The sequence below is a fragment of the Haemorhous mexicanus genome, chromosome 4 (genome assembly GCF_027477595.1).
Source record: "Haemorhous mexicanus isolate bHaeMex1 chromosome 4, bHaeMex1.pri, whole genome shotgun sequence".
NCBI classification, from domain to species: domain Eukaryota; kingdom Metazoa; phylum Chordata; class Aves; order Passeriformes; family Fringillidae; genus Haemorhous; species Haemorhous mexicanus.
In genome coordinates this window covers 4,660,150-4,730,562 of record NC_082344.1, presented here as the reverse complement: position 1 = coordinate 4,730,562, position 70,413 = coordinate 4,660,150, and the positions used below count along the sequence as shown (strand labels likewise).

At 42.9% G+C, this 70,413-nt stretch overlaps 2 protein-coding genes across 4 annotated transcripts; one reads left to right on the top strand and one right to left on the bottom strand.

Moving 5' to 3' along the window:
- Positions 1 to 2,204: 2,204 nt before the first annotated feature.
- LOC132326877 (histone-lysine N-methyltransferase 2D-like) lies at positions 2,205 to 5,151 on the bottom strand. The gene is made up of 2 exons (XM_059845602.1): positions 4,290 to 5,151; positions 2,205 to 3,588 (listed from the first exon to the last, which is right to left on the bottom strand). The coding sequence occupies exons 1-2, from the start codon at positions 5,149 to 5,151 to the stop codon at positions 3,500 to 3,502; spliced, it is 951 nt and encodes a 316-aa protein (XP_059701585.1). The 3' UTR covers positions 2,205 to 3,499.
- A 13,201-nt stretch (positions 5,152 to 18,352) lies between these two features.
- On the top strand, positions 18,353 to 41,221 carry ANXA5 (annexin A5). 3 transcript variants are annotated; one of them, XM_059843718.1, is made up of 13 exons: positions 18,353 to 18,426; positions 21,639 to 21,681; positions 28,198 to 28,282; positions 29,288 to 29,382; positions 29,743 to 29,856; positions 32,446 to 32,536; positions 33,453 to 33,532; positions 33,944 to 34,000; positions 36,436 to 36,529; positions 36,905 to 37,000; positions 37,450 to 37,508; positions 39,508 to 39,630; positions 40,688 to 41,221. In XM_059843718.1, exons 2-13 carry the CDS (start codon positions 21,673 to 21,675, stop codon positions 40,748 to 40,750), a joined length of 966 nt encoding a protein of 321 aa, XP_059699701.1. In that variant the 5' UTR covers positions 18,353 to 18,426; positions 21,639 to 21,672; the 3' UTR covers positions 40,751 to 41,221. The 3 variants fall into 3 exon arrangements, with proteins under 3 accessions (XP_059699701.1, XP_059699702.1, XP_059699700.1); XM_059843719.1 differs by lacking the exon at positions 18,353 to 18,426 and adding an exon at positions 21,340 to 21,554; XM_059843717.1 differs by lacking the exons at positions 18,353 to 18,426; positions 21,639 to 21,681 and adding an exon at positions 24,352 to 24,456.
- The last annotated feature ends 29,192 nt before the right edge of the window (positions 41,222 to 70,413 follow it).

Genomic DNA, 70,413 nt, shown 5'->3' with positions numbered 1-70,413 from the left:
TTTCCATATTGTTTCCATTTTGGTGGCTAAAATTGCATCCAGCACCCGAGGAGAAGCCGCAGCAGTGCAGGGTGTGCGCCTCAGCCGTGAGGCGGCACATGAGGGACAGAGGCAGCGTGAGCTGACGCCGGAGTGCCGGTCGTCGGGAAAGCCGTCTGGAATTAAAAAAAAAAAACAAAAAAAAAAACACAAAACATGCATGCCAGACATTTCGAGTGGTTAACACCATTGTGGTGCCCAGCCCGCAAGGTGCGGATGCCCTGCAGCCCTCAGGAAACAGCCGGGCCGGTGCCGGGAGCACGGCGGTCAGTGCTGCAGGCAAAAATGCAGTCAAGATATCCAGGCTGCCAGAACATCCCTCCCTGCTGTTCTGAAATGTTGCCCGTAAGTAAAAAGGCCTTTACAAGTGGCTTTTATGCTTAGTTTGAGCTAAACCGAGAAAAATCTATCTTCCCACCAACATTAACCCCAGACACTGGCATTTTCCACTGAGATATTTGAAATATCTCTGTTACTCTGTCTTTTCAAACCTTGTTAACACACTGCAGTTCTAGTACAAACTAAAATATAAGTCGTGTTTTTGAAACTCACAAGTTTGTGCTGGTGAGGACAAGTGCTGCCTGATTTTCCCATGCTGGTTTTGCACTTTCAGTTTAGGATAAATATCGTCACAAATATTAAGTGTAAGACAATATCGATGACATAGAAAGACACTCCTTCTCCAAGGACAAAAATAAGCAAATAGCCCTTGGAGTTTTACTGGCGATCTTTATGTGGAAATTCTGTCTGATTTTACTTTTTCGTTGAGTGAATTTGGTGACAATATTCACTAGTGAAGGCTTGGGGTTAAATTCTCTAAATCTTCACGTTTACTAACAGCAAATTTGGAAGGGATTTTATTGTTTGTGGGAGTCGTCCAAACTACTTCACTCTTCGTCAATTACAAAAGATGTTAATTTCACCGTATGTTGAGATTTCTGCTTGAAGTGGAGTGGGAAAAATTCCTGCTCTCTCAGTGAACTGTTAGGTGCCCGATCCATCAGGCTGGTGGCAAATCACCCTTTTCAAAACAGAGAAGGTGGTGGTGATGGGGAAATAAGTCATGTATTGGGGCTGGAAATCAGCTGTGTTCCCTTTGATCCATGCCTGTCTCCTTCACACAAAGGCTACTTTGCAGCTTTGGCGCTTGCACATGTGCTAGGAAGGGTGAAGGATTTAATGGACAAATTAAGGAGGCATAAAACCACAGCACTGGAAATCTGTAGGAGCAGGGTACACAGAAAATAAGGTCAGTGTAAATGGTTAATGAAATAGAAGCTGAGTAATTTCTGTGTTTCTGAACAGTGAAGGGCAGGGTTAGAATGGTAATGAAATAATGGAAATACTCTGGGTGCTCAGAAGGAGTGAGTGTCGCACCCTGCAGAGTGAATAAATGAGCAAATAAATCACAGGTACTTGGGCTAAAGCAGGAATTTTTAGAAAGAGGATCCTGATGATCTACTGTGCCCACATGGAAACGTTTCTTCCTTTGAGCTGAATGCTCTGTGGGCTGAAATGCTTGAATTGGATTATCTTACTGAACCGAGCCTGGAGGGAAAATCTCATTTGAGGACTGGAGAAGAAAACCAAACTGCATCAGAATCTCTGCATCTGGACAGCAAGCTGCCAGCAATTTTTATGGCCTAATCAAAACAAATAAGAAATTGATCTTCTCTTTCCATGGCAGCCTTAACTGCTGCCATGTGCCTTTGCTGCTTGGCTGCAAGTCCTGCTCATTTACACATCCGTGCATGACATGATGCATGCAGTATTCCAGCTGATAAGGTTATTTGGGAAGAAAGGCTCTGCCTAGATGTAATAATGTAATTTATAATTTGTTTTTATGATGAACGGTTCTGGGGGGGTGTGAGGACGGGCAATCCTTGCAAGCAGCACTCCTGGGAGAAGTGAGGCATGAGCAGTACCTCCTGCTGAGATGAGGAACAGGAAATTCTGGCCAGGATCCAGGGAAGCACTCAAACAAGACCTTTATCTGAAGCACAGATAAGCACCTTTGTCCCTTACATATTAGAAGGAATGTGTCACAGCTTCCAAGGCTAAAATTTAGGAAAGGAGTTGCCTGGTATGTATGCTCAAATAATTTTTATTAAAAAAAAAAAAAACAAACACCAAAAAAACAAAACAGGAAAAAAAAAAAAGGGGGATCCAGAAAATCATCCAAACACCAGCTTAAGGCAAGTTGGTAATAACATCTTCATCTGCTTGCTGGATGCTTGCTTGATCATCTTCCATAGGCTAGATTTCAGAGTAAACCCCAAAATATTCTTGCTGTTTCTACCTGTACTTTAGCCTTCACCTCACCTCTTCGGGTTTACTGCTCTCGTGAAGGAATTTTTTTGCTCCAAAGGAATTTTTTTGCTCCAGAAATTCTGATCCTGTAGACAGTGCTGCATTGAATGAACACTGGTTCGCAGCCCTCAGCAATCCCTTGGGGAAAGTGGGAAGGCTGGATGCCAGGCAAGCAACAAAGTCAAAGGAAAATAAGTTACACCTCTCCTTTTTTTGTCTCCACACTCTACAATTTCCCTGTCTCCAGGCAAACTGTTTCCATGATTTCTATGGATCCAAGTGAAGCCAGTTGCTGAATTAAGTGTCATGCTAAGCCAGAATTGTTATAGCTTGAGTTGAAGGCTCTGATTATACAAAACCAATGTCTGAGTTCAGATTTTAATGTGGTTTAAGAGTTTCAAACCTTTTAGAAGCATCTTCAAATTCTTTTAAGAAGCAACAGATGTCTGTGTTAAACTAGAAACTGTAATTTTGTTTCATGGGGAATAGGCAAAAATAAACCAAAATTGTTGCCAGAAAAGAAGCACTTTCTCATACCCTAATCTTAAATATTACTTGAGAGGTAGGTTAAATACTGGCTTGATGCAAAAGCTCAGGAGTGTGAAAATGAAGTGATTATCTCTTTGGAAACTGTTTATTTTTTCTATTGGAAAGGTGTCAGAAAATGTTTGCTGGTACCACATATTGATAGTCCTACAATACAGAGGAAATCCAGAGTACTGACAAGCTTATGAGTCCCATCTGATTCCTGAGAGATGACAGCACATTTAATAACATTGAGGATAATCAGATAATCAAGTTAAACCATTAAATCAAAATGGCTTTTTTTTTTTTTTCAATTATTTCTCCTGCTTATTCAGCTTCCAAGTATCTGTTACAGACCAGAAATTAATTTTGACTGCCTTGAAATGCTGGAAGTCATAATCTTTCTCAATCAAGTATTTTTGTTGTTCTGCATGGGCAACCTGTCTTAGAATCTTGATGCTAAAATGCTCCTTTTAAAACAGGGGATGTATCTTTTTGTTGATTCGGCTGATTTTAAATGAAATTTCACTTTTACAGTTGTATCTTAGAATGCAGGTGCTGTTAAAAGATAGAAGTGTGGTTGAGAAGTGCCTCGTGTTGTGTAGAACAGCCACTCACCAGGGTCTCATGCACAAGAGCAGACTGTCTCACATGAAGTGCGTGCCACGTGTGTTAATCTCTCCATATTTTCCAAAGATCCCAATTCTTCATTCCCTGTCCAGAAATGTTTACAAGAAAACTGTTGTGAGTAGTTGAATTCCTTACAGTAATACAAGCAAAATGGGAAAGTATCCAATTGTTGTGTCAGAGACCACAGAGCCAGGATGAGCACTAAAGAATGATGGATGCTGCTCTTGCCTTTTTCCACCAGGTAATGTTTTCTACAGTATGGATGAAGTTGTCAGAATGATGTTTTGTTGCCTCAAGAAAAGGTAAGTGATCATTTTCCCAAATTCCCTCAAATTATTATATGGAGCTTTATTGTGAAATATTATTCAGAGGTCCAACAAGGATAGAATATTTGGTGTAAAATCATAACTCAATACATATTTGTCTCCTTAGCTCAGACTTGGTGTGAAGCTATACTTATGTTAGGAATTTGGGAGGCTTGGTGAAGTAGAAATTATGAGCTTTTTTTGATACATATTTCTTCAGAAAACAGTACACTTTCTCAGGCCCTCACAAAATTTGCAGGCATGCTAATGTTCTCTCTGTGAAAATTTCACTTCCCTGGCTTAAAAATCCGTGGAAGCTTTGGGAATATGACTTGAGCCAAGTTAAATCATGCAGGGAAGTGGACAGATGGTACCATGAAAAGCAGAACTCACGATGGGTCCATCACAATTGTATTGTTCACCAAAATCGGAGTTAAGTGGCCAAAACTCGGAATAACTTTCCCGCTGCCATGGCAATACCTGATGAGTGGTTTTGCTTCGGGCCAAGGGCAGGGCTCCCAAATGTCTTCAAGGGGAGAGACATTTCCTGGTGCCGCTGGAGTTCGGAGCTGTTTGGCCTGTGCCGGTGTAAGGTGACGCGGGCTGGGGAGGCAGGGAGGATGGGTGCACATGTGGGCATTTCAGTCTGGACGGGAGGCTCCGACTCGAAGTGAGCCACCGCAGGAGTTTCTCCTGCCGGTGTCAGGTGGTCTCGGAGCATCGTTTCTGAGACAGGGCACCTGTGCCCAAGGAGCAGGGACAACACGAGCCAGCCCGGAGCACCGGCGCGGTGCAGCCCCGGTGCCCTCTGCACCCACCGGCCCTGCTCCGGTGCCCCTCTCCTGCCGCCGGGGCTGCCCCGGCGGGAGGTGCCGCAGAGGCGGGTGGTGAAGGCAGGACGGGCTCCGCGGCCCCTCCGCCCGGTGCCCCTCTCCTGCCGCAGGGGAGGAGGCTCGGCCGCCGCCGGCACCGGCACCGGCACCGAGCGGTCCGCGGGGAGCCGAGCGGCGCCGCGGGCGGCATGGAGTGGGAGCTCAACCTGCTCCTCTACCTGGCGCTGTTCTTGCTGCTGCTGCTGCTGCTGCTGCTCCTGCTGTGCCTGCTCCTCCGGCAGCTGCGGGGCTCGGCGGGAGCAGCCCCGCGCCGCCTCCCGCCACCCCGGCAGCCCTGGGCTGAGTGCCGGGAGCCGGGAGCTGGGAGCCGCCCGCCGCCGCCGCCTCGGGCCGCCCCCAGGTGAGTCCGCGACACGCAGGGAGGGTTGGGGGCCGCCCCCGGGGCCGCCTCCGCCTCTCCGCGTCCCCCGGGAAGGCACGGGCTGGGTGCTGCTCCGCCGATGCAGCATCCCCTGTCCTCCACCGCCCTCCGGTCCCCCGGTCTCTCTGGAGTAGCTACCATGTAAAATTCAGGGGAAATTTGAAGGTGCGCCCACCCTGAGCTTTTACTCTGTAAGAAAGTATTATAAAACTCCCCTCAGGCTCTCTTTGCGGAGGAGGTTATGTTTGCTTTCCTTTGCCATACAGAGATCCGAGTTTGACCCGATTACAGAATTTTTAAATGTAGCGTTTTCCAGTGCCGAAGACGCTCACCTTTTAAAAGAATTTCTGCCCCCCCGCCCCAGCTTCAACCGCATTTAATTCAGTTTTCCTCCTTTTACTCCACAGGAGCTATTCCATCATATAGCTAAAATGCCAAGTAAGCTTCACTCCCTGTAGAGTGGGAGCAGACTTGGCAACAGCCCATGGCTGATCCTACCCCATCTCTGATGTCCCCCAGGGACCACTCTGGCCCCAGCACAGCAGGTAATGCCTGGGGCTGGAGTCGATGTAGTGTGGCCGAGCAGCCACCTCCTGCTGACTGCCCCCATCCCGTGCAGGGCATCAGGGGTGGCACCGACAACGAAGCAACTCGGCTGCTGGGCCTTTAGGAAATTCGTGTTTGAGGCCTTTAGGAAATTTGTGCAGACCTTTGGCTGCAGACCTTTCACAGCGTGGTTTTTTGATAGCTCTCTGGAACCAGGGTGTCTTTCCGAGAGTGAGCTTAAGCGAACATGAGTGCTGAGCTGTGTGCTCACACTGGTGAGTTTCTGCACCATGGACAAAGATGGACAGACACTGGTTTGTCCCTACATGAAGGACCTGGGGAGAAGCTAAGAATAGGTGCTATCAGCTGTGCAGTGAGCTTGGCAAAAAATAAATTATTTTACTGTTATAGAGCTGATGTTCTTGTTTAAAGTGTGGGGTTTAGGGGTTCTTCTTTAAGCCACATTTAGAGGCAGCTGTTGGGGCGGTGTGGCTGCAGGCAGCCAGGTCTCCAGCATTGCTGTGGGGTGTATTTTCACAGGGCAGGTTGCTGCTAATTCAACAAGTGCCTCTCAGTGCACGATCTGCCTGCTTCACTCCTGCTGTGCATTGCTCCGTTACAAGGCAGCGTGCTGCGAGCACGAGGATGCTGTTGGAGGGAACATAGGATATTCCAGCTCTCCAGCCTTTGCTGCAGTGATCTGAGCTCTCTCCTCCTGCTCGCTGCTGGGTGACTTGGCATGGGGGAAGAGTGTGCTAATGGTGCAGGGGTAGTTACAATCAAGTTGGAGAGGCCCTCCTCCAGAGGATGTTGGCACTGCTCTGGCCCTTCTTTCAGCTGGCTCACTATGGCTTTTTGTTTCAAGCTTTTTAAATAGTTGCACACTCTGGGATTTAGAACAGGTCTTTTATTTGCATCATTACAGATCCATCATCTCTTATGCAGACTGTCCCAACGTGCAGTCCTGCTTGGCAGGGGCTTTGCAAGACATGGGACATGCTCTTTGGGGTACTAGTCCTGGAGCTGATGCCATGCTGCCTCACACTCCTCGAGCCATGAGGATTTGCTGTCTATAGCCCCTCCTAGTGCCTGATGCCCCAGCTGCCCTTCTCCACTCTAGGATGGCTTTTTCAGTCACAGGAAAATGATGAGAGAACAACCCAGTGTAGGTTTCCCTGCCAGTGACTCATCAGCCTCGTATCTCTATGGTTTTCTTGTTCTTCCTCTGTGAAAATGGTGGAAATGATTTTGGCCTCCCATCAGTGATTAGAAAGAAGGTGACTAATGGTTTTGCTCAATTAATAGGAGTAGCCGTAAAACTGCGACACATATTCTGCATGAGCATCAGGAGATTACCTACAGAATGTGACTTCACAGATAAGTGAAGTGTTTAAAATCTTGGGAATGGTTGGGGCACTTCTAATAACTTGTGTTGCAGAAGCCCTTCATACTTACTGTATTGCATGGAGCAGAGAGAATCTGATTTTTGTAATGACTCTTAATAGCATAGCTGACAGGGCACAGTTACCTTTCTCTGGAAAATGAAAACTAGTACATGATTTTTTGGACATATAAGCATTTTACACCAACAGTGCAGGAGAAAGGTTTATGGGGGCAATGAAACATCTGCATGTCAGAGGATTATAATATCTTTGCTTTGTCTAGTTTTGGTACTAGTACTGCATCTCAAATGTTGTCATTTCACAAATACCTGCAATGCAGCAATAAATACTTCAAATTCACAAGATGAGTTTTAAGTAAGCTCCATGTTCCAGTGCTGTCATCTGCAGTGTAATTTGTAAGGACAAGCAGGGGAGTTGTTTGGGATCACACACCCAAGTGGCGTCAAACATCCGCTCCATTCAAACCATTTTCCATTTCATGATGTGTGTTTTAGGGCACAACTGTGGAGGCAGCACTTTCCCCTCTGCTGGTGGAAGGTGGATGGTTATACAGCTCTTCAGTGCTGGTGTTATAGGTGATTTGTTTTCCCAAAGATTGATCAATCAATTCTTTGATTGATCCTTTTGCTCAGGAAGGAGGGCAGGCTGCCGCTTATCCAAAGAGCTGTCCCATCGTCCAGAAATCTTCTAGGAAGTTTCTAAATTCCCAGTGTCCAACCTCTCAACAGAAGGTGTACACCCTTTTGTTTAATCAGCGATGAGAGGCAGAAGTAATCCAAAGGCTCTAAAAGATTAGCTGGATGAATCATCGAGGGAAGATGTAAACAAGCAGCAGGGTGAGAGAAATACAAGATGGAATCGTTAGTAGGAATTGACTCCTGAGCCCTGCGTGTTGGTGAAGTGCAGGAACACAGGTATCGTGTCCTGGGAGGGGGCAAGGTTTCCCTTCTGTTAAGCACCGAGGTGTTGGGACGCCTCATTACTGGGCCATTGCCGGCAGCATCAGAGGGAAGCCAGATAAGAGCCGTGAAAAGCCCTTGGGGAATCCAGAAGGAAAGAGTAAAACAGTTAAATATGTATGGTTTTGTTAGCTGGCAGTTATAGGGCAACCAAATCATCTGCAAGTATTCCAAAGATACCAACTCTGAGGAAGAAGATAATTTATTTAACATGATCTGTAACAGGGCATAAGAGAGTACAGATGGGAACTACTAACACTACAGGCAGGAGAAAGTACTTGACAACAAGGTGTGTTAACTCAAGAAAGAAATTATCTCCCAGGGAAGACACACAAAGCTCGATGTTTGCCCCTTGAGAATTAGACTATCATAGAGGGAATAATGCTGTGCTCTTACGAAGAGGCACTAACTATGTTGTCACCTCTTTTCCCATCTGTAGATTAAAAGACACGAAGGCTCATTGGACCAGAACAGTTCCCAGTGAGGCCTGAAGAATTATGCCAGAAATGTCCTAATTTGGGTATTTACAAATACTTTGAAGGAAACACAGCAATCTGTTTCTTTTTCTGATGATTAATCTGGTGTATTTTCACAGTGACAGGTAGTGGCATAGCTCCACTCACAGCCACATCTGTGCAAGGCCTCCTCAGTCTCTTCAATTTTTTGGCATTCCAGTGATCCTAGAAACTCTCTACTGTGTTGCTTCCCTTCAAACGTTGTTACATCTCTCAAATTCCACTTTGAAAATCCACCTCTGTGAAGGGCTATCAAAATTCTGACAATCACTTAAGATCTGTTTTGAGGTGCCTTGGGGGGACTTCAGCCAAAGCAGGTTTTCTGTTCAGGTGTATGGGCACATCTGAGCTGACAAAACTTTCAATACAGGATATGCTGGTCCATCTTATTTGGATTTAGAGAAGAAATTTATTATTATTACTATTATCATTATTACTACTACTGCTACTTTGATATTTTACCACATAGTAATGACTGCAAGTTTTAGAAAATGGGGAATATATTGCTTCATGTAGTTACAAAAATTGAAGTATTAATCAGTTCTGTGAGAAATCTATATAATTATTGGAGGAAATTTATGGAAAGCCTGACAAATCCAAATGTTACATGTTTTCAGTGTGACTTTCAGTGAAATTCAGCAGCATGTGCTTCAGGTGACTTCTCTCTGAAAATGCATATCCTATTTTAGATTCCAGGAAAATTATCATCTTCAGAACAGATCTTGTCAATAGCAATGGTATTAAAATAGTATTTTGCATTTCCTGGATCATTTTGTTAATAATCAGGGATAAAACGTACATCCTCAGTCTGCTTAGTTTATTATTTCTGTCTTTATGGGTGGAGTTTTTTTAAATTGAATTTTGTACTTTTTTTGGATCTGTGTTGGCAGAAACGGCACTCTGCAAAAATGGTTAAAAGACAAGTCCCTGCCTGCTGAAGAAAGCTGTTGATAGAGAAAAACAAATTAATTTTCATTCTAGCCTTTGTGCACAAGGCTTTACTTAATCTCTGTGTCAGCAAATGGCTCTTCTGCTTTTCCAAGATTTAATATCTTTAAAAGCTGAGTTCACTGCCAGTCTGCTGTGCTCACCAGGGCACGCTCACACCTATTTAACACCTGGGAAGTGGTGAGTGCTGGCTTATTAAAATTTATGTCACATTAAGGAGCCTGTCAAGAGGCAACTCTCTGTCTTCACGCATGGTAATGAAGTTTTCAGAGGAATCTGGTCTTTGGCAAAAGATCACTTGTCTTTGGCAGAACAGGTTTTGCTGGAGCTTTGATTGATAGCCGCAGACAAGTTTAACCGCTCTTGGAGAAAGGATCACTGGTGTATACTTTCCCTCCCTCCGGTGTTTTCTCTTCCTTTGGGGTGATTGATGTATTCAAATGTCAATGCCAGGTAATATCAGACGTGGCATGAAAACTTGATATTCCCATCCTGAAAGTGAGAAAAGCCTCCCAAAAACTCTTGGAACTTCAGGTCATGACAGTGTCGCTGACTTCTTGGGATAGCCTAGGGCTGCGTCTGTGAGCCCTGGGGGATTCTGAAGGCCGGGGGAACCACGGGGAGAGTGAGGAGTGACAGGAGGTGGAGGAGGAGCAGAACACAACACCAGGTGTAGCTAATAGAGAGGGGGGATCAGGCTCGTTTACTTGCAGCTGAGGGTGGACACAGAGAGGTTAAAAGCACTGGGAGAGGCAGCTGTGGGTCCTCTGGAGAGAGAGGAGGGCTGGGAAGCACTGTCCCAGGTCTTGGCTGCTGGCCTGGGCAGTAGTGACACCTTCTGGAGCTACTTGGAGGGTCTGTCAAAAGAAGCTGGTGAGGATGGAGGGGCCCAGGGCAGAGGAGATCCAGGAACAGCAGGTGACATGTTTATATGTATTTCACTATGCTTGAGTTATTGTGTAAGAAAGAGCCGGGCATGGCCCTCCTTAGAGGGTGAAGGGAAATGTGTATGTGAGGCTTCTTTGTCTTCTTCAGCCAAACAGTTCCCAGGAAAACGGTGAGATCTTACAAAGCAGGGGATGATGAGACCTCCTGCTTTGCCAAATCTCCCCGGCAATTCCATAGGGGTTTTGGTGTCTGCATAGAGGTTTTTCTGTCTGTCCTGTGAACACAGCTTAGTATGATTTTCTTACACAGAGGGGTACCATGTCTTGGGTTGATGCACCTTCTTTACTTTAAAATTGTGGAAATTAGTATGTCTTCTTGGTCTGTTCATAAGCCCCAATGAAATATTTTTGTTAAGAATGACAGTAATTGAAGTGATGTAAACAATTAATTTGTTAAAATGCACAGTTTGGTTGAAGTAGAGGTCTATACATTTTATAGTTATGCTTTAGTGAAGTCTACTTTAATGGACTTATCTGTTGCCCTGATTCACGTATAAACCCCTGGAGACACATCACCTGTCAGAAAATTACGGCTGTTTAGCAGAGGAATTAGAGGTCTGCAATATGTTGTTGTGCAAAGATAAGCATGGAGGAAAAAAGGATGATTGCTGCTCCACCCCAGCCCTGTATTCACATTGCTCATTCAAACCTGCCTGAATTCAATCACTTCATCCATGGCTCAAAAAAACTGGCAGGGAAATGTGTGCCCCTGGCCTGTGTGTGCCCTGCTCATCCTCTCCTGGCTGCTGGTTACCCTGATTCCTCAGGTGGGGAAACAGAGGCTTAAAGTGGTTCTGAGTAGGGATACAATGCAAGTCTCTGGTGGGGATCACCTGAGTTGGTGTGCCTCTCAAAACCTGAGTGTGGGCAGTGACCCACCTGCCTCCAGGCCCCTGGTGGCTGAAGCCAAACTTTTGGGTTCCTGGAGCCGAATACAAATGGATTCAGAGCTACTTTTACGTGCACTGTTACCTGCCACTTTAATGCAGGTCAGAAACCCAAAAGACTGCTAGAGAGTGTGTTATAATCCCAGCTAAGAAGCTTGCCATTTGGCCTTCAGTTCAGGGAAAAGAGCACTTTCCCCTTTGTCCTGTTGTGGTATGGAAGGCAGGTGAATCTGCTTTGGGAAATGAGATTGTTTTGCTCCATGGGTGGCTGGTTACTGGGAGTGCAGTGAGGAAACTTATTTAATGAACCCACAAAGGTCTGCTCCACCCTGTGATAGCAGCTTGGTGGCCTTGACTTGTGGCCCTAAGCCCCCCAAACAAATTTCCCTTTCAACCTTCTGTTTCTGCCACTAGTTCTGCAAGTAACAGCCGGCTCCATGGAAAACACAAAGGTTTGACAACATTTTAGGAATAAAAGACCTCAGGCATCAACAAATGCTTGTGACGGGGCAGAGCTGTGTGACCTGTAACAAACTCATTTGTCTGCTTGTCTCAGCATGCAGCTCTGAGAAACCAAGTATCACCTGGGAGTTTGTGTAGAAATAATTTAACTTTTAAAGGAAATGCATGGTCATGGAACTGTGCAATACTAATTTAAACAGAAATTAAAATAAAAAGTGCTCATTCTTCATTTAAATCTTGTTTCTCCACTTTAGTCTGGGCCTTTGAGCATAGTCAAGGCATGGCTGGATTTCTCATTTGCTATTTGAAAGCTGTTTTCTTGATGTCATTTATAGGTATCAAATTAAAAAAAAAAGTTTGCTTGGCCAAAATTTGCCTTGACTGTAGAGAAATCTCACTGAAAAATCTTTCCTCTTTCAGCTTTCCTTTGAGGGGAATTATTTGAACACTGGAAAGCACTGAAATACTATTCAGTGCTAGTACAGAGGAAGGCATGAAATGCTTTTGTGAATTGTGATTATTTTGGTTGCAGTCTCCACTGAAGTAACCTGACAAGTTTTACAGTTTTCTCCTTTGTTCATCGCAACTGTTGGGTTAATTTGCAGTCTTTTGGGCATGAACTACTTCCTCAATGTGTAACATATAACCCAAAATTAAATGCAAAGTCTTAATAAGGGTTGATGACAATAAATTTTTAAAAACCAAAACCAGGACCTTTTATTTTTTCCCCTATTGATCCTCCTGCATCTGTATTGGATTCATTTTGAGCTCAGCACTGAGTTTCCCTGTGTTAAAGACAAACTCTTGGCACGAGATGATCTGTTCCTGTGGAAAATTTGGCTAACAGAAACCTGCTCTGTTTGATACTACAGAAAGCAGAGCTGGTGGGGGACTTGCCTAGAGCTGCTGGGAGTGCTTAGCAAGCAGAAATATTCTGGGATCAAATATTAGGGTGTGTAAGTTAAAAAAACCTTCCTCGTTTCCCCTGTAGTGCCGCAATTCCTGAGCACTGCCACGAGGTGGCGCGCTTTCTGTAAGGTTCAGCCCTCTTTCAAAATCCCTGGGACTATTGGATATATGGGAAGGGATTTCAGCAAGTTAGCATTTACATTATTCATCTCTTCACTTCCCCTTTGACTATTACCATACCTAATTTTGAAAAAATTGCTACTGAGCGTGTTTTAGGGGGTTTAACTCAAGTTCTTACAGTGACTGAGACAGGGAGCCTGACAAAAAGCAGGCGTCCATCCTCTGCCACTGTGTTCAGCAGAATATCTTGTGGTCAATTGGTATTAAGCTGCTCACAGCAATTGTATATGTCCCTACGACACTGGGATATAAATCCTAGTGCAGATGGAGGCTGGGATTGCTGTGTAGTTGGTGTTTCCTGGTTTCTCCCTCTGGTTAAAGGCACAGCAGCTGCTCTCTGTTCCTAGGACCTATGGCGTTGCCTGTTGTTCAGCCAGGTGCACCTCCCAACCCTGAGAGGCAAGTCCTAATTAGCCATAGATATTTATTTATTTTGGCTGAAGGCAAAAAGGTAGTTTATGTCCACAGCTGTCTTCAGCAAATAATAGCACACTGGGAAGGAAATAGGTTAGCCATTAAAAGAATAAAATGTATCTACTCCTGCTTGGTAGTTTGGATGCAAAGTTTAAATGTGCTGGTTTGCCAGGTGCCATGGCACAGATGGGATTGCACCACCTTTTCCTGCAGCTCACTGCCTAATGCTGCAAGTCCTGCACTGTTGTGACTAAGGGCTTTAGAGGTGTTGGAGGGATCAGGGCAGGAATTTCTCCCCTTTTCTTCCATTTTACCAGTCCAGAGTCAGGAGTTGTACAGTTAGAGAGGAAGAAGATTTGCCGGGTTTGGAAAAGTTGTGTGACAAAGTTGTCTAACTTCATGCCATGCCAGGGGATAGCAAGGTCTGGATACTTCTCTTTTCTTGTTCTGGGAAGATGATTTGACTGGCTCATTTATGACATCTCCTTCCTTCTTAACTCCACTCTTGGATCTGGTCATTTGCTTTTTTGAGCAATGGCCTCCAGACCTGGAATGGGATAACAATTTCCTTTTTAGGGTTTTGATTACCTGGGGTATGGTCAAGCAGGTGGTGTTGCAGGCAGCTCATGAGAAGTCAGCCAAACCACTGACTGAAAATAGATATAACAAAATGAGGAGCTCAGGACAGAGGAGGAGGAGGCGAGGAATGACATTTAACTTCAGGCAGTCTGTGGTTCCCCTTGCAAATGGGATTATCCTGTAACATCTGAATGCTAGAAAACCACTCTGGTTCTTGGTCTGGTGAGGGGTCAGGAGATGTGGCAGGAGTTACATGAACACATCAAAACTAATTCCAATCTATAGTTTAGGGTTTAGTGCTTGCTATTAGTTCTTGGGTAGAGATTTGCATCAAGGCTTTTGTGAAGAAAAAATACTGTTTTAACCATATCACTCCTGGAAAAAGAGGCTTGAGGTTTCATGGGAGCCTAAGAGTGGATGTGGAAAGGCTTGCAGCCCCTGACTTTGAATTCATCCTCTAATCTGAAAAAAAAATTAGCATTAGAAATGCTTGCAATAGAATCAAGAAAACCAACTTTTCCTTTGTGAATACCTGAATAATAACTACATAAAGGTTATTGCTGGGGATGGGAGGGGGAGCACCTTTCAGTAAACAGAACTGTAGTTTGCACCAGGATGTCATTTGTTCCTGTGTTTCTGGACCTTAACCTGGCTCTGGTTTACCTACAGCTCTGCTGTTATTAACACTACTGGAAGTTGTTGGTGTGCTATGTTGATTGTTTTAACCTTGGAAATGCGAATTAAAGTAACAAAAATTCCACCAGAAGAGATGCCGAGAAACTGAGGCTTTTTAGAGGAGCAATACCATTTCTCTTGAACTTCAAGTTTATTCCCAGACAAACAGCTAGTTTAGGGAGAATAAAAATATTCTGTCATACAGCCAGCTCTTTGAAAATACGATGGAGGTGAGAAACTTTGACATGTCCTATTTTTTAACAGTAGGGCCAGTAATCCATAGAGGGCAAAGCGCCCTTGTGCCTGGCAGTGATCAGGGTGAGATTGGTAGAATGGTAAGAAATGCTCTTTTAAAGTGTCTTTGAATATTTTCTTGAGGCAAATGTTGGGGTTTAGGGAGTGGCAGGTCCTTCAACCGTGAACTTTGTGGGTCCCTTCCAACTCAAAATATTATGTTTGTTGGATTGTGTATGACAGTGAGCAGGAGAAGGTTTATGGAATGTTGTCCTATCCATGATTATGCCCAAAGCTTGGTGTTTAAATGGTGTTGTTCATGCATGCATCTTTGAGTGGCCTGCTTGCCTTTTATAGTTTAAAAATTAAGAAATAAAGAAATGAGCATTTTACTCTAGAGTGTCTGGGTATGTGTTGGCAAGGAGCAATTAAAACACACTTATGTGCTGGCAGTTTAGGCAGGTTTGTCTCAGTTCAGGTATCAAAATGTTTTGTAGAAATCAGGAAAGTGGCTTTAGAGGTCTTGCACTAAGTGCTAAAAATATTTCTTGTGTTTTAGAGTACTAAACACAAAGTGTTAAGGATTATATGGAAAGTTATAGACAGAAAGAATGAAATTAAGTTCCAAACAGATCATTAAAGCTCTGTGGGATACAAATGCCTCCTGATAAAACTGTTTGGTTATCTGGGTTTGATGCGGGCTCCACACAGTTTGAAATCAAATCAGACTGTTAGTCAGGGTTTTGGTGAATAGCCACTTGGAAGGCTGAGATCAGCATGTTTTAGAAACTTAATGAAAGGCTGAAAAGAAAAGAAGTTGATGTAGGCTTTGGTTTTGTCTCTAGGCTTACTTCCTCATAACCAGAGCAGAAATCTGTGGGCCTAGTTCTGCTCTTCCTTATGGGAGCCAAGGTTTTTGCTGTGTCAGGTGAGAACTGCCACATGGAGGTGGGAGGGTGCTTCTTATCCTGGCACCTTCAGAATAATTTATGGGTTCTTTTCTTCTTCACGAGTCAATAGGTAAATCAAGGAGACAGTTCTCAGTGACACTGAGGGCCTTTGGCAAAGTAGAGGGAGAAAGAACAAAGCAGTGCAAAGTCAGTAGCTTGTGACTTGAAACCTGGGCTCAGTTATCAGTCCCCAGCAGTGACCTTGGGGACACCACTGAGCCTCAGCTTGCCTTTATTCTCCACTTGAAAATGAAGATAATGCTGTTCCTGTATCCCAGGACTCTTGTGTGGCTTCTAATGGGAGTCCCCCTGGTGAGAAAGAGGTCTTGTTACAAGACCTCACTTAGAAGTTTTAGGGAAACAGTAAATGCAAAGCCCACACTTGTTTAGTGACCTTATGCCAGTTAATTTAATCTAATTTATTTCTCTTCTCCACAGAGAGGGAAACAACCACTCATGGATGATTTTTATTTTTGTGCCTCAGATTTTTTGAATTTCCATTAAGCTAACAGAACTCAATTATTTTTCTCTCTGCTCCTCTCTCCTAAGTAGAACTAATGGCTGTAACGGTTAAGGGAAATACCTTTCTGAACTTGAATTGGTTGCTCTGGATAGTTACTTAGTGCTATCCCAAAGTTCCTGCATGGGGGACAAGACAACTGTTTGCTATTGTAGATGAGCAGTGCCCTCATTCACGATCTCTGTGTGGAAGTGTAGAGCACAAAGCCCAAGTGATCTGCTCACGATAAGCTGTAGCTTGGAACAATTGGAAATGCAGGAATACAGCCTGAGCACTTGGCTCCTTTTCTCCCTCCTTTCCCCAGAGGAGGAGGCCATATGACTAGTAATGAGGGATGTAAACTGTGTTCCTCAGGAAGAATTAGCCTGGAAATCAAGTCCTGCCTTAGTATAGTGCTGTAGAGCTGTCTTAGCATCAAGGACTAGAATCTGGCTCAAGTGATTTGTCTTTGCTTAAATTGAGACTACTGCACTGATGGCAACCTTGTGATGTGTCTTACTCTAAAGACAATTTCAAAGAAACTGGCACCTTCTCTGAGTAAATGAAAATAACATTGTTTTCCAGTAAGAGAAATTCGGCTGCCTGCTGCTGTAATTGGTATGAATGCCTGCACCTCCCATTAACCTCTTCACATTGTACTGGTGTCCCCAGAGAAATCAAGACTGTCAGAGTGCTGCTCTGTAATGGGTTGTGGATTAGAAGTAATGAATCACTTACAGGAAGTTGTATTTGCTGGAATATAAAACAACATTTCGTCTCCAAAGCGCCTCTCAAAGTGCTTTAAGAAACAACAAAATCTTGTTCTTTGTACTCTTAGCCTGTCCTTCAGCAGCCCCCTGATGCCAGCACATGCAGCAGGGAAAGATTTTTATAAACTTTCTGTCACTGTTAAACTTGGAAGTTTTTTTTTCCCTGCCTGTAAACCAGTAAAACTCTCCTCTTGTCCCTTATTTTAATGGTGTTACTGCTTAGTGTTTGCCTCACACCTTCCACCCACGAGGTGCTGGAGTGAAGCACAAAGCTCCCTCCATTTGTGCTGAGCTGCTCTTGAGCAGGAGCTCAGGGAAAGGAGGCACTGGGAAATTTCTATCCTCTGGCACCAAGTCTGGAACAAAACAGATTCCTCTCTGTCAGTGTTAATCAAATCATGAAGTTGAAACTGCTCTATTTTTCCCCAGCCTCACCTTTTACTTCTGACAGAGGTTCATCAAGGATTTTGGACTCTCTCACTTCCACAGAGACATTAAAGTGTGGAAAAGCATTAAGGGTTGATCTTCATTTATAATTCCATAAGTAATGGTCTGCTCTGTGAAATTTCCAAAGCCTGAAAATCTCCCTTGGTAAGCCTATTGCCCCTCAGTACCTCTACAATAGGCTTTTAAAATACTTTGCAATGAGATTTTATTTTTAGGAGGAAATATTTTAACTAGGACAATAACAGGCCTTGGCCTTTCTATCATGTGTGAGAAGTGCTTTAATGTGATTGCTGTGCTCTGACTCTGTTTGATAAATTGAAGGACCTTTCCATTTTCAGCAGCTTCTGGACACATAGCAGAGCAAACTCTGCTTTAAGGAGGGCCTTGCTCTTTTTTTCTCCTCTGTGATGCATTTAAAGGTAGTTGTGCAGGGTCACATAACAGCTCAGGAATAGCATTGGTAGCAAAATGAGGCACAATGCTTCTGGGCTGGAGGCAAGGACCTGCTGGGAGGCTGCCTTGATACAGCAAACCATCCATCTTCCTACTTATTTATTTTTTACAAACTCCTTAAAACAACTTCAAGGGGCTGTGCTTCTGAAATGAACTGCTTTTGTGTTATCTTTTTATCCCCCTGGACTTTTCCATTGTTTCCAGAAAAACACAGAGATGTGTTTTAATGCTGCAAGCAGACTCTGAAAACATTTTCAAGCCCCTTATTAGAAACCCCATATCAAATTAGCTATTTCACATATCTGATGATTCCTGCATGCACTCTTGCCTTCCTGTGCAGCTGCAACCCCAGGATTTCACTCTGTATGGACAAGTCTTGTGCCTTGAAATGGATTGGGAACTTAGAGGGCCCCGCTTGCAAAGTCTCAGTGTGTGCCAGAGCTAAATATATTATTAAGGCAATGCCCCTCTTTTTCTGATATTTTACTGCTGTTTTTTACTCCAGGTGTTTGCAGCTCTGTGTTAAGGAAGAATTGGAAGTGCACTGTGCCAGCAGCAGCCCTGCGAAGCAGACTGTTACATCCTGGTATGTTTTTACTAGTGATGGAAGATGCAAAGAGCAAGGAGGGGCTTGGGAGGTGAAAAGATTGCTATGACCTCATGTGGTTTCTTAACTTGTGTGAGAATTTGTCTTCATTTTTAAAAAATGAGAACAAGAATTATACTAAGGCTAGAAGGCTTATTTGTGACTTGTGGGTGGGCACTATTGACTGTTAGAGCTGCTGTCAGGTGACATACCTGCCCACGGTGGCCATGAAGGTCCTGCAGCTTGTGCTTGTGAGTCACCATCTCCAACTCTTTTAGTCTAACTTGAGGTGTTTCTTCTGAAGGCAATCAGTGCAAAATACATTTCTCTCCAGGCACACGTTCATGTCTTCAGGTTCATCCTGGATTTGCTCATAGAGCTATTCCTGCCTTTTCCTTCTACATTCAAATTGATACAGAGGCTGAAATTCTGTGATAATCGGGTTTATTTTCTTTTCAAACATCTGCTCTTTCCAAATGGCCTGATGAATCTTTCCCATGGTTTTTCTCTAACATTTCCCCCTGCTCCCCCAGGCCTCTTTGCTCAATGAAGTTATGTAAATATTGCCTTGCTTACACACACATTGATAACATTTTAGATTGACTGGAGTGGGTTTTACTTCCAGCGTCTGTTGGTAAGAAGATCAATCTCTTCTGTTTAACTTTTTCCTACTATTGCAATTCATCTTGGATCATGCATTACAGACCCTTTCCAGAGCAGAAAAAGATTGTGTCCTCTCTCCCAAGATTCTTTTCCTTGTTATTCACTGATTAGAAATCCAGTGGTAGCCTCCCATTGACTGAATGTTACCTCATGTTTGTTCACAGAGAACAGAATAACAAGCTGGTTGAAGGGAGAAGAGTGGAAAACCATTTCAAATATTTTTGTTTTGAATGGAATAGATTTCTGCCACTGGAAATGAGAAGCAAAGTGTACACAGAGACATTTACTGCAGAATAAAAGGCATGTGTTAATTTGATTCCAAATTCACAGCCCCCCACACAAAGTTTAAAGGGCAAAATGGAATTCAATGCATATGTTGGATCATTTCTTTGAATTTGAGCGTTGCTATCAAGTAGTAAGTATACCAAATAAGGCATAGCAAACAAAAATCCTATAATCCAGAAAAATCCATTCTCCTAAATTGAAAGGTAAAAAGCCAAGCTGTCCCCCTCTTGCTTCTTAATGTGCTATTATACACATGGCACACTTGGAACAGAGTTTTTAGGATAGTAGGAATTGTGTGTCATGGTGCATGTGTGTCACCATTCAACTATACCCAGCATTTCAGGGAGCCAAGGATTCAAACCTTGGATTGCAGTGCTGGGAGCTGGGATGAGCTTGCTGCAGCAAGGAGAGGGAGGTAGAGCAGATGCATTCCAGGTGGTCCCATGCTAATTGCTAAATAATTTGTCAGAAAAACAGACACATTTTTCCAAGTTATGCAAGGGTCTGTTTTATTTGTGAAGTTTAGTAGATATTTTTGTGTCAAGGAAAGTAACTTACTGACCTTTGTGTGATATTTACTGTAGTAGAGATTCTATTAACATATTTCAAAGTGATGATGATTACAGATTTATTAGTTCCTAGAGTCTCATTAGTTGTTCACATGATACTGTTACAGCTTTTTTAAAATTTCTGGCTCACCCAATAATTTTTTCTTTATCACACATCTGATTCACTAATGAGGTTTGACTTCTGTGTGGCACCCGAGGAGCCTTTACTGCAGTGTCCGTGTGCCTCATTCTGATTGACAGAGTTTTGGAGTGTGTTAAACAGAGTGGATTCAGCTCCCACTGCATTTCTGTATGTCTGCACTCTCTAGATGGTACAGCTTGAAGCACGATCCAGTGTGGCCTCTGGGTAGGATGTGTAAGGAGAAAAGGACTTAATTTTGCAGAAAGGAGTCAATGTCTAAGCAAGGTTGTGCTTAAATAAAAAGTAAACAATTTTAATATCTGGGTTTTTTTTAAAGAATACTCTGTAATGTCTTCTTTAATATTGTGATTCTACATCTAATCCATATGTGCATTTCCACATGCATGCTATGAGCAGCTCTCGAATCCCTTCATGCATCTTTGGGCATGTGTGGAATGCAACTTCAATGGATTAGATTGAAATCACAGTTTAATAAGTAAATCGGGGCATTTTAGCAAACAGTTTGTTCCTTGGTCCTGCAGAGGAAGCCAGGTGGGTGGATCCCATGTTTTTGCTGAACTATATGTGCACTGCTGGGGCAACTAGAAATGCTGTCAAAATATTTTAATTTACATCATGATCTAGGTTTCTTTTGCTGTTTGTGAGGTAAATGCAACTTACTTTCAGACAGAAGTGACTGTTACATGTTAAAATGAGCACACAGCGGGATTATGTTCGTGTTTTCTTTTGGCAGAGACAGTGAATTCCATTCGCATTGCAGTCACTTTTCCTCCTTCTGACTCAAGGCTGTGTGGCTGAGGGAGTGAGTCTGTCTGCAGCTTAGATGGAGCAGCTCTTTGAGTAGTCCTGCAGACTGCATCCTCCTTGCTCTCCTAAACTGGATATATTGTCCCTATTCCTGGGCCAGGGAAATGGTCCTGATGGAACACACAAAGTAAAATGTCATCACCTGAAATCCTTGCAGTTTCTGAAGAACTACAGCCCTAACATTCTGTTCAACACTGTGCTTGTTGTGCTAACCTGGCTTACTTGGAAGCCAGGCTAGGTCAGCTGATGAAATGTCTGCTTTTTACCGAATTCAGTTCAGACTTGCCCTTTAGTGCTGGGATAGGATCCCCTTCAGATTCACGGGAACCGATTTTATACAGACTTCATCCGGAGGGCGCTTGAGCACCTGCTGGAGGCTATCGGCAAATGTAATTTTTCTTTTAAAAGGTTCACGATCGCTAAGAAACAAAGCACTAATGCCACCCTCCCAGGGCATGGCAGGGATGGAGGGAAAGCCGGCCGGCTGTGCCCGGCCTGCAGGCAGCCCCAGGAAGCGGCCGAGGCTCGCTCCCGCCCCGGGTGGGGCTAGCCCAGCCCAGCCCCCGGGTGAGGCAAGAGCGGCGGGGCCGCAGCGGGACCTCCTCCCTCTTCTCTCCTGCCTCACTCGGTGCTCCCGGTGGCTCAGGGCGACGCGGCAGGAGGTGAAGGGCGCGGGCAGCCGAGGCGGGCGGGCGCTGTCGCTTTCTGCTCCTCGCTGTCCCTCACTGTCGCATCTCTCTTTGCAGACTCGGATTCGGCCCCACCCGAAGGATCCCAGAGATGGCGAAGGTGAGGAAAGCGACGGCTCCGGGAGGACACGGCCCGACGGCCCGTGCCCGGCCGCTCCCGGGGACATCCTCGTATTATCCCTCTCCTTACTTTCAGTCCTCACCGATTTCTTTTCGGGCTCCCCTAAGCCAGCCCATCCACAAGCCCGAGCGGACGCGGACGGGAGAGGAACGGGGATCATGTGAGAGACACGTCAGGCACAACTTTTTTTTTTTTTTCTTTTTTCCACCAGTTTCCACTAATTTGGCCAAGTTTTCGGTACCCTGTGTTTATATTGTGCATGGGTGGAGGCTCTTTCCACTGAAAGGAAGGAGAAAAAAAATATCGCCGTGGCAGTGCCTAGTGGGGGCTTGGGGCTCCGTGTTTCTATTCCCAGTTTTCCCATAGCTAACATGAATTTTTCTGGGAACCTTGGAGCTATTGTGCAGTTCTTCGTTTGGGGGGGGGGGACGACACTTTCTTTTGCAGCCCTTTGGTTGCTGTGGTTTAAGCCTGGATAAAAGTGTGGAAAATGGGGCGGACTCCAGCATTTGTTTCTAAAATTGCATCAAATCTAAACACTCTGAAAAGTAAAATAGGAGTTTAATGGCTTATTCTTAGGGGTTTGTAATGGCTTTATGGGGTTTGTACTGCTGTGGAAAGTGAAAGCAATCAAAGTCTGTTAGGGCTGTCACAAAGGTCAGAATAATTGCACTTAATGAGTGGAGTGATTAGTAATTTTAATACCCTTATGAATATTACTCATATTATGTCTGGATTTAGTTATAAAAGAAAGAAAGGGAACATCTTTTAAAGAAAAAAAGTTTTTAGTAGTATTTTTCTAAATGCTTGAAGTTGTTGGTTTTTTTGGGGGGGGTTTCTTTTGAGTGACAAAGAAGGGGTTTTTCCTTCTCTAAACATCAGGCCTGGATTGTAGGATGCATGTTAGGAGAATAGGAGCCCTTACCCATGCCAATGCAGGACACCTGGCCAGAGGGATATACTTGGACAATAAGCCTTTTATTACAGTACATGTAACATTGCATATAGGCTTAAGGGTAACTTCCTTTTAGTAAAAGTATGGAATTTGACAATATTCTTGTCTGTCCCACAGAGACAAACTTTAATTCATCTTCTTAACAGGAATGTTTCATTCTTCACTAGTGCAAACCAGTTACTCTTGGCTTCAGGTAGTAAATTTTCTACTGCCTAAGGTGACACTTGGGGATGGCTTTTTATCTGTGCTGGGTGTTGGTAGATGGAAGTCATTGGAACAATGAGGGTTTTTATTGGGCAGACCTTGTTCTCCAGTTTCCACTTTCAGAGGGCTGCTTTCCACGTAAGCAGTATTCTTTGCCTGTGCAGTTAGGCAGCCACAAAAGACAGAGTGTTAAAGCATTGCAGCCTGTAAATCATTTTATGAAAATAAAAAAAGCAAAGTTGAAGAAGCTCTACTTCTCATGACAGCTGCCTGTTCTATATGTTGCATTATGAAATGGAGGTAAGAGTGAAAATGCCTATGAAATGCTGACTCTCAATTGACAGAAACTCCTTGTGTACAGCTAAAGCTGCAGAGTTCACAAAGGCTGCACAGCACAGTGTACTGGAGTTTAATTTAGCCTAGGTACATGACTGAAGAATAAAACCTTTGAAGAAGGTAAATTATATTTGGAGTCTTAGTCACTGAAGGACCTGTCCTTGCCCACTTCTGTGAAGTTTTTTTTTTTCTTTGCCCAAAGGCCTGGGGAACTTTGTGTGTTCACTGTCCAGAATAGAAAGGTTCATTCATTTTGTAGGAAAACTACAGCATGTGCTGCACAGGCTGGTCTCTCCCTGCCTATTTATCTGCTTTCTTGGAGAGAGCACTGCTGCCCTGACAAGCTGTCCTTTCTCTCCCAGCTGTGTGTGCAGTGGTCTTTGTTACTGCAGTGATGCCCAGGGCACCATCTCCTCCTCAGTGAACAGGCTGAGCTGCTGCCCTGTGCTTGCTGGCTCAGAAATCTGGAAAGAAAGCAGCAGGTGCTGTGGACTGATCTGTTTTGGTCTGCTACTCCTAATTTTTTTCCCTGAATAAAACTTTGGGAGTATTTGGTGTGTCCATTTGTAAACTGCCAGGAAAGGATCACTTGCTGCTGCCAAAGGTGTGGCTGCTGTGCACTATATCTGGAGTTCCTGTTCTGCCAATGTGCACGTGTGACTCGGAGCACAGGGATAGTATTGCCAGCTCCATAGTACTCCAGAAGGCTATCTCACATTCCAAACTACAAACACTCCTTCAGAAATGGGCTGTGAGCAGCCCCCTCTGGCTCTGTTACTCTTGAGGATGAGTTTCTCAAATGTTTCTGTGTTGGTTCCTACATAGCTGCTGCTTGCTCTTCTCCTTCTCTCCCACCCCCTCTCTTCCTTTTTTTTTTCCATCCCTCCTCCCTATCTTTGATATCTCCGTGGTGTACTGACTCAGAGTTCACCACAGATGTTGTGTAATTGCTTTTTCTCAAGAGTTTAAATTTAGTGGGGCAGATGTGAGTAGTCTGTTGACCTGAGCTTACTCCTCCTGTTTAAGCAGATGGTCTGAAGCACTGTTAAACTTGGATAGGTGTTTCACAGATGTATCTTTTTAGTTTTACATTTGCATCAGCTCTGCACCTGTATCCATCCACTCATGATGCCATTTGTACTGTACTGCCCTTGAAATGTCAGGAATTAATGGCTTATTTCTTGTGTCATGTTGGTTTTAGACCACAGTTTCAACTGGCATCTCTGTGTGGGACCTCCAATGGCTCTGAAGGCTTTCAGGTCAGCTGTAAACACCATGTTCTGTTTATCTGCAAAATGGGTCTTGTGTAAGACATCTTACAGCAGTCTGTCATTTATTCAAGCACATGACCTTCTGGGCTCTCCTCTGTCTGCTGGAAATAGCATACCTTCCTTCTTTGCTGCTAAATATTCTCCATTTCCAATCTTACCACGCCACAGTTTTCCTGTGCCATCTTGTAAACAAATGGCTGCTTAAAAAAAGAAAAAACAAAATGTCTCACAGCACCTTCTTTACTCTAAATACCAGGTTTTCCAGCAGCAAATGTTTGAGACTCTGCTTCTGTTGCTGCAGAGAAAGGGAGTGGCTCTTCAGCTGTGGAACTCTGAGAAGAAGTTGCTGTGGGTGGTACAGAGACATGCTAGTAAGGAAGGAGTCTCAATTCAAGTATGGTCTGTTGTTTGCTGGTACCAATGTTCTGCATTTGACAGTGGCTAAACACAGGGGCTTGTGGGTGGGAAATATTTTGTGTCCTGGTGAGGAAAATGAAAAGGAACCTCATTAAGTGGCTATTGTTACTGTTGCCAGGATATGTGGCACTATTAGTTTGTGATGCTGAATCGTCTCTTGGGAGACATTAACTTCGAGGTGCTGGTTAGAAACATTTCACCTGAGGTTTTATCTTCTGGAAATCTTTGCTAGCGTAGAATTGGACAAAAATACCAGAGTGTGAATTTCCTCATTTGGAGGGGCATAAATTCTAAACCAATAGAAAGCAAAATTCTATTTTTAAGCAAAATTCTAAAGCAATTCTCTTGCTTTGTAGTCTTTTTATTTTTTCCCCCTCTACCTTCATGCTAATTTTGTGTTTCTAGGAGCTTCATTGGTCTCATTGGAAAGTGTCTGGAGAAAATGAAAGCTGCTGTTTATTTCTAGTGTGTGATCACAAATTTCACTTGCAGTACATGTGACTCCTTAACAACAATCACTGTATTGGGGAATGTAGACAGAAAAGAATGTGTGTAGGTTTGTGGTGTTATAATCTTGTGATACACTTTGAGGTTTTTTTGTGTTGTGCTTCTCTTTATATTTTACTGCCTGGTGTAAGGTGTGGTGATTGAGTAAAGGATAACTCCAGATTACAAAAGGATTTATAGCAAAGACTGTTTGTCTTGTTCATTGATGTGCTTTGGGTGCTACTAGGTGGGGAATTTACTATCCAAAGAAAAAAGGACCTATGAGGCTGTAGTGTTACTGTGTATCTGCTTACTTAAACAACAAGGAATGTTTCTAGTGATACTGAAGTTATCTTTTCATAGAGGTAAATAAATAATGAAGGTTGTCTGGTTCATAGCTCCTTTTCAGATTTGCTGTGACAGCAAGTTTGGGTCAGGCTGTGATAGTGGTTCAGAAGAGGTGCTGCCCTCTCTTTATGTGGCCAAAATGTGCCATGTTTGGGAAGGGGGAGACAGCTCTTCCCTACATGGACTGAGGAGTCTCTTACTGCTGCAGAGCTTTCTGCTCTTGTCCATTGATTTCGCAAATGAGAAATCTGAACTGAAGTAACTAAAAGGGCACTTGTGGGTAGTGGAGTGTTTTAGATGGAGTTGTGGTTGTTGAACACAGTGTGCCTGAGAATTCCCTAATGTACCCCAATTGTCAGGCCACGCTGGAGTGCTCTAGAAAGCACTGGGTTGGGCTCTGATGTGAAGTTGGGGATAGCTTCACCCTTTCCCAGTACTGGGGGAGTGTCACATCTGCCCACATGTGGCTCCTTAAGGCAGGTAGGTTCTGGTGGAGAGTGGTTGTGGCCGGTGAAATCCCCTGAGTGCTGTGTGCCACAAGGGAATGCCTGGAATGCAAACGGTGCTCAGACATCAGGAAAAGTCTTTTAGGCTTCAGCTGCACCAGGAGATTTTCAGGAACTGCTCATCGAGCTTAGTGCATGTTCAGGCTTTCTATGCAGTACTTGGAAAAGAGACTTGAAGGATTCCTGTCAGTTAACAAAAGTGAGAAGGGCCATGCAGAGAAATTTCATCTGGCATTTAGTGTTCACCATACTTGCTCTGTAACAGCCACACAAGAATGTTGGGCTGTTGTCACAAGACCTAAGAATTGTGAAGGGGAATTCCACTTTTGTATAACAAGATAAGCAAAAGAAAGCATAAGATAAATATCTGCTTCCTCTGAGATTTGTTGACATTGGTCGTTTCCAAAGGAGAATTGTGGTACTTGTAATATTCATTATGTTGAGATGACAGGGAACAAAAATAAAATGAATAACCCCACTCTGGCTGGAGTGGTAGTAAGGGAGGAGGAGGGAAAGACTTTTCAGTCTTTATCTGTTTTACCTAATTAAATTCAGCTCATAAAAGTGGGTCCCAAATCCTTGATAATGTGCTTTCATGGTAGCCTTTGGAATTAGCTAGGAAGATGATAATTTTATACATTCAAAGTACTTCCTGAAAAAATGGCTTATAATGAGACAAGCAGAGTGTTCCAGTGGGATTGGCACACCTCTGAGCTCTCCTGACTATTGGAAACCATCTCCCAAAAAGAGAATTGTTGTTGCCATTTAGCACTGTGACGCTTTTGTTCTGATCTGTCAGAATGTGAGAGGTGAATCTGACTCCTGGCTGCTGCTGCTGCAGTGGGAGCCGGGGGAGTCTCTGCTGGCAGGAGCACACGGGAGCCCTGGGGCAGTTTCTGGTTACTGCTCTTTTCTCCCTGCCCTTCTGGCTGACCTGTCTCTGATGGGTGCATTGACTGGAGACCTGAGTGCCTGAAATTCCTAGCTCCGGGGAAGGCCAGATGGCTGTGCTGCCTCTGGAGTAATCTGGTGCCAATCTCAGTAGGTGTCTTGGCACTTGCTATCGTGCTCTTTCTTGAGAGTGGAAAAATGCCCTGCCTGTTCTGATTGCTGTGTTTTTATGGCTGTGCTTACAGGAAATTTCCCCTCTTCAGCTGTTGGAAGCACCTTCCTGTTCCCCAAACTCAGCTGTTTCCCCTTTTGGCCACTTCCATAGTTAATTAACTACTGTGCTAAACACATAGAGGTTCTTGAGCTATCCTATTTAAATAAAGGCAAAACTTTTCCACAGAGATGATGAATGTCCTTTTGTGTTTAATCCAAAGAGAAATTCCCTCAAGAGCCATGTTCCATGGAAACATAGTGGAATTGCTTTTTTGTTTGGACAAACTGATCTCTTACCCTTGTGTTTGAACTTTTTTTTTTTAGCTGTAAGCTGAATCACTTTTTAAGAAGTTGCTCATGTCAAAAGCATTATGATGAAAAATTGACAGCCATTGTAGAGTTCAGTGGGTTTCAGGGTGGTGGGAAAAAATCGGTGTGATACTGCTTGAGAGTTCCAGTAGGGTTTTCTTGAGGAGAAGTTCTTATTTCCATATCTGTCTTTGTGCCATTTGCCTAGCATACATGATTTGTGAAATTAATTTTTAAAATTACTTTAGCAAATGATAAATTCTTAGTAATTTCCCTGCATTCAAGTTCCAGTGTTGGAGATAACCATAGTTTGAAAAATTGGTTTGTAAATACACCCAAATTTAGCTGCACTGCTAAGGGAAGCCATAGTAGTGCCTCTGGAGTGAACAGTGTTTAAACACCCACAGACTGCTCTTTAGCCAGGCAATTGCAAGAAAAACACAGTCAGCTTTTGGATTGTGAATTCAAATTTAGCCTGAGCTCATGTATGAAGTGAAAGATGCAATATTTTATTTCATGGCTTTTTCCCTCTCCCCCTGACCCCTTTTCTCCTCCACAGTACACAAGAGGCACCGTGACAGCCTTTGCTCCTTTTGATGCCAGAGCTGATGCAGAAGCTCTTCGTAAGGCCATGAAGGGATTGGGTAAGAATAATTTTTATTTTACTGGAAAGAAAAGGCTCTTCCTCCTTTGCAAACCTCCTTTGTGATCTACTTTTTTGTCTCAGTAGATTGAAGTGGGGCATGTGTTTACAAGCCATGGAATGACAGCCCCAGGATTGTACTGGTCTGGGCGTGTCCTGGTTGTGACTACACAGCTGTCAAGGGTGTTTAGTTTTGGGTTAGCATGAGGGAAAGAAGGGGTTTGCACATTGCCCATTAAGAAATGGATGTTCCACGTGCTGTTCTGGGCACACTGAAGTTTTACAGTGCAGTAACTCTGGATTTACAGGGACAGTTGTGGAGAATTACAGCAGCATGGTGGGAGCTCTGCATGGAAAATCCACAGCAGACTCCTGGCTCTGGAAGTGTGTGAGCACAGTTCCTGGGGCAAGGAATGCAAGCACACAGTGTGAATGCAGACTAAGAAGTGGTTTGTAAACCCACACTGGAGCTTTCTGCCCCAAAATTTCCTTGGAGAACAAACCCTAATTTGCTGTTTTCTCTGAAGTGGAAGGAAGGGGAAGGAGGGATGTGTGATACACCTGAGCCTACAGGCAAACTCAGTGGGGCTGGGAGGACCTACCTTGCAAGCTTTGTGTATGAAATGGATAATAGCTCCACACAGCTGCCCTCTGGGCTATTTGGGATTGCTGGACTGAGTTTTGCTGGGAAGTTTGGCAGTTTGTTGGTGAGCCCAAAGGCAAGGCCTTTCTGTGGAACACTGACTAAATGTTATAGCTGGCGCTTGCAGCAGAGTGTGGATCAGAGCACTGATGGAGAACAAACAACATGTTAAGTCCTCCAGGCATATTTTTGCATCTTTTGGTGGCTCAGCTTGGGGTATGGTGACATTTGTTATTTTAAATGCATCTGCTGTTTGCCAGTAGGCTGGTGTTGTCCAAGCATCTTTTACTACCTTTTGAGTTTGTGCTGCTGCAGTTTGTTTTTCAGAGTGTGTTTGTAACTCGTTTTTCTTTCTAACTTCAGGGACTGATGAAGAAACTGTGCTGACAATCCTCACCACCAGAAACAATGCTCAGCGTCAAGAAATAGCTTCTGCCTTTAAAACCTTATTTGGAAGGGTAAGAATAAAAAATACCTCTGAAAATGAACTGGTTCTGGTTACCAATGATTACTTGAAAATACAAAGCACATTCACCATATTCCTTGTAAATCACTTGCAAGAGTATCTTATTTTGCTTTTGTCTCCCCCTCTCCTCTGCCCTGCCTTATCCTAAAAAAATCACAATGTGTTTCAGGTTTTCCACATGCCTGTTCATCCTTTTCTCCTGCCTTATTTGCTTCAGCTGAGGTACCAATTATAAGAAAAAGAGAGGTGCCCTTTGTCTCATTTGCTGTGTCTCCAGAGCCTTGCAGACTCGTGTGCCTCCTTTTAAAATATGTAGTCCTTGTTCATCACAGCACTGTTTGTTCTGCACTAGGATCTCGTGGATGACCTGAAATCAGAACTTACTGGCAAGTTTGAAACCTTGATGGTGTCTCTGATGAGACCAGCATATATTTTTGATGCTCATGCACTGAAGCATGCCATCAAGGTAAGAGGAGAAATAATTGTGTTACATGACATGATTGGTGCTTTTTGTTGATTTTTTTTTTTTTTTTTTTAGGAATGAACGTTGGTTGCTAAAGGGAGCAGCTAATAGAAGTAGGCTCAAAAAAAAAAAAAAAATCACCAAGTTATGCGGACTGATGCCAGTGCCATGGTTTTGCCTGGGTGTATTTTCATCCTAATAACTCAGAGGCAGTTTAGATCTTCACAGCATAAGAATTGTTCCTTCTGTTTTAAAGATGATGAGTAGATGTGCAGTTGCTTTCATAATCTTTTTGCTGTTCAAGTGCAGTGCTGAAGTTCAGAGGGCTCTGGATTTTTCTGCTGTGAGCAGCTGAGGTTTTATAACTCTGCAGCTGTATGAAAATTAGTTCAGAGCATTTAACAGAAATGTGGTGCTCTTTGTTTCTTCTGGACTGTTATTTAAGCGACAGTGTGTTACCCCTGCTAGATTGTAGTGCAGGTCCAAAATGAATGAGCTTGTGTAAACTGGTGTCCACCAAAATTATGAGCAGGTATTGTCTGTAGTATTGAATGACCTCTAAAAAACTGCCTTCAGTAACACAGAGGGAATAATTTATGGGGCTGTCAGTGTCACCCTTCTAAATTTTCTCTTTAGTGAGTGCATTTAGTGCCTTTCTGGGCAGGCCAGGTAAACAGACAATTTACAATGTGGATGTGTAGAAATTTCAGTGTCTCTTCTGTGTGGTCTTTTTTTCTGCCTCTGTCACATCTATGGAATTTCAGGAATTGGCTGTCCCTGGACTATTTACAGTATTGATCAAAATAGAGGACACTGAACTTGACTCTAGTATGAGGTAGTACTTTGTGGAATGACACTTCCATGCAAACTACCAAGATTCCGGATGAGCAGCTGGTTAATATGTAGGCTTTAGTCAACTGTGCAAGCAAGTGCTCTTGTACCTGTGTCCCAGCAAACAGTCCCTCAGGCAACAGAAACTTCTTTCCTGGAGGGTTTCTGTAATGCCTTTATGTGCATTGGGGGAAGGGATGGTGATACCTGACAGAGAAACTGATAAAGGCCTTGTTGATTAATAAAAAATTGTATTCCTATGTTCCTCTTATTGATTTAGGAGTCAAAGACTGACAGGGAAATGACAGAAGAGATGGGTGTAGGTGGGAAAGTAGAGATAGTGAAACAAGAGTGGTTTTGTTTTGTCACTTAAAAAAAAAAGATTAAACCCAAGACCATGGAATTTCAGAGAATGTTTGCACAGGAAAGGATGTCAGTACTGGCTGCAGTTCAGCCCAGGGGGGTAGCAGTAAAGCAGATGTGATGGCAGGGACTTCACTGCAAGGTAACTCAGCTAAGAGTACTAACTGTGCTGAAGGCTGTCCCATCCATTTTCACTGCTGCTGCCTGGATTAGAACAAGTTTAACTGTGCCTGCCTCCCTTGTTGAGTAGGCATGTTCATGAAACAATCTGCATTTTGGAAATGATTGCCTGAAACCTGGCAGGTTTGTATTCTGGATAGCTTTGTGTGCAGTTGCATATCTTTGTACATGTTTAGTATTCAGTGTTTTTCTTACAGGAAAGGTTGTGAATAACATGCTGAAGCAAAAAATGCTCAGTATTGCATTTCAGTGTTTCTTTTGTGAAATGACTCCTTTGTATGTGTAAAGAGCTGTGGATTGTTCTTGCAAACAAAGGATTAGACTTGTGGAAACAAGATACTGGCCTGGCTTTTGTAAGTTCTATCCTTGTAAAGTGAAAGAGTGGCTGTTGTATCTGCTGTCATTAAGAACTGCAGAATTGCTGGAACTATCTGGGTTAGCAATTCTGTTGTAAAGTGTTTCCAATGGAAGAAGGGGTTTAGCAGCACAGTTCACAGCAGGCTGCAGATCTGTGCTGGGTGGCTCTGTGCTTATCTGTGTCCTGGCTGGTGACAGACACTGTATGAATTAGAGCAAAGATGCTAACTTAGTCCATTCACTTCTCTTGATGTCCTTGATTGTAATAGCAAGGAACTGAGGTGTAGGCACACAGTTTGTGGTGATTGGGGTGGGGCTGTGGCTGAGCCTCATCCCCAGTGGGTACAGCTGTGAGCAGCACTGACAGCAATGAGCCATGGAGTGCCCAGGGGCACTGACCAACCACCCCAGGGAACAGAGGGCACACAGGTGCAGTGCATCAACGTGAGGGGATAAAAAGCTGGGCTGAAGGGCAAGAAGGGCAGATGCCTGCAGCCTTCTGAGGTGGTGTGGTGTTACTCTCTGTGGGCTGAAGCCTTTTGGGATATATGGTGGCACTCTGTATATCGTCAACGTCTCAACTGTGACGTGTGCTGTGACATGAGGCACACCTGGCTCTGCTTGGGTGTGGAAGGGCCCTTCTGAATGCTGCAGCACTGGGCTTTTATAAATTGTTGGGTTGGTTTTGAAATCAAGACAGACTGGGAGAAATTATCTTCAAAACCTCCACAGTATATCAGAAAGAAGAAATTTTTTTATTTGATCCGAGTATATAAGTTTATGATTGATTTTGATTGTCAAAGGGATTTCTTATTTTCCTTTTGTTATTCCATCAACTGATTCATACTTGCACTCCTGCAGGGAGCAGGAACCAATGAGAAAGTGTTGACTGAAATTCTTGCCTCCAGAACACCTGCAGAAGTGCAGAATATCAAACAGGTTTATCAGCAAGGTAATTTTCTGTATAAAATAAGGTCTCTGTTCAGTTCCTTTAATATGATTCTAGCTCATTGTTCAGATAAGGTCTGTCTCTGAACTGATGGATGTGTCCAGTACGAGGGAATTCCTTCTGCTGTGTTGCAGAACTTCATATTGAAAGGAAATATAATTTGAATTGTAAATTGAAATAGTTTTTATTTCAGGGTTATGGCTGCAGGTTGTGGTGCTTTGTGCTTTATAGTTAGACTTTTTTCAAAAGCACTTATTTCCTCCACTCATTATTTTCATCCCTTTGACTGAAAGGCAATTTTCAGTAATTGGAAACAAGAAAACTGATCACATGAAAAACCTGAAGTGTGGGGTTTTTGGTTTTTTTTGCCTTTTGCTCTGTGCTAAAGCAGATGCAGCTTTTGGCTGTCCACAGGCATAGATGCTTTTACCCTGTGATTGTGGGCTTCTTTTCCAGGGCAATATTTCCTTTTAGCTCTATGCAGATTGCTGTCACACAAGAAATTCTCATGTTTTAACCAATTTTGAGCCCAAACACAGAGTCTCCAGGGGCGAAATTTATTAGTAGCACATTTTTTCTGGGCTCATGATTTTTGTACAGTGAGACTGCCATGTTTTAGCATGACTCCATGTCTGTGTTCCTTTTAGTTCCTTAAGGAGCTGAATCCATGCATGTCACCTTGTGCTTCAAAATATTGGGTGTAGTCTGTTCCTGACATGAGGTGTGAGGTGCTCTATTTTCCATTTTTGGAGTAGTGTTATGTTTTAAGTGAAAGCAGAATATGTCCTGAGTGTTAAAGATGTTTCTGGTAGATGATTCTACCAGTTGTGAGTCAAGTGGACTTTTTGCCTTTCCTTGCTCTCCCCTGAGAACAGCCAGGGAGCCTGCAGGGTGGTGAGTGGATTTTGCTCTTTTGCAGAGTATGAAGCTGACCTGGAGGATAAGATCACAGGGGAAACATCAGGCCATTTCCAGAGGCTGCTGGTGGTGCTGCTGCAGGTTGGTGTCCTGTTGTGGGGTGACTTTAACTGCTAGGTGCACTTAGCACTTTTTGCTTACTAAGCTGGGTTCTGGAGGGGCCCAGTGCAAGGCAGGACTGGCTCTGGAGCTCAGGCACTTGCTCTGACATGCAGGGCCAGCCTTGGGCTCTCTTCTGAGTCATTTCCATATCACTGAAGCAAAACACTTCTGTGATGCCCCTGGGTGTAGCAGGTGCTGCTATGGGGTTGGAGGGCAAAGGGGAAGAGGTCCCTTATTTCACACAGGCACATGCAAGCAAAAGGGTGGTTTTGGACAAGATGCATTAGGGGGTGACTTGTCACAGTAACTTACAAGCTCAATATAACAGATAATTGCTTTTTGACTTATCTGCTAATTCTTCAGTTTTACAACTTCTCAATTTGTGTTTAGGGGAACAGAGATCCTGATGTTGGAGTTGATGAGGCTCTTGTTGAGCAGGATGCTCAGGTGGGTGACTGACTTAAGGTTTGGGGTATTTCTACTTGTTATCTCACCAAGATGGCAAACAGCTGGAATGCAAATGTGCAAGTGATAGTTAAGATTCTTTGTGGGGTTTTTTATGTTTTCATGTGCTTTTCTATGTTCTAGACAAAAGAAGTGTCAAAACCTGAAATACTGGGATCAAAATTTTTTGCACTTTCACACTTCAGTTTTGCTTATAGCTTAATGAGGGGACTGAATAAAACAATGAGTAGATCATTGGAAGAGAGTCTGAGGCTTGGTGGTGCAGAGGGACTCACTGCTGAAAAATTCAGATGTTAACAGTTCATTCCTTAATACCTGAGTTGGACTTTGCTCTGAATTTAATCCCTTGTCCATGACTGCTCCCTAACCCTGTGCTCTGGATAGAAAGGAATGCCAGCAGTTAATCGGTGTCCTTGCCTGTCTCTAGCTGGTGCCATTCACTTTGTTGGAGCCATGGTCGATATTTCAGCATTTTGATTACAACTCATTCAATACATGTTTCTTCTCAGTTATTTCAGACAACTCTGCATGAGACATTTTCCTCTCATAAATTGTCTGTTGAGATGAAAGAAATACAGGGATTGTTCAAGGTGACACTGAGTAAACACAGAATATTAGATCAATAAAACATTTTCCTGATAGCACAGCAAGATGGAGAGACAGATTGGCAAAATATGTTTTACTGGTAGAGGCCTATCCCTTGTCACTTAAATTCAGCAAGCGTTGTTGTTCTGCTGTTAAAGTTAATTTCCTGTGACAATTACAGCTGGAAAATTGGAGGGGCAAATGCTTGAATTGTGAACTAGACTGTTCCATGAAATTTTCAGTCTTGCTTTTAGATGAGCCTTTGTAATTTAGGAAACATGTGAAGCACTGGCCCTGGTAGGCAGATTCCTTTTGGCCCCTTTAACTGGGTTTAAATGAGCAGCTAAATTTAGGAGGCACTAAAACCCAGCTCCTGGAAAGGTCCTGGTTTTCCCAACAGTCTCTGTGGTTTGCTGCATCCATTTAACTTGGGCTGGGACCTTGAGTCAATGGACTTTTCCATTCACCACCCAACACAGCTGGAACAGATTCAGTCATTTTCTGATTGCTATTGCTAGGTACCGATGGTCAGAACTGAGGTACATGACTGTGCAGATGTAGGAGTGTTTTTGGCTTCCCAATGTTTTTCTCGAGTCATAGATTCTGGAAGGGACTTGATACATTAGAAGGCCAACTTTTTGCTCAGTGGGGATTTTTAAATTTTTTGTTTATGATTATTAAATATCAATTCAAAGCAATTGTGAGACTTTTCTGAGAATGCCTGAAGGAGAAAGTCTGTCTTTTTGGAAAAGCTTTTGTGAATATCACTTCTTTAAAGCTATACAGTTGAGTTACATTTTGTGTATTGCCCAGTGGCAAGGCAGGCACAAACTTAAAGCTGACATAAAGTTCGATTTGCAAATTGTAGTATCTCTAAATCAATCTTTTGCTGGTGTTTTTCTAAATGCTGTACTGGAACTTCTCATTTGCTACTGGATGGAGAGTGCTGGTATTCATTTGGAGGGCTTAGCACATGTTATTTGTAATAAATATCCTGGCAGTGAGTGCCTTGAGAGCTTTTTCCTCTCCACCTTTTTTCATTCTGTACCATTAATATTAAAAAGATCATATATACTGCAGTATATACTCTCTCCTTACAGGGTGCTTAGCACAGAGCTTGGAAAAAGGCAAAGTTTTCCAGCTGTCAGGGAAAAGAACTTGTTTCATTTTCCAAATTTTTTTCTTTCTCGTTTTCTCCTGGCTCTTGCTCATTCCAACTTTTTAAAATACTTTATTCTCCTGGTGCTGAAAATGCACCCGGGTCTTTGTCTGCATCAAGTACAGACTTGCCTGAAAAGCCACGAATGTGCTAAAACCATGATTAAAATCTGGTTTCAAACAGCTAAGAATTTATCAGCCTGAAAATCCTCTGAGAGCTTCTAGATCCATCTGCCCCCCCTTCTTGGAGAACTTCCTTCTGGGCCAAGTTGGTGTGGTTTTGCTGCTGAAGCCATCATGTAACAAATTTTTCCTACTCTGTTTGAAAAAGGGAAGGGGAAAAGGGCAGAAAAGGAAGTACTGTGGATATATTTTATCTGCTGTATTATCACAGTTTCAGCAAACTTCAGTCTTTTTGAAGAGGACTGTGCACAGTCAGTTTCAGGGCCTGAAGCTGCATAACTCATGGAAATTCTTTCACAGTCAGTTTCAGTTTTTTTCATTTATTTCTAAGATTAATTCAGTAATTGGCAATTTCATTTCCCTTTTTTTCCTTCCAGCTATAGCTTGTTAGTAAATTTAACGTTCCTTAGAGTGAGACAAATAGAGCTTTTCAACAGGATGCGTGGACACAAAACAAATGCTGATGTTTTGATGTCTTGACTTCGTAACAGGTTTTGTTCAGAGCTGGGGAGCTGAAGTGGGGAACAGATGAAGAAAAGTTCATCACTATCTTGGGAACCCGCAGCGTTTCCCACTTGAGGAGGGGTAGGTAGTGTGTTTAATGGGGGGCTGAGAGCCTCTGCCTGAAATCCAGCCTGGAAAAGCTCAGCCCATATTGAGGTGCCTACTTTATGAGCTGATAATAGAGGGACAATACCTTTTTCCCTGCTCCTTGCCTATCCAGAAGTCTCTTTTACCAATCTGTTTAAGCCATTGGGAATAATGCATGGAGCTGTTCCTTCCAGGTTCAGGGAAGGGTTGTACAGGTGGCATCTGATGGGAAATTGGTGCTCAGAGCAAGATAGTGAGTGGCCAGTAGCACCTGAACTGTGGCTTCAGACACAGGTGGCCTTGTCCTGAGCTGAGGGGCACTGGCAGGGATGTTGGCTGTTCTGTGACGGAGCACACTTTGTTTTGCAGTGTTTGACAAGTACATGACCATTTCCGGCTTCCAGATTGAAGAGACCATTGACCGGGAGACCTCTGGGGACCTGGAGAAGCTGCTTCTGGCAGTGGGTAATTGAGTCCTAGCGTGTCTAGCACTAGGCTGCTTTTGCTTGCTCCCAGGCCTTCTGAAATGGCAGTTGCCACAGAGGCTGGTGTGAAAACAAGGTTCCTTTAGGAACATAATCACCTGGGATCTATTTTTATGTCTGCAGAAGAGGTGGTGAACTGCATTCTGTTTGGTCATGTGCGCCTCTGCCAGAGCTGAGACAGAGCTCTGCCTTCACCTGCATTCCTGGCACCTTATCTAGTACAGTGTTGGGGAGTTTGACTAGTAAAGTCTCTCTGCTATCAGAAACAAACGTTTGCTCTAAATCCCAGAACCCAAAGAGTTGTAACAGAGGAACAGACCAGGTGACACCACTGGAGAGAATAACCCAGTGACCAACACCTTGTTTTGGCAACCAGAGATTGCCCTGTATTTAATAGCAGTCAATAATTCAATCATCTGTCTTTTCCAGTGAAATGCATCCGAAGTGTGCCTGCCTATTTTGCTGAGACCCTGTATTATTCCATGAAGGTATGTAAATGTTTTCCCTAGGTCACTTTCCATCTCCTCCAGCTACAAATCCTCTCCCTTTAGCTTGTTCCTAATTTCCTCTGCCACTGTAAATGCTGACAGTATCACTAACTGTCTACAGAAGGTTCAGGGAGTGCAGGGCTGGGAGAGGATGCAAATAATTCATGATTTCCTTGGAGTTCATTATGGATTTGTCAGACCACAGACCTTTTAGGCTCATCAGCTGTTTCTTCGTTTGCTGTTGCTACACTGGAAAATGTCTGGCAATATCCACTGGGCACTTCCCAGCTGATTAAACGCCAGTGTCTTTAGGTGGTGGATGTACTGAGGAAGGAAAGAATTGTAAAATGTGCAAATTAGTGCTCTTTGGTTTAGATGTGAGTAATTACAGACTGAGGGTGTTGGGTGGCTTTTGGTTACTATCCATCCTGTTTGGAGAAGCAAAAGAAACTCAGCAGAGTAAAGGAAAGGCTTAAACAGCTGCAAAACATGACATGCAGGAATTGCATTAGCACTGTATCCATGTTTATATTGGCTTCACCTTCTCTTGGATGGGAAGAGATAAGCAGGGAAAGCTGTAGTTTTTAACTCCCAGTGGGTCATATTAATTAAACCAGAGGCAGGTACTAGATTGTTTTCAGCTTCCCTGAGGAATTGCTCCCTTGCCCTTGCTGGAGAGCCCTGAAGTACCTTTGTCAGAAGATGAGCTGACAGCTTGAGAGTGATGAGACACAAAATGGTAGCTTAATTTTTGAAAGTCTTTTACTGCTTCTGCTGATACCACCAACATAGAATAAGGTTCAGGTGGAAAATACAAAATATTGTATCAGTAGGCTGAGCTGTCTGAGGAGGATTACTTCTCTCAATTAATAATTTTTATTTTTCAAAGAATGCAGTTTTCCTGTAGGCTTTAGATTCTTACAAACTTCTGTTGTGAGGAGCCTGACCAATGTGTGCTGGTGAGATCCCCCAAATTTTTTTTAAATAGAAATAAAAATTGTTCAACACTTCAGATAAGAAAGCTTTTTGTCAATTAATACTTTGACAGAGGAGTTTGTACTTCTGATTTATCATTTTGGCATAACAAGGTTCTGCACTGGGCTGAGTTGGCTTTCACTATTAGGTAGGGCAGAGCTTGGCTTTTATTCCTCAGAAACCACCAAACTCATGGCATAACTTTTGAGCGGCTTTAGGGCATTTTTAGGTGTAATCCAAGAATATTGCACCCGGAAGGATTGAGTGGCCCTGGACATTAGGCTGAAGATGACCGTGGGGGCTCTGCCAAGTCCTTCCCTGAGGTGCATTCGCAGGTCAGCACATCCAAGTTTGTACAGCTTCAGCTTGTGTGGAGTCTGCCTTGTCTGAGCAGAGGGGTCAGGGCCTTGGCCTGCACAGGAAGGTGAAATGTTTGAAGCACTGAGGATGATGAACAGAGTGGTGCATGTTTGTGGGTTGAAAAGGTTTGTGAAGCTTTTCCCCCATAATGAACAGCTGGAGAGTTCATGGGATGAGTCGCTCTGCCTGTGTCCTGCTGTATGATGTTGCTTTGTACTGGTCGCTGCTGGGATTGAGGTGCCCAGTTCCAGAACTGAGTGCAGCTCAGCAGCCTCAGGGTGCACTGCAAGGGGAGGATTTACATGGGATTCTGATTGTGGTGAGCAGCTGTGCTACTGTGTGAGCTTGGAACTGGGGTCTTTTAAATTTCTGTGGGTATTCACAGCTGAAGCCTGAGATGAAACATGGAATAAGTGGCCTGAGCATCTGGCACTTGATAGAGGTCTAGGGATCAGAGCTCCTCTGTTCTCCACATTTCAGTGTGAATGTCTCATGATACTGTCCCAGATATTCTCTGTTTTGGAGCTGAACTGTAGTGCAGGAGTGGTTTGAGATGCCACTTGTTGCATTCATGTTGTACAATACTTGTTTGTATTTGATGTTTTGTTGCAGCATCTGTCCGGAACAGACTTGTATTAGAAGTTATTTGATCTTTTCTCTTTAGGGGGCTGGCACTGATGATGACACCCTGATCAGAGTCATGGTTTCAAGAAGTGAAGTTGATCTGCTGGATATTAGACGAGAATTCAGAAAGAATTTTGCAAAATCATTGTATCAAATGATTCAGGTAAAATTACTGTTCTGTTCTCAGGGAATGCAGGGTGATGGAGATGTCACTGTTTTCACTGTTGTTTTTCTTGGTAGAGGATGGGTGTGGGTAGAGCTGGGTGACCTGGACTCTGAGATTGAGTTCCTCTGCAGTTTTGACATGGCATTGTTGAAGAGGGGGACACTTCCTATGGAAAAATGTTTCCTTCCAGTGTTCACTAGGGCAGATGATGTGCTTTTCTAAAATTGCAATTACTCATACACCATATTTAGCTACTGCATCATTTCCTTGTTCTTGTCTGGGTTCCTTTTTGTGCAGTGCTTCAGAGAGGGTGCTGGCTCCAGAGAAATAACACTGGGGTTGGGAGTCTGAATTACGGTGAGGTTGAAGTTTAGGTCTTGGGTTGTGGTGTGGAACCCTTGGCAACAGTTCTAAGTGAAAAGAGTTTCACTGTGGAACCACTCTGAGTCATAATTTCCTTTGAGTGGATGGGAAGGAGCAGGAAGGGAAGGAGCCAGCAAGAAATCCGGAGCCAGCTGCTGCTGCAAAGTTAAGTCAAGAGACTTCTTTCTTTTCCTCTTGTTTTATACTGAAAGTCCTGCCTTTTTATGATTTTTCTGTAGTCATTCCTGACATTTTTCTCCCTTAACTAGCCTGGGTGGAGTTTCTTTTTGGCGCTGCCTGCCAGGGCCATACAGATTTCATATCAGAGCTTCCCACTGATTATGGGGAGCAGAGCTGGCACCTTTCTAGGCAGTGGCAGGTGCACTTTGCCCATGTGTTGCTTTTGATGCTGCTTTGGGCTTCTCCTTTGGACTTCTTCCTGCAGACAAATGAATCAAATGTGCAACAGGCAGCTCTGTTTTCTAGTAAAGCTTTTGGAGATTTTTTGTCTCTGGCAGTCTGTCTGTGTAAATACAGCTCTCATGTAAGAGGCAGAGGATTTCCTTGTGCCATTCCTGAGTGGAGACTCATCTGTGTGGATTTCCTGTGGGTGGGATGAGTGTGTCACAGGCTGGGGCCCTCCTTGGCAGCTGCTCTGGTGACTCACGGTGCTGCTGTGCTGCCTTGACAGAAAGACACGTCCGGGGACTACAGGAAAGCGCTGCTGCTCCTCTGCGGCGGAGACGACGACTGACGGGCAGGGGACACGCAGCTCTCCTTGTCCTCCAGCTTTGCAGCCCTTCATTAGCATGCCTGCCTGAGGTTTTGTATCTTAATGCTTTGTGGCTGCTTGAATTTATACTAGGATTGCACTTAGTAAAAAGGAGCACATTGTTATCCCTCCTCTTCCCCATGTCCCAACTTCCAGGAATTTCAAGTGCCTTCTGTGGTCTGCAAGAGTCACCTTCATGGAAGGTGGGTGCTGAGCACAGAACCCAGTTCTTTACAGGTGTTTTGCTGAAATAGGTAAAAATAATAATGTATTTCACAATAAATTCAAGATTATCCTTTTTTGCTTTTTATTCCTTACACTTCCACTGAGTGTTAAGCTAATTCTAACATGGCATCAAGGAAATCCTTTGTATGTAATATTGGAATGAATTTGCTGAACATATTACAAGCAATCATTGGAAATCTAAAGGACCAATAAATTTTTCCCCTCTCATCACAGTTGTATGTGGTTTTTAATCTAATTTAATGTTTTTGATACACTTTCCCTTTGATATGATTTCACTGCCTCAGACTGTTGGTATGTATTTCCTCCCATTATTGAGGTTTTGAGGTATCTATGGTGTTTTGCAGTTCTCCACCTTCATGTCTAGCCTTGGATATGGGTGCTGTGGTGATGCCATTGTTCAGTACAGTTGAAACACCAAAATATTGGTGCTTGCTTGGGCATTGCAGTCTCATTTTGTGTTGCTTTTTCTTCTCCTCTAAAGCTGGAGCAGGGAAGGAAGGAGAATTGCTGAGCAGGGCCCACATAGAGCAGACGTGCTGCACTCTAGGATGGGTCAAGGATGTCTGGAATGGAAGCAGGTGAAGAGGAGATGGGATCTGTTCTTCAGGGGTCTTGTGAGAAAGGAGGATGGCTGCAGCATCCCTCCCCTCAGGTTATCAGGGAGCAGAGTGCAGGGTGAGAGAAGCACCAGCCCTTTTTGTGGGCTGCCTTGAATTCTCTGCTTTGGTTCAGCACTTAGGACTGGATCTGAAAATCAAATTGACATGTGTAAAGGAGAATAAAGAGGCTTCTCTTGTGTGCCTTGGTAAGGTCTGTACACCATGGCTCTAAACTTGGCTTATCAGTCACACCAGCTGCAGAAACGGCACATTTTAATAGTCCCCCGAAACAGAGTCTTCACAGGTTATTAAGAACTTTAAAACTTGCATGTTGATAAATGTGAAATTTAAATTTTTTGCATTGTAATTCTGAATTAATACTGATCAGTCATGATCTCGTGCTACTAAGTGCTTGGTTTTCAGTGTAAAATATGCAGAAGGAAAAATGATACTGTGTTGAGATTTTGCTTTCTTTCCTTTCCTGAAATGAATTGTCAGTGTTTGTCAGTTTTGCTTTTTGTGGAACCTTTACAAATGTGTTAGCAAGGATTGAGTAGCTGTAAATTAATGTTCTGGAATGATGTGACCAGCTGCACACACTGCAAGCTTGGCATGACCACTGGCCTGGTAATACCTTGGGATGGGTAGCGGGAGGTTTTGGGGGTTTTTGATGGTTATGGTTTTTATCTTTTTTTTACTTTTTTTTAATGGTTTAATATTTGCCAAGGCAAAATCATGTACAAAAATCTTTAAGCACTGCTTTCTGCTCCTTTTGAGATGAGACACTATGTTTAATTTTTCAGCTTCCTTCAGTTTCTTTAGAGTTCTTAGGAAAGCACCATCGGATCTTCGTGATCTGTTTGCAGTTCTTTGGTAGATTTGGTAGATTTTTTGGTTCACATGTGAAGCTATTCCAGCAGAGTGTAAACCTTATGAAAAACCTGATGCTTCCGATTTAAATGGAATGGTCAAAATTCCTTGCAGAATTTGTAAGTAGTGGCTCTGACCTGGAGTTGTTCGGGGTCAGTATGGTATCAGTCGTCTGCAGAAAGTTTTAAGATGCAAATGGACAAAAGCATTTGAGTTTCCCTTTTGAATAAATTAGAGAAAACAAAGTCTGAGAACCTTTCTTACTCTAAGAAGTCTAACATGTGAAGAAGTTAATTGAATTGCAGTATTTGTAGTATTTACTGTGTAACATCCCTCTAGGAATAAAAGATTGGGAATCTTTAGTACAGTGCATTCCTAAAAGAACTTTAAATTACGGCTGCCAATGAATTAATTGCTTCCTCTGTGGCAATAGTTAATCATTGGTATATTTGGCTTTTTCTCTCCATCTTCTGATTTTGAGTAATGAAAATTTGTCATGTTCATTTTGCCACGATTCAGAAGCATTGAGAAATCCTATCAATCTCTTTGCAGTCAGTTTGCAAAGATTTGAGCACAAGCAGTAAAATCAGTCCTCTATATCTGTGAAGAATCAGTTTTAAAGCAAACCTCAGTAAGTACAATATAGTTGGTTTTCCCTGAAGAGCCACTGTCCCTTCCTGCTTTTTCTTCCCCCCCAGAGGAAACTGAGTGGCTCCCATTTTACTGCCGCAAGTATGATATTCTTTATTTGCTTTCATCAGTGTGTTTGTCTTTGCAGTATTGAACACAGTGTATGGGGGAAAAGGAGCTTATGAGCTTCTTTACCTGCTTTCTTTTCTCAGTTTTCTTATTGATGCATATCAAGTTATGATTTTGCTTGGTTTAGATTCATAAGTGCTATTCATTTTGTTTCTTTATCCCATTTCAGCTCCCTGACAGCTGGAATTGCTGTGGGCATCCAGTTACTCAAATATGTGCTGAAAGCAGTAATTTATGAACAAGGCAATGTTATGCATGAAAAGCCTGAGCAGTAACTCTTCTTTTTGATTTAGTGTAGAATTGATCTAGAAGTCAGAGAACTGGTGAGTCATTACAGTGAGGAGTGGTGGGTCACAGCTTTGGTGGTGTTGGGGTATTTCTGATGTCCTCTGGAAATGCTTGATAGCTTACCTGGAACAGGTACATGCAATGTGCCTAAACAGCACTTGGTAGGTAACTTGCCTGCCCCTGTCTGTAATTCATCCTGACATGAAAATGAAAAGGCTTCACCTCTTTGTTTCAGCAAAGCTTTTGGCATGTGGTTATTTGGTTCCTGTCCCAACAAAGCATCTGCAGAAGCACTGAAACCCCATGGAGTGGCTGCACATGAACCACACAAGACTTTTTCTAGCTGTGCCTTCAAGTGTTGCTGTCATCAGCAAACAGAGCTAAGTGGAAAGCCTTGTCTCATCTCTTAGTGCCTGTAGTCACAGCTCCAGTTGCTCTGGGTGTGGGTGGAGTGAGTTGAATTCCCATTTCCCAAATGGGACAGGAGTGTCTTTTTCTCCAGGCCTGTGCCGTTTGCCTTGTGGGCAGGGGATGGTGCTGTTGTTCCAGCTAATCTCATTCAGGCTGTGGTGGTGCTCAAATTCCCTCATTCTCTCTTGAATCGCTTACAATATTTTTTTTTTTGGTACCTTTTTCAGGTTGTTTTCTCTGGTTTCCTTTACCTAAAGCATGAGTTAGAAAATTGAATTTTTTATGTTTTCAGAATCTTTTAATGTAATCTTGCGTCCACTATGAAATGAGAGAACAGTGAACAAAATACTTGATTGGAAATAGAAGCTGTGTTTGTACATGACATTATTAATGTTAAGCATTCAGCTGCTGCAGTCTGAGCATAGACAATATCCACTCTCACTCCCCAGTTATGGGAAGTGAGAAAATGTTTTTGTTCAACTCACACATTTACAATTGGGAATTGAGTGGAATAGATTGTCCTGTGCAGTATTATTTGATTCACAGAGATTTCTAACCTGAATACCTGAATTACTGACGGGTTTTAGTAAGCCTGGGGTGTTATTTCATATCATTCAAGCACCAGCATAACTGCCCTGCACTCTCCAGGAGAAATTGGAAGGCTGTGCAGGACCTGATATTTTAGAAAGTAACAGTGTAATTGGCAGGACAAACTTGTGGGGTGGAAAGGACAGCAAAGATCATGTTTTGGGTTTTTGGGTTTTTTTGTTTTGTTTTTACTTTCAAACAGTCATTGTAATGGATGTGGCATTTGTAGGATGGCATGAAAAACTCTTAGAGCAGGAGAGGGGAAGAATGTTTTAAGACTCAAACTAATCTGGTCTGCTACCACAAGAAAAAATGGCCAAATAATCATCCACTGATATCTGTGGGAAATGGGCTCATAAATCTTCCTGGCTCTAGAGCACATGTGAATAGAATTTGATCCACAGAATAGTCTGATAGCTTTTACTTTTTAGCTACTTCTAGCCTTTATTTCAATAGGTAGCAGAATGGTATAACAAAAGGTCCAAGTCTTGGTCATTCTTACACACATCTATGAAATGTGTCCTGACATTGAAGGAACCTGAAGGAAGGAAATAGAGATAAAAGCCAAATAGTGTAGGTGATTATTTCCACACACTTGGCAGTAAATGTGCTTTCCTCTTACCCTTCCTGTTCTCAAAGCCTCCTTCAATAAGGCTACAGGTTGCATATAATGAGGCATGGTAGTATCTCTGAAATCCACTGAAAATGTCATTAGAAGTCTTGCTCTGTATCAGTTGCCAAGTGTTCATCATGTTCTTTCACACTGATTGCTTTGTCTTTGCATGCAGGAATATTGAATCAGGAAAGTTACTCTGTGGATGCCTCTATAGCTTCATTAACTACTTTACCTATTTATCTCTGCTCACCCTTCTGCCATTTTGTGTTTATGTTCAGAAAGCAGTCTTCTGGTGATAAAGATGACTGAAGGAAATTGAGAGTTTATAGATCCTGACTGTGCTGGCACCACAGAGTGAATATCAATGATAAAATAAGGAAAAAAAAAAGGACCCATTGATTTTTGAGGACTTTGAGCAGTGGCAGCTTAGCAAAAGAATGGACTTTACTCCATGGCCAGCCGCTGCTCCTAACAAATCAATTTAGTAAGGCAGTGTTTTGTCACTGCTTGCACTTGATCATATTCACTGTCTCAGCAGCTCTGCTTGCAGCATGGGCAGTCCCACATGTGGGCCTCACTTGAAATGGTCTGTGAGGTTGTTCCTTAGTGGACACAGCCAAAAATGTCATTAGGAATGGTACAGACATGGCTGACACAACCTGTGAAGGGAACAATGAGGTTGGGGTTTTTTAGTTTTATTTTTTGGGGTTTTTCCCCTATGCCCCCTCCCCTTTTCCTTCCTGCTTTGAGCTTAGATGTTAAAACATTTTATAGAGGCTGTCATCTGCAGGTGATCTGACTTGCTGCTTCATGAGGAGCATACACAGTGATTCTCCCATGCAGCTGGGTATAAAGCATCTGTTAACCTTAAGGGCATAACAGAGCAATCACCTCTTAATGCTATTTACCTTGAGTAAAAAGACACTGTGATCTAAGACATCCCCTGACTAGAGGAAACAAAACCCAGTCAAAATGATTGCCTAATTATTTAACCTGTTTGTGTGGTGTTTTGTCTTGGCTCAGCACCTCCTGTGTCACCTTCACTCCACACTGATGTATCATCGTGTGTATTTGTTTAGAGCCTCCTTGTTTGTTTCATCTGTCTTATCAGGCTCTTGTGTTGGAGATGAGGATCCAAGCAGGCATGGCTCGAGTGAACACTGAATTTAAACAAAAGATCACTTGTCACGCTTGCTTCAGTCCATGTGCAGGTAGAGCCTTGATGTTATGGTGACCGATAGACGGCATACGTTGCCTAGAGTCTGAAAATGACTGGTGGGAAGGAAGGATGAGAGAAGACTGCAAACCGATGAATGACCAGAAGTGGAGTCATCATTATTTACTGTCCTCAGACTAGAAGAACCAGGGGACCCTAGCTATATTTCCAGGTAGGAAGTTTAGAAACAAAAAGAAAGGAAAAAGGCTTGTGTCATAATAAAGTTACAGAACTTGCTGTTATGTGGCACTGAGGAGACCATGGCTATGAATTACTTTTAGAAGCTAACAAGACAAGTTCATACAGAGGTCCATGGGTAAGTTTTAAACCAGAGTGTTGCTCCCACTGTTCCCTACTGCTTTTTCTGGGAGGCAGCTGAGAGCCCTGTTTGTGATGGATTCGTGACTGTCACTGCTGGCAGCCAGTTATTGGATTAAATTGTCCATCCTCTCCTGGGTGCCAGGGTTTATTTCCCCCTCCTTACCTCCCTGGCCAGCAGGGTAGTTTGTCTTCCCTGTGGCTGCCTACTGAGTCACAGGCTGAAACTGCAAACTCTTCCTGTAAGACTTTCTCTACACAAGAAAATGCTGATACAGTCAGGAGGTTGTTCATTAATGGCCTCCTGGGGCTGACCTTGATGAGTTTGAACTCAGCCAAGATGAGCTGAAGCCATTCAGTGGAGAACAGTCTGTCAGGGGTGTTGTAGATGTGGCTGGTCCTGCCTTGGGGAGAGAAGATGAGGCAGTGTTTTTCAACCTGTTTTGGTTGAAGACTCACCTAAACATTTTGGAAAAACAAAACAAAAGTCAACGCAAATGGAAGAAAGCTTTGGACATGCATCTGTTCCTTCCTAATTCCCTCTAATGTTATTCATTTGCACAGGGATCTGTGTTGTGTGTGAAGGTGAACAAGACCTTTCTGGTAAATATTTGCAGGGGTTTGTGAGGCTGTGTGCCCCAGGATTTTTGTTTCAAGCAGACTTTGGCCATTTCCTAGTCTTGGAAACAATGGAGGAGGAGAGGTATCCCTCCTCACTGCTCTCCAGGTTGTGGATGCCTGCAGCAATGCCAAACTGATGGACTGCAAGGATGTGACACCAACAGAGGCAGGTCTGTCTCTTTCTTGTTGTTTTATATTTCAGGGTTCCCACAGCTGTCAGTGCAGGACACTGAACCTGGCCTGTAACAACCACCCCAGCTATAAATGAACAGACTAAATTCTGTTAATAACTGCCAGTGGGAACAGCCACTGTGATGTTTGTCCACATGTGCTAAAAGCTGCCACTGTTCCTCTCCAGCTGCATTCCCTTCTTTCTGCACATGCTGCTTGCTCAGGACAAATTTACTTTTGAAGGCCTGACAATTAACAGTTGGGTTTTGAAGTCCCTTTCTCAAGCTGGTCAACTCAGCCTCTACAGTAACAGCCAGGGAAAGGTCAAATAGTCAATAGCACAAAGCTTTCCAAACATCCTGAGGCAAGGGACTTGTTATTTTTAAAATGAGAACATGAAACTCCTAGATGGGAGACTTGTGTGGACAAAAATGTTGTATTTCAGCATTGGCTGGATTGCTTTAGGGTATCTTTCACGGTATTTGTAACACTTAAAGCTGTCATTGCAGCAGATGGGTGTAATACAGTCAAATTGATACTTGACCACATTCAAGTCTCTTTTTTTTTTTTTTTTTCATTCTATAGCCCCAGTTTTGAACATAGTCTGTTTTCAATCTGAAATAGTGGTTAGAAAGGACAGAGGCATGGTTGTGTTGTAGACCCCAGTCTTTCTCTACTGGACTGTAAGTCCCCTGTTGCTTCTGACAGTGATTGCCCTCCAGCTGCAGTGTTCTACTCTATAAAATTTGGTGCTGCTGTACAAAACCTGCTACCTGGAGCAGTGGGCTTTGCTGTATGATAGGATCACTTCAGCAGATCTGTTTCACCAACCAGGCTCTGCAGTCTGAGACTGCCCTGATATCTCTTGGTAGATGTTCTGAAGCTCATGTCTGTTCCCGGGGGGTGGTGGGAAACCAATCTTTTCAAAGATCCCATTCCAATACAGTGGCTGATACTTCCCTGGCAGTCCTGTGGCCCTGGCAAGCAAGAGGCAGGAAGGGGCTTCCTGCTCGAGTGTCTCGGGCCAGTGACCCAGGAAGGCGGTGCATGGGCTTGTATCAGTTACCCAAAATTACTGAGAATCCTGCATATGTCGATTGCAGCAGTGGAGAAGCTTTTACAAAATGTGTTCTTGTAGTCCTTGTGGATTGAAGCACACAGGAGCTCTATTGGAAGACTTGGATGCAGCTTGGGCTTTTAGTCACTTGTTACAGGGTCCCATGTTGGAAATAGCAGTCGTCAGGCAGCAGCATGCATTAAAGAAATGGGATTAAAGTTTGACCTTTGGTTAGAGCTCTCTGCCAGAGGGGCTCTGAGCACTCCATGGCTGAGTGCATTTGCGATGGATTGACAACTTCTACAGAGTCTAAAATTGTTACATTTTTTCCATTTGGAAAGGTCTGGACATTTTTTCTGTGGGAGCTGTAATCTCAGCATTTTCTGAGTCCAAGTGTAACAGGCTTTCACAGCAGCAGTCAAAGAGGCAAGTTGGAAAAGAGGTGACCTCGCTGCTTTGCTGGTCAGAAGTTTTGTTCTTTGCTTCTCTGGTAAAGTCGAAACCTTTTGTGCAAGTTCAAAATTGCCCATTGTCCATAAAAGGACTGCTGAATGTGCTTAGCTGCATTCTTCTTTCCCCTAAAATTTCTTGCAAGATTATGGGGCTTTGTCTATGAAAAGAATGTCATTTCCTATACAGTCAGCGATTGGTCCACTATTACTGAGAAGTGGAATGAACAGAGCAATATAGAGCAAAGAATTATTCCTCCCTAAATTCTGGAAGTATGATTTCTTTTTGGCCTTAGATCACAGCAGTTAAGGTCTTTGGGATAGTCTGTTGCCCTGAAGTTATCCTAGGAAACACTAACCGGGTGATATCATTCCTTCCCTGACACCCCTTTGCTCCAAGGAGCAGTGTGTTCATTTGTTGCTGATTCACACAGCGAAATGGGACAGATGAGGGGTGGTGGTTTTAATTCCATAGATGTGCTGTCAGTCCTAGAGAAAGCAGCGTGGCCAAGGGGTTACTGGGACAGAGCTGTGATTAGGGTTAAGCGGTGTCAAGTCACGCCACTAAAAGCTGCAATGTGGGCAAGTTTCTAGAGAATAGACTAACGGGAAGAAATCAAGGTTTTATGGCACTTTCAGAACAATTTTTGATTGCCTTTCAGTCTCATTTGATGCTCACATAATGAAAACCTTGCAGAACACCATGGCTGGCCTGAAAAAACTGCTTTCTGATGCCAGACAGTGTAAGCTTATTTTTTTCCCTTGTTTTTCTAGCAAGTGCTACAGTAACCAAGTACATTATAGAAACTCGTGGGGGAAGAAAACAGGGAGAAGCAAAACCCATCCTGAGCCACCAGTTACTCAGAAACGTCCTGGTTTGGTTTAGTACCTAGAAAACAGAACCTCATGGAGCCTATTGAACTGAGAACCTGTTACCACGTAGTGCTCAGTTAACAGAACATTTAATAGCTGTAGTCATACCTGCATTAAAGATGCACTGCCAACTTCAGAACATGATGTCACTGAAGATTTTGCTGCAAATTCCATTTGGGAGAGCTGACAGAGTTCCCATAAAATTGGTGCACTTCTGGGCATGCCCCAAATCAGACATGAAACGTTTCAGCAGCTTCACTGTAGGTTTGCAGTACTTATGCTTTTTCTGTGTCTGCCTAAGAATGACAGACTGATAATTTCTGACCCTAAGCCTGTATCTCCCACCCAAGCCAAAAGGGAATAAGCAACAAGGATGTTCTTTATCCATCTGCTTAACCCATGACAGAGACTTTCACAAAAGAAAATTGAATGTTGTCGTTTTTTGGGGTAGTGGAAATGGAAGCACAAGCACAAGTATTTGTCAGTGATGGTTCCCTCTTTGCTGGGATCACTGTTTTTAAATCAACAAAATGCTCAGAAAGCTGCAGAAATGCTAATTGATGACTCCTGGGGTGCTGATGGTGGCATGCCATTTAGGAGCTCTGATTGGATGTACAGGATATTTAAAGTTTTGTCATCTTATCCATCATTTTAATGGCACCAGAATTATAGATAAGTACATAAATGAGGATAAAAGGCATAGATGAGGACAAAAATATCTACTCAGCTGGAAAATATACTGAACTGGTACTTTTTCTGCATAAAGCCAAATTCAGCTGTTGACTCTGTTTGGTTATTAGTTCATCTGGCTTTATGAAGATATGTAATTTAGTTCCCTCCATGTAACATACTTGATAGAATTTGATAAAGCTAAATGAATATTCTATTTCATGGATCTCTGCGGAGTAGATCTGGAAAAGGTTTCAGTTTAGTGCTGAATAAACTCATAAATCCCCCAAGAGAGAATTCTGTAGATTCTCACATTTTGTCATGTTTTTCCTAGCAGAGAGGGGTATTGAAAACAGGGCACTGGCATAACATTTCCCTAAGAAATGGCTTGTAGAAGTCACTCTGTTCTTTATGTGGAAAAATAGCAGAGAGGCAGAGAAGAGCTTTTATTTTCCACCTCTGCCAGAGACCTGCACTTTTGCAGATTCACTGCACTGAGGTTAAAAATCTCTTGCATTTGGCATTGATGGTGAGCTCTGAAGCTGTGAAGACAGATGTGCTCCACCCAGAAATCATGCACCTTACTGGCTTCAGAAATTTATACAGAATATCTTATACAGGGGATTTAAATAGCTGGAAATCAGACCTTAACAGAATACCAGGTGCCTCATATAAGCCCTGTATTAGACAGGTGTAGGTTGTGATAGATCACATCTAGCCAAGATTGTGCAGCCTTTTAATGACATGGAGATTACTGAGACCTTGGGATCATGTAAGGTAAGAATGTTGCTTTTAACATGTTTGAATAGCCCGCTTCAGTAAAATGTTTTTGCAAGGGGTCTTAGAATTACTGTGTCTTTACATGCTATTTCCTTTGGTCACTGATTTTTTGAAACTCAAACTACCTGCTGTTTTCTTTCCACTTCTTCTGGGCAAGCCCAGAGGGGCTCCTACCTCTTGGCTCCTTCCTTAAGGCTGCACTGAGTCTACCAGCCTTGTCCTTTCCATCTCTGCTCTGTGGCAGTTACCTGCCCTGTAGGGATACCTGGGATCTTCCCCTCTGCCCAGAATTGTGTTTTACTTTGCCTACTGCAAGTTCAGGGACATCTCTTTCTGCTTCCTGTGGGTTTTGGCATCAGAGCACTCAACAGCCAGACAAAATGATCTCAAATATGATGATGACTTTTAAAATCTGTAAGAGTGTGGCTGTCTGCAACAGTGGCTTTCTCACATTAACTGATGGCAGATGGGAGACCCCCTGTCATGGGGAATTTACACTTAAAGAATGACATGAAATTCACATCCACAGAGGTGGCTTTCCATGAAAGGTAAGTGCAGATAATCAGTAAAGCCTTTCCTGGCTGATGGTTGAATTCAATCTCTTTGCTTCGGCTTCTAATATGCAGTCACAAATTATAGTTTCAGATTTTAGGCTGTAACAGAATGTTCTTGTTCAGATGTATAACTACTCCCAGGACCTACAGAAAGGAAAGAGGGAAGGGATTGAGGGAAGAGATGGGAAATCATGAAAGTGGTGAAGGAGGAGGGAACCTGGAACACCTTCAATTTTCATGGAGTTGACAGTCACAAAAGCAAAAAGAGTGTTCCCCTTGGGAGGGTGGTGAGGAGCCAGGGGAAGAGAAGTGCCAGGGAAGAGCTCTGCCTTCCCAAAGGAGAGCTGAGAAAGCAAGGCAGGAAGAAGGGAACTTGCCATGACCATCTCCCATTATTTTATGCCAGTTTCACTTTTAAAATATATTTTCCAATGCCAGCTTTGAACAGCTGCTTTATTTTGAGCAGTGAAATGTTTTCTGGGCAGAGGGGAGAAAAAACTTAATGCATGCCTTTACATCAAGTCTGAAAAAATGGTGGTTGAATAATAAATCAGAATTGTCTCTTTTTAGTTTGTTTTGATGTATGTTATGTGTTTTCCACTTAAGCAATCTCTGTGAGTTCCAGTGAAATACATGCGGCTGTCTGGTGGTACCACAAGAGATATATTCTTAAGCTTACAACCCACTGGAACTCTGGAAAAAGAAATTATTTAAAGGGTGACAGATATTTAGCCTGCTCAGTGAGGCCTGGCTCAATAAATAAGTACAGAGAAAAATGAGAGGGGAGACTTCAGCGCAGACTATAGAAAATGTGATGTTGTTTTGAATGAAGAGTGTTAGGAAAATGTTAGGAGATATTTGTTTTTCTAGATAGTTACATAAAACCAGCTGAAAAAAATACTCTGAAAATGAAATGCTAATATGCTGGTACAAGAAGTAAGATTAAATTACTTTTCGTGATTAAACTTACATAAATTAAACCAGTGTATATTAACCAATTCCTTGGAAATCAAGGACAAATTTTTTTATCATGTCAAGAAAAGACAGAACACGATACCCTTGGGCTATTTAATTGCTTGTATCTACCGAGGTTTGAGAAAAGATGACTTTTTTCATTGTTGTTGATAATTTTTGAATCTGTCTTAAATTATAGATCTGAAAAAAACCGTGGCTGTTATTTTGGAGGGGGACTGGTGTATATTGGGAAGTGTTTTTCTCTTTCCACGGTTTAGATAGAGAAGACAAAAAATGGAAATAAAACCTGAGTGCTGAGAGCTCTTTGTTGCTGGCTCAAATTGGTCTCAGCCAGAATCTCACTGGTGAATTAGGCACTCAGTAGACCAGAGCAGATGTGTGTTGGCTTGCATATATCTTGAACAGACAATTCTTAGGTTTTTTTGGCCTGGCTATATGGTAAGCTAATGCAAGTTGATGAATGAATTAATTGTTAACACTTACCGAAGAGTGAACTTATGATCTAAGAGAGGGTTTGAAGCAATGATTTTTACAGTAACACAGTAGCAACTAGCTCATTACATCTAGTAATGTAAAAATACTAGATGACTTTTAGCAGAGTCATTCAGTGCCAGCTGGTTCTCAAGACTGCAACTTGAGGGTCTAAAGGCCAAAAATGGAATAATTAAACAGAAAAGCTATGACAAAACACATGTAAAGTTTCTTGTGCCACATCTTACCACGGAAGTGCCACACCTGAACTGGAACCCTCTCTTTCAAGTGTGGACTCCAGTTACTATGTTATTGAAAACCAGGTAAATCCCCATTTGAAAGAAGACATCACACTCAGGTGACCTTGAAGTGCTTAAAAATGGTGTGAAGCAGAAGGAAAACCTTCATTCAGTTTCTTGTGGATGGATTTGTATTCGTAAAGTGTAAAAGCACCTCTCTTCTCAACAGTGGTGGAATGGATCTCACCATGTGGTTTAGGAGCCTTTGTTTGCAGTGGAAGTTGCTTCCTGTAGGTACGCTGGGCCTGACAGCTCTTAGAGCTTTTGCATTTTGCCACTATATCATGTGAAATATTGTCTGTTGGACACAAGAAACGCTTCAGATTTTGAAGCTTTTAAAGGAAAGGCACAGTAAGTTTCTCTTGTCTGTGCTTCTGATCTGCTTTTAGATGACTTTCAGTGATTTGGATTGTGGCCCCCTTATCAATGAAGTAGTTTCTCATGAAGGAGCAGGAACTTGGAAGATTTCCTCTTGGATGTCTTGTGTAAAATAGCATTTCTGTCTTTAGTGTGGGCCACACAGAAAATCAGCAGAAGCTGTGCACCAGTCTAGTGTAGGTAGTGCTGCTGTGACCCTCCTGGTGACAAGGAGAGACCTGTCCTGCTGACAGACCCTGTATGTGTTGCAGTGCTTTTGTTTGTTTCTTAATCTGCTGAGCAGGACTCTTTATAAAGTTTTTTTTTGTTTTTTCCATTTTAGAAAATTTTAGGCATTTGCTAAGACACAGCAAGTGGTCAGGGAGTTGTCAGGAGATACATTAGCATATATACATGGATTAAATGCATCTTCTTCTGCCCAGTATTTTTCCTTGGACTTCTTTGATGCACTCAGGAATGGTCTTATCCTGTCTTACATTTTGCCTCAGAGGTGCAGCCAACCTGCTCTGCCAGTCCCTTTGTAGCTGTGTTTCATTCAGGATGAAGGCCTTAGGCAGGGAAAGAGGAATGTTGGAAACCATTTAATGTCAGAGCCATCTACTCTAATGGTGTGCTCTGGTTGCCTCCAGCTGTGTGACTGCTCAGTGTGTGTCAATGTTTATATTTATTTTGAAACACTTGGAAATATGAATAGCTCTGAGCCCTCTATCAAATCTATGTGATGTTGGCTCAGTTGTTTCCAAAGTTGTTGCAGGTTTGGGAGAACCTGGCAAGGAACAATGGTCGCACAAAGAGCATGGAATTGCATGGCTTATGCTCCATTCCCACAAGGCAGGCAATAAAAAATTGATTTGGGCTGTATATCCGCAAAGATTTGTAGGCACACAAGCTGACAATAAATACCTGGCCTTCAATCTGGCATTAAGTTGATATTGAAGGGAGCTTTGGAGGTTGTATAGTCCAACCCAAGGTTAGTTTTAGAGTGAAGTCTGGTTGTTCAGGGGCTTGTTCAGCCAAGTTTTGAACATCTCCAGGAATATCCTCCAGCTCTGCTGAGCAGTCTGTTCCAGTGCTTAACTGCTGTTGATGTAAATATTTGTTTTATTATTGCTAGTCAAAGTTTTCCTCCCAGCAGCTTGTGCCAATTAGTATTAATCTCTTTTACTCCCAAATCAATGACTGCATTACAGGCACACAGAGACAGCTGAGGAGCAGGAGAGCAAACTCTAACTTTGGCTTCCTTATTACACTGTTACAAATGAAAAGACATTTCATTTGGCTGTGAGCAAATGTAATGAAAAAAGGGGTTTATTTCTCGTGAGAAGAGAAGCAATCCAAGTGTTTTGTTTAGAAAATGCGTAAGCAGATAAGTTTGATTAAGGAAAAAGAAATCCATGCAGCGCAAATAGGAAGTGGAGCTGAAAAACTGGGATGGGGTCCATGAGGTACCACCCTGTGCTTGTATTTGCACCCTCTGTCTCCCTTGCTCTCATCTCGGGCCCTTTGGGTTGGGTTATGAGACAGACACTTTATATCATTTACATTTAAAGTAATTTGAAATTATACCTTTGTGTTATCTTTAAGGCTTTTTTGATTCCAAGCTTTCTGAAAGGGAATGGATTCTGGCAAAATTTCAAAATAGTCAGATGAGCAAATTCTTGATCTTGAAACAGGAAAAACAAAGCATTACAGAAAAGGGAATCAATCCCATTTCTCTTATGTCCTCTTATGTTCTCTTATGTCCACTGCTGCTGTGGGGATTTTATGTATGGGTTTGCAACTGCTTAGAGGAAGACAAAGTACTCTGTACTTATTATGGAATAACTTACCCCTGGGCTTCTTGCCTTGCATGGATACCACATGAAGGAATGAGTAATATTGTAGTGACAGCAGAGTAAGAGAAAGTGGGGAGAAATATGGTGGTCACAATTTTCATGTGCATTCTGGAAAAAGTCTCACTATAAGAAGGGGAAAAAAACTTTTTATTCCCTCCACATCAGTGTCTTTTATCTTCAAAAGGGTCTGGCTGCATCTTTGTTTTTCTTTGTGTGAGCAAAGATGTCCAATTGAAAAACTTCAGTAAGTTATTTCTGATGCCTCGTGTTGACTGAGCAGGTGTAAGCCGAGCTTCAGTGAGCATTATTAGAGAATAGAGAGGGATGACTACCTGCTCGGTGTGTATCCAAAGCAAACTGCAAATAATGGTGAGCATTTGATTTTATTTTGTTTTCCTCCCTTGAATTGTGTTAAATAAACTGTCACAGATTTGTGCAGATTGCAGTAATGAAACTGAACACAAATGATGCAAGTTCTTACTGATGGTAATGCAGGCTGCTAATTTGGAGGGTAAAGGAAAATAACCAACATATGGCTCTAAATTACAAACACTGTATCCTAACAACAAATTGCAAACCATCAGGATTTATTTTTGTAAAAAAAATCTGGTGTATTTCTTGAGCTGGCCTTTTAACAGTGAGGTGACTGTATCAAGCAAATTCCTAGGATATCTGGCAAGGAGTTACTGATGGGTGTTACTTGCTGTAGGTGCCCCCCCAACTCTGTGTCATGCCATGCTCAGTTCTCTTTTTGTTGCCATGCTGCTGGGAAGTCCTGCCAGGTTGTAATGGATAACCCAAAATTAAATTCCAGGCAAAGAAATCAGTTTCTTTTGGGCTGTATCTAAAGGCAGCTGTTTTGGTGTTTAATTTCTGGAAGACACCGTAGGGATTTCATTTTGGATTTTGCTGCTGGCATAGAACAGGCTTCAAAGGATGAGGACAGAAATGTCTTGTGGAGTCTGCAGGAGTTAATGGAGTTGGTCTGAAAGCACATCACACTATCCCAGTATTTCATACAGCAATGAGCAGCCTGCCCAGTTAGCTGTTTGCCTGCATCTGTTGTGACAAGTGCAGATTTTCCCTTGTGTTCCTCTCCCTTGCCACAGGCTTTGTGTAGAATCTGTTTCAGTTCTGTACAGAGATACAAAGATAACATTGACTGAAGTCCTGCACTCTGACTGGATGTGTTTCTTTGGCTCTTAATCAGCAAAACCTTAAATGCAGGGTTTGTTTTCCCCGGAATGTCAAGTCTGGTGCATGACTTTAAAGAAAGCTGATCTGGAAAATGGTCATTTAAATGAAGCAGTTTTTTGGGGAGCGTGTTCTGTTCCAGGCTTGCTGGCTTACTGGAAATGTCATTGCTGCTGGTGTGAGACCAGTGTGGAGTCAACAGCCCCTTGCTAATTTAGATCCTTTCTTTATCCTAATCTGGCTTTATAATATGGAAAGAAGAGACTCTTGAACCTCTGGCAGATCTGTTTTGCATATGACTCAAAATAAGACTGCAATAAATTTAGTAGCCACATGATAAAGAGAATGTATTTTCTGAGCTTTTAAAACATTCTTTTCGAACATTACAAGGCAACTGGCTTGTCAGCACTGCAGAAGAGGAGAGTGGCTCTACACTTGAAAATTGCTCTTTGGAGTTTGCATCAGAGCATTCCTGAGCTCTTTCTGAAATTCAATAAAATGCTTACATGGCTCAGTTACCTTCAGTGGTATTCAGAGTAAACGTGTCTCTAAAGGAGAGCAAAGGAAAACAGACTTCCATTGGTGGAGACTGCTGGTTCAGGAAGGGATAAATGCTGCCAGCATGCTGTGCTCTCTGAGGTGGGCTTCAGGAAACTGAGCTTCCCTACATGGAAATAGCTGGTGTCTGGCAAAAAACCTTTTGGCTCCAAATCTGGAGCCAAAGGGTCAGTACAGCCAGTGTCTTGGGGACACTGGCTGTAATGATATCACAGTGTTAGCCTGCATGGGCTCTGTTTAATCTTGCAGGGATTGAGGGAGCTGGGGAAATGAATTGTTGTAGAGATACAGGGTATTTGAAGGTAATAGGAAGAAGTAAAGGTTTGAATGAAAGCAGTCCAAATGAAGGAATTATTTGTGCCAGAAATTTTTTTGTGCTGCAGAGGTTTAGAACAGTTCTCTGAGAACTGAGTCTGAGTTCTCAGCAAACTGAGAGAGGCTGCTGTGTGCCTCTTATAGAGAAGTCTTAGAGAAAGCCTCTTAGAAGAAAGTCCCTTAGACCAGGAGTGATGAAAAAATATAATTATACACATTTTGGAGGACCACATTCTGCCTGAGGTCTCTTGGAGATTCATGGTCTAATGAGGGTTTCTTTAGAAATTTCTTGTTTGAGAACAGTCCAAGCATAAAATTCTGCAAAATAGGATGGAACTCAGGCTCATGAGATATCAACCTAATGGAAAACCTGGAATATTTTGTGTGTTTATTACTCTTTAAAGGCGCTGGCAGTGAAGCATGGAATTAGAGGCCAAACTTCAGTCTCATGGATATAAGTTCTTATGCCTTCAAGAAAAAATTGCAAGGTGGAAAACAATGAGGCAACAACTTCTTTGCTTAAACATCTTTGCAGGATTTTTTTAACTGGTGTCCCCAAAACATCTGTCACAGCAGCGTTCAGAATCTTCATGATTGTGTGAATCACTCATCCCCTGGGTGTCACTGAAGCTGCAGACATTTTGCATAGTAAACAGAGATTTTTTTTTTCTTGCCCTGTGGCTCCAGTTATCTGCTGTGATGCATAAAGGAGCAAAACTCCTTTGGTATAAAGCAGTGTTGCCATTTTATACAGGCTTAATTAAAAACCCCAAACCCTAAACAAACAAAAACCCACCTCAAAACTCGGCTCCTGTTTGTCTATCTTAGAGGAGAGATTTTTGAGTGCAAATGTGTCACTACAGCCATATCCAGTCACATCCTATTAAGGCATGCCTACAAAGCAGGAGACAGCCACATCACAGATTTTCATGCACAGAAACAATCAGGATATGGATGCAGATGCCTTTTCAGGTTTATGATGTGCATCGCTCTCTTTTGTGCAGGTTTAAACTACCTTGTCATTATTGTGGCCTTGGTTACCTGTTGCCATGCCATCTGTAACAGCTGTCAGCTCTGGAATTAATTGGTCTGGCCAAAGTGGTGTTTATCACTTTGTTGTGATGTACAAATCCTTTAATCTGCACCTTTGACTTTCCTCTGGCAGCCTGCTCAGGGATCAGGACTGTTGGTGGCTGGGGATTAGGTGACCCTGGGCACTCTGGTTGGTGTAACACAGCAGCATTTGGGATGTAATGTGGGAGCTTCAGAAAAGCTCTGCGCTGGTAAAACATGAGAGCTGGGCTGCAAGATGTTATCCTGTGTAGCTTTCTGAAGTGGGGGTTTGATTTTCATTCTGGCTCTGGAGCTTTGGGCTGCCATCTGTGTGGAGAACAAGGGGAAAATGCAGCAAATGTTTTCTGCAGTGTTTGGAGGGTGAAGTGCAGCACTGAGGATGTGGGTGGAAAGGCTCTGTGGAGAGAAACAAGGGGTTGCTGCTGCTTGAGTGGAAGTGCAGCCCTTGTTGCTGCAGAATGAGCAGCTTTTCTCCCTGCCTGTGTTGTGCCATACTGGGTGGGATAACTCTTGAAGTTGGCTCTTGTGCTGGGTACAGTGCTGGCACAGCAGGGATGCTCTAGGGCTGCCTTCTGTGTGCAGGATGAGTCTTTGAGGTGAACTTACTAAGACCTGCTCCATGAGAGCAAACTGACAAGAAATTCAGAGATTTAAAAGTCAGAGAACCACAGACTTTTTTTTTCCCTCCTGCTTAAAAGAGTTCAAGGGCAGGCAAAACAGAGTAGAGGAGGAATTGTAATGCTGTCTTCCCTATGTCCTACCACAGTGGTGGTTCTGCATTTGTTCTGAGAACTTTTAGTTGACGAACCCCACTGAGGCCTTTCAGACACCTGAATCTGAGTGTGCCTGTTTCCCAGGCTCCACTTGTGCTGCTGGCTGGATTTCAGTCTCTTTCCCAGCCTTTATTTTTCAAAGTCTTGAAAACGTCTTTCTCTGGTGCTTGTGGCGATTCTGCCAAAACTGATCTGCCTAATCCTTTCCTTTTGGAGTGGTATTCCTACCACAGCTTTAGCCAGGACTTGGGCAAAGCATGACTTATTTTGCTGCTTGGTGGTGGTTAAAAGGAACCTTGTTCTGTGACTTAAACCAAAGAAATCTAATGCAATTAAAAGACTGATGGATCCACGCATAGCAACTCATACATCCCAAGAACAAATAAACTGTGTAATACAGAAGAAAGGTGGAAGTACAAAGAAGCTTGATTTCCCTGCTGTTACCACACTGCAGGAGGTTGGTGTTTTTTCTCTTGATTTTTTGTATGTCTAAAGTAATTTTGTGGTGTTTAGCAATTACTTCAGGCTCCCAGCTGTTATAGCAGAGTTAATGGGACAATTGAGTTTATCTTCCTTAGCTGTTCTGCTTTTCAGAAGACCTTTTTTTTTTTTTTTCCCAGAGTGGATAAATACAGGATCTTCAGGACCTGCAAGGTTTTCTGTGTTCAGATGGGGGGGGATTTTGTTTAGGCAGTTGTAGACCAGTGAGTATTTTGCTGCCGTGCCAGAGGGTCACTGTGCTCTTGGTTTTGAGGAACAATTTGGGGAGCAGGTAAGCAATCTTCTAGTACTCATTCATATGTGCTTAGTTGCAAGGAGATGTACAATATTCAGCATTTCCTTATATGTTGGGACTCTCTCATTTAATGTGTTAGAGAAACATGAGCAACTTTGAAATGAAAGACATTGTCTTAGCAAGAAGGACTTTTTTAATAATGAGGAAAAAATCATTGTGTCTATTTGGTTGACTGATTGAAATACAGAAAGATTTACTTCTAATATTGAAAGTACAACACTCTTGGCTATGTAATTTACTGTTTCCTGATAAGAAGTGTGTACATGCTCCTGGCTGTAGGGGGGCTGCCAGTTTGCAAAGCTAATTTATGTGTAAGAAGATCACTTCAAGATAGGAGTAATAGCTCAGGGCCAGAGATCTCATTGAGTAGTCAGAAAACTTTACTGTTAACGAGGAAAAGGGCTAACTAGCCCATAAAAAGGCAAAAAAATAATCCAAGTGAGGAGATGATAGATCTGAGGCAGAAAGTTGGAAAATAAAGTAATGCAATGAGAAATTTAGGGATGGGTGAGTAGATGGCAGCTGCTGTGTTGTATAACTGCAACAGGAGCCATTCTGCATGGTTTGAGGAACCTTGTTACCAAGCGGGGAACAAGCCCTTATTCTACTGATACATCTTTGCAATTTAGGAGACTGGATTTCAGGTACCATTTGGACATAGATTTTTGGCAAACAAGATGGAATCTTAACACCAATTGGAAGGTAATGAAAAAACTTGTGTTACAAACATTAAGCAGAAGATAGATGAAGAATTTATTGGTTTGGCTACAGCTAAAATAACGGGATGAAATCAAGCCAGGTACAGCATTTAGGATGAAATTTTCTTATGGTGAGAATGACTGGCTTTGTAAGTGGAGTCCTGGGAAGCACTGAACCCTCATTGCTGGGGCTGTTTTAGAACCTGTAGGGGTGAAAAGCTGATAAAAGTCCAATAAAGAAAACCAGTCTTTGTTAAGAGAGAGGGATGTTGTAGCTCTGTGACAAGGACTTTTTCCTGCTCAGGACAGTGAAGGAGCTTTTCAGTAGCCTAAATGAGGAGTGCCTTATTGGTTCAGTCTTATTCCTTCATTGCTCCATTATTTCATTTTTAGAGATGTTTGGAGCAGAAAGGCCAAATGCAGTGACCACTCTGAGGCTGCCAGAATACCTGAGAAATAGCTCCCAGAGGTGCCAGCAGCCCAAAGCCATCCTACAGGGACTGCTGGGCATCTCAGTGGGGGAAGATTCTTTATGCAGCTCTAACAAGGACCATCGTTAAAATTTGTAGCCTTGGACACTTGTTACCAGATCTCATTTCAAATTTGAGGTTGTGCTCATTGTACTGGTACATGAAAACCTTGATGCTGGAGGCCTTTTTTAACCCACAGTGAATGTGTCTGTTGGGAAGATTTGCATTTGCAAGCTCTGCTGGTAGTGATGAGTGACTCTTCTACCAATTAAATTGATCAAGTGCTTAGTTAGGTGTGATTTTGAAAGCTGACTGGAACCTCACAGTGTTGCTCTGGAGTGAAGTGACAGCCCTTCCAAACAATTCTTTTATTACCAGCATATCAAGGGATTATTTAGTAATATGACATTTATGGCTCTTGAATGGTAATCTTAGGGCAGTGACCTCATGATAGCATCCAGGATATCTTCCTTTATGGGAAGGTCACTGATGGTGCCTAAAGAATGCACCAAAATTGAACCTTTTTCAGTTCCTCTGTTCTAGAACTTTCCTTCTTCTTGTGTTTGCAATATTTTACTCTCAAACAATATTTCACAGGAGTGATGTTTTCCTTTGTTGTAACTGTAAGCACAAAGCCTGTACCTGGTGCAGGAATGTAAACAGCCCCACTGTTTCAGTTCTGGAAGCTGGAATGCTTCCCCAGTGCTGCAGTAATGTGATTTGAGCAGTCATTAGGATGCTATGTAGTTCTTCTTCTCCTTTCTAGCCTCTCTTGGGAAGATTGAGCAATCCATGAACCTACCTCCCTTTGCATCTTACAGCAGTTTGATTATATTTGTTTTGTTTTGCAGAAAACTGTTTATATAATTTCACTTAGCTTTGGCTATTCTATCCTTGAGGGGGAACACTGGGACTTGAATTATTTGCTGGATGAATCTCAAGGTGTGTTTTTAATTCAAGTCCCATGTTTAATTTAATACTGGGTGTATTAGCTCGTGAACTTAAAAATAAAACAAAAGGAAATTTGGGGTTGTTTTTCAAAGAGCTATTCTAGGCATATATTTGGTATTCTTGCCCCTAAAGCCCATCCCTCTCCCTTGTTTCTTCTGGTTTTTATCTCTTGTATCACCTTTGATACAATTAAATCACAGAATCCACGAATGGCCTGGACAGGACCTTAAAGATCCTCTTGTTCCACCCCCTGCCATGGGCAGGGACACCTTTCACTATCCCAGGTTGCTCAGAGCCTCATCCAGCCTGGCCTTGAAGGCTGCCAGTTAAAGGGCAGCCACAGCTTCTCTGGCCAACCTGCACCACCAGTGCCTCACCACCCACACAGGGAACAATTTCTTCCTAATATCTAATCTAAACCTCTATTCTCTGTCAGCTTGGAGCCATTCCCCCTTGTCCTGTCACTCCAGACCCTTGTAGAAAGTTCCTCTCCAGCTTTCTTGTAGGCTCCCTTCAGGTACAGGGAAGGTCACAATTAGCTAACCCCAGAACCTTCTTGTCTCCAAGCTGAAAAACTTCTCCCAGTTCTTTCCCTTTCCTCATAGGAGACCCGTTCCTTCCCTCCAATCATCTTGCTTGCTGGCTCCAACAGCCAAAGCCCTTTCTGTGCTGGGGACCCCAGATCTGGATGCAGCACTGCAGGTGGGTCTCACCAGAGCAGATTAGGAGGATTTTGTGGCATAAGAGGAAACAGCTCATTAGTTTGTAACAGCTAAACTTGGTTTGTGATTTGTATGAGCCACAGAAGGAAGGGGTAGATCTGACTGGATCATAACTGTGCCTTGGGCACCTCATTCTGTTGAGGGCAGTGCAGAGAGTGAAACCCTGTGCTGTGGAGCCTGCACCAGGGAGCAATCTCTGCTTATCAGGCTCACATAGGATGGCTCCCTTGGCTTTGACTGTTGTTCAGTTTCAATGTCTATTTCACAGAGCAACTCCTCTTTGCCACCTCTGGCTGTAGATACTGAGAGAGGAAGAGCGGAGGAGGGAAGCAGGTGGTCACAGACTGCTGGCTCTCTCTGGCTTGGGGCTGCTGATTTGTAACAGCACTTCCTGTTACAAATCACAATCCATGTGATTGGGCACATGGACCTAATCTGCAGTGGGCTGCAATCTTTTACTGATTGCCTAAAATGAATTAAAAGGAACAAGCCCAAGATAATTGAAATGTTCCTGTGGAAGCCATAGAAAGCCCTTTAGTATTGCTGTAATATTCTGGTAATGGATCAACCAGGGCTGTTTGTGTGAAGAGTTTGCCCAGCCCCCCAAGGATGCACTGAGAGCTGTATTTGCAAACGAGGTGATGAGGTGCTTTCTGCATCTATTTCCTTCCAGGCTGGAGGCTGACCTGGAGCTCTGCCACACAGCTTTGCCATGAGAGAGAATCTCTTGCTGAAGGTGAGTTTGGGTGAATCCCAGCACTTTTTCTGTCTCCTTCAGGCAGGTGGCTGGGAGTTTTCTGGAAGTGGGATGAACTGCATTTCCCTCGGTCAGTGCCAGTGTTAGAGTGAGACTGGCAACAGACCCAGCCTTAAAGATTATGGATAGCTGCTAAAGCCAAGCCTGGGATGGGAAAGGGAAGTGGGACACCTGCTGCATTCAGTTCAGACTGCAGGGGAATCTCCTGGGTACATGAGGCCTGAATGTGAAATGCAAAATGTCTGTGACACCCATTCATCTCTGCAGGCTTAGCCCTCCTCTGCTGATGTGCCAAACAGAACATGGGAAGGAGAGAGGCTTCCTGACGAGCATTTCCCAAAGAATTGTCTGCTTCACAGGATTTCATTTGTTACAGTGAGTTTGAAAATGGTTGCATCCTCCCAAAAAGCCAGCGGCTCCTGGTGTTGTGCAGTAGGCTGTGTGTGAAACCAAAACGTCACAGGGCTGCTTCTGACTTGGGATCTTGTCATGGGTCCTTAACAATTCTGCCTGGGAGTGCTTGTAGGGGAAGCAAGAGATGGTGCTTGCTGAGAATAGGGAGAGAATTTAAAGTAGGGAAAATGTAAGCACCAATTTTTTGATGGAGAATGGTGAGCTCTGAAAAGAAGCATGGGGGGAGGGGTGAGTTTTAAGAGTGCAGGCGGTTGAAATATTTATATAAATAATGCATAATTTATGTGAAAACAGAGTGGATGTTTTCTTTCAGAAGCTAAAAATCCCTCAACAACCTCTCAAGTTGTGTTCCATGCTGCCTGTTGAGGTAGGATGGCAGTTCAAGTGGCAGAGGAGGCAGTCTGGGGTGAAAATACAAGCGCTTTCAGAGAGCTTGGTTTTACAGTAAGACAACAGCAGATCTGCAAGTGATAGGTGGGTCCCTTTCCAGGGCTTTGGAAAAAGAGGCAGGGGAGGAAAGCAAGCCTCCATACACTGTCTGTGAATAAAGACAGGAAGCTAATGAGCACTCATGAAGGGAGGCATGGACTTAGATTTACCCTGTTTTTAAAACTGTTGTTTAAGTTTTGTTCTCTCTCACGTAAACTTGTGGGTTGCTGTGATTAATCCCAGGCATTTTGCTCTGCTCAGTGCCCTAATAAACATATAAATTAGCTCATTCCCTAAATGTTCCTTCATTAGCAATGAGCTCAGTTAAATAAAAAGTATGAAATGCATGTTCACTTGAAGCCTCTATTGCTCGCTCTAGGACTGCTCAACTTCCAGGGTGGGAATTGCTCACCATCTGCCGTGATGTGATTGATACACAGCAGGATCTGCTCCAGAGCTGCAGTTTATCAACTTCTTACTTTTCTGAATCATTGGAGATGTGAATGTGCCACATCTCTTAGAGGACCAAGAGTTAGCCTGTGCCCTCACCAGCCCTGCTTCTGCCACCTGGAAAGCCTGAGTGCCCTGCTGAGAGCTGGGGAGCCGTGCAGCCCAAATGCTGTGCCTCCCAGAGCTGAAATTACCAAAAAACACAGCCTCGTGTTGTGTACCTTGCCAATCACTTACTCATTGCCCGCTTAGTCATCCCTCTGTACTTCATGTACTGACTGACGCCGGTGCAGCGTGGCTGTAAACTATCTCAGCTCTTCATGGCTTGTAGTCATACACTTGAAAATAATTACACAGGGTACAGAGAAGTGGAGAACCGGGACAAAATGTGTGCCGTTCCTCCCACTGTGCCGGTGCTGCCAGGTTAGGTCGATAAACCTGAAGTAAAAGTTTTTGTTGAAGGTGAATGTGGAACAAGACCTTTTAACTCTGTGATTGTGACTTTGATGCTTGTAGTCTTCCTCTGAATTTAATTGCTATACTTCTGCCTCATTGGTTTTGTCCTGCATTTACAGTGAAATGTGAAAAGAAATCAGTGGAACAGACTCTATGCTAACTTTCTGTTGTAAAAACACGCAAAATATTTTTTGGGGTCTGTCAGTTGAAGAAATAATTTAATACAACCTGGTTCCATCTAAATTAGGTTAAAATAGTCTTGTTCTGTTTTGTTTCTATTCTATGTTATCTTAAGTAGTTTTCAATGACTTTGTGTCTACTTCTATACACCAGTCTTTCTCACTAGTAAAATAAAATCCACTTACAGTTCTGAATTGAAATAATAGTTCTGTACTTCTGAAAAAAGATTGAGGCATTTCTTTTGAGGTGGAGGTTCTTGTTTGTTTGACATTTTGCTGTTTTTGACATTTTCATTCAGAACAGGAAAAAAAAAAATCACTATTAGAATTTCCCGTATGTAGAAGGTCCATCTTTTGAAATAACTGAAGTACTTATTGAGCCTTTCTATTGAGACTCCCAACAAAATTCTTAGAGTAGTTATCAATTGTAAAGCTTCATGTTGGTGGTGGTGTATGCTTTTAAAATGGATAATGTGGATCTTCTCAAATGTAATTGAGTTGAAATTAATCTGGAAACATCTACATGATGGGCATGGTGAAATATCCTTCCCAAGGCTGCCATTTGCTCACAGGCAAATACAGGTTAGTGGGTGCTTTGGCAAGGAACAGCAGTGAAAGCCACCATTAAGTGAATAATGCTGAGGGATGGCAGAATGGGGCCTCCTATTTCTCTTTTTCTTTGTATGCACAAGTCTGTATTTCTGGCAGTTTCAAATCTTGATTATTTATAGAGCTTTTTTTTTTCTCTCTTTCTATTTGAGTAGAATATCTTATTCCAAGTAGAACGTTTTGTTTGGAAAGGCTATAGCCAAACAGAGGGGCTGCAGATTCTGACCTATGACTTATCCATCATTTTGAGTCATGAAATCATTTGTATTTAAAAAAAAACCAGTAGAATGATGCCTAATACATATGTAGTGGGCTGCATAATTTTGGCATAAATAGGTGATGTGCAAGGAATATAAAAATCCAGCTTGTATTTACCACCTAAATGCTTTCATGTATGTGGTGCCTTTTCTTTATAGCATGTTAAACCTTTGTCTTCAGAACCATGCAAGTACTTAATTTTAAAAAACACAATTTAACAGGGGAGGGCTGGAATGGCTTTTATAACCAGAGCTCCAACATTAATTATTAATTAATTAACTCTTAATCATTATTAAATAATTCATTGAAAGTTACTTGTTAGTATTTAACTGGGTTTATAATGGCTGAGGCCAAGATGACTGTTCTCAGCACTAATTTTTCTGGTGATGTGTCAGATGCGTCGCAGTGTGTGTGTGTGTGATCTGTTAGTCCATGTTCCTGGTACCGCTGCCTGCTCTCCATAACTGCACCTCAGAACCAGCTGCTTGGAAATGCTGCTGGTCCCACTCAGGAATTGGGATGGCAGTTTTTCATTTGCTATTTACATTTTGTCAGCCCCCAGGTCTCACTTTGTCCTCTCTGGCATAATTCTGTCACTAATATGTTCAGGAATCTGATTTTAATGTCTTTATTTCCTTGGTATGCCCCATGGGCAGCTGGTTCAGTCTCAATTTACATTTTGCATAATTAACTCCGAGCTTTGAGGGCACTGAGCAATTCACTCACGTGGCAGGTGCCACTTTCAGAAGTTATGCACTTGGCTGGCGCAGAGCTCATGTTTTGCTTATCTGGGGGTTCAGCAGCCCCAGCCCCAGCGCTGCCAGAAGTTTGAGTTAGTGTTTGAGGGGTGGAGATAGGAGATTTGCAAGTGTTGCTGTGCGATGAGGGAGGAGGCTGTTGCTGGTAGGGAAGAGGGATCAGGGGCTGGTGCCTGACCAGACAGAAGTCAGGCAGCAGACAAGGCATGTGGGTATAGTTTGGTGCTAGATGAGCTGCAGGATTTGGGAGCTAACAGGATCCCAGCTGTGTGTTTAAAGGCTTGCTGGATTCTGGAAAGCAAAACAACCACAGTACAAGTGGGATGCAGGGTTATGGGAAAACCTAGAGATAAATGTGGGAGTGCTGTCAGAGCCTGTGTAACAGAGGCTATATAGTCCCAAGATTTTATTCTGTATTATCTGTCTCCTGGCAGTTCAAATAAAAGTGATGCCTGTCCTTAAAAATAATTTCCAACAGAAACAGTAAAATAACAGGAAAACCTCATTGCTCAGTGCAGCAGGGTAACTTGTGGGCGTAGTGTCCCTCATGTCACAACAGAGGAGCTGCTCATTATTTTCTGTGGGCTTGCATTCACAGGGCTTTGAGGGTGCAGGGGGAAACAATAGCAGGACTTCTGGGCTGTTCTTCCTGCCCAGTACAGTACAATGCCCTGCTTCCCTGAGGTGGCCCAGCGCACCCCCTTGCAAAGAGGAGCCACAAACCTCCTTCCAATGTCAGGCACGGGTTTGTGATCTCAGTAATGACGTTCTCCATAGCATCTGCCTAAGTGGGTCCTGTGATGGCTGCAGAGGAGGAAATTGGCTCTTCTGTCTCAATCCAGTGCCTCTGGCATGGGTGCATTAAGATTTTCAATGCACAGAGTAATGCCAGCTTAAAGCTCCTTCTGAGCTTTGGGATCAAGTGGCAGGAATACATGAAAAGACAGAAATGAATTTGCAGGCTTCAGAGAGCTTCACAAGTGCAATTATTTCTATGTTGTTTGTAATTGTTTGGGCTAAAACATATTCATAAAGACCTAGCACAAACTATGCCTACTCTGCTGCGAGCATTCAAAAGGTTTTTTGTGTGGCTTTAAGTAAGAAAGCTCATGTATAATTCTGACTAGAAATCATTCTAGGTTGCTGTTATTAATTTAGTAACATGTGGTAACTGTGAGCATCTCCAACTACTGTTTACTGATAGCCTTGTATTTATTAGCTAATGGCAACTGTGAAAATAACAGGCTTTGTCATTTCATTTCTGAGTAGGTAAGGAGTAAGAGATTCACCTTCCCAAAGAACTAAGGAGTGAACTAAGGAGTGGATGCTGAAGTATGCTTTATATATGTCATTTCATCTGGTCTCTCAGGTTGAAGTGATGCATCTGTTGAATTAGCAAGGTCTGGTCACCTTGTTCTTGCTTCTTAAAACTTAATGTTGAAGGATGGAAGTATTATGGAAGGAGTGAATGCAAACAAGGCTTTCAGTATCACGAAAAGCCAGCCTTGCTTCTTAGAGAGAGAGTGAAGAGCAAGGCAAAATGAAAGCGTGAAGACGTAAAGTGGGATGAGCTACAAATTTCAATGCGATCAAATCTTGTTCTCCTGCCATATTTGAACATTTGCAAGAAGATAACTTGAAATTGAGATTTTGTCTTATGCAAGAGATTCAGAAGCACTAGTTTAGATGCATCATTTCAGGGAATTGATTTCCAGCCAGACTGCTTGTTACTGTGAAACATAGTCAGACACAGAATAGATTTCTGCTACTTCTTGCATTGATTTTGTATAGCTTTGGTTTGGTTTTTTTAAATAGTAAACCAAAGGCACTTCTATGAGATTTGTTGTGGTGTGCAGAGTTTGAAGTCAACATCCAGCAACTGGTCTTGTCAAAGCTCAAAAAAGCCTTGAATTCTATAGGAGTTCTGATATTCCAGTAACTTGTTGAAAGAGGAGACTAGAGTTAAACTAAACAAGTTAGCCTTATGACAGGAGCATGGTGTTACTGTCTCTGTGTGATCCAATAAATGTGCCTAAGTAGTTGCCATGGATATGCTGTGGCTCAGCTTGTGCCTGGGGAAGGGATTGGACCTAAACAGGGACTGTCACTCTCTCTGAGGAGTGTAAGTACATAAAATTGTGAGTTTTAAAAATGAAGAAACTTTAAAAAGGAAAGTAGCTTTCAGTACTCTTTGAGTACAGTTGGCTTTGTCTCACTTCAACTTTCTGTTGAAAACTCTGTTACATATGGAATATGGTAATATATTTCTTCAAGCAAAGAGATTTAAACAAGAAAAATATAGCATTAAGAGTTGCTTTTTGTCCAGGAAGGCTAATAAGTATGCCCATTGTCTTCTGTGCATAGCTGGTAGAAATTCCACACATTTGAATCTTTACCAATGAGATTTTCTTGTTCTGTAATGCTGGGAATTTGCCATTCTACTCTCAACTTTCTCTGTGGGAGCAGTGGCACTGGCTGCTGTCGGGGCTGGCATCTGCAATTCCAATCAAGGGGAGCTGAAATTGTCCCTCATTATGATAGTGTGGCTTTGTAGTTTCCTGGCTGACACTTAAAAAGCTAAAACACAGCACAGCGGAAGAGGGAAAGGAACTCATGAAATGTGAATTAAGACTGTCACATAGATATCAACAGGAATAAATTGCTTGTTGTCCTGATGCAGCTAATTGGTATTTCTGCACTGAATGAAATGTTGAAAGTGAAACATTAGAATTGAGATAATT

Coding starts and splice junctions, on each gene's coding strand:
- LOC132326877 (XM_059845602.1), bottom strand. CDS start 5,151: ATGCTGCATCGGCGGAGCAGCACCCAGCCCGTGCCTTCCCGGGGGACG. Junction 3,589..4,289: donor GAAGCAAAACCACTCATCAG/GTATTGCCATGG, acceptor ATTTCTGGACAG/GGAATGAAGAATTGGGATCT.
- ANXA5 (XM_059843717.1), top strand. CDS start 24,367: ATGGCTTATTTCTTGTGTCATGTTGGTTTTAGACCACAGTTTCAACTG. Junction 36,530..36,904: donor CGTTTCCCACTTGAGGAGGG/GTAGGTAGTGTG, acceptor TTTGTTTTGCAG/TGTTTGACAAGTACATGACC. Junction 39,631..40,687: donor CATTGTATCAAATGATTCAG/GTAAAATTACTG, acceptor CTGCCTTGACAG/AAAGACACGTCCGGGGACTA.